The 64,223-nt window shown below is 33.4% G+C and overlaps 3 protein-coding genes across 19 annotated transcripts; 1 reads left to right on the top strand and 2 right to left on the bottom strand.

Moving 5' to 3' along the window:
- Positions 1–3,570: 3,570 nt before the first annotated feature.
- Positions 3,571–10,349, bottom strand: LOC7474831 (putative pentatricopeptide repeat-containing protein At1g31840). 15 transcript variants are annotated; one of them, XM_024586629.2, is made up of 5 exons: positions 10,227–10,339; positions 9,541–9,576; positions 8,124–8,249; positions 4,607–7,108; positions 3,571–4,454 (listed from the first exon to the last, which is right to left on the bottom strand). In XM_024586629.2, the coding sequence occupies exons 3-4, from the start codon at positions 8,149–8,151 to the stop codon at positions 5,547–5,549; spliced, it is 1,590 nt and encodes a 529-aa protein (XP_024442397.1). In that variant the 5' UTR covers positions 8,152–8,249; positions 9,541–9,576; positions 10,227–10,339; the 3' UTR covers positions 3,571–4,454; positions 4,607–5,546. The 15 variants fall into 15 exon arrangements, with proteins under 15 accessions (XP_024442397.1, XP_024442395.1, XP_024442383.1 ...); XM_024586627.2 differs by lacking the exon at positions 9,541–9,576 and having other exon boundaries at positions 10,227–10,349; XM_024586615.2 differs by having other exon boundaries at positions 4,607–8,249; positions 10,227–10,344.
- A 6,845-nt stretch (positions 10,350–17,194) lies between these two features.
- Positions 17,195–26,620, top strand: LOC7474833 (uncharacterized). Of its 3 annotated transcripts, none has more exons than XM_024586838.2 (12): positions 17,196–17,925; positions 18,312–18,569; positions 19,978–20,220; positions 20,408–20,557; positions 20,880–22,264; positions 23,107–23,180; positions 23,269–23,350; positions 23,436–23,561; positions 23,705–23,838; positions 24,615–24,772; positions 25,091–25,326; positions 25,743–26,620. In XM_024586838.2, the coding sequence occupies exons 1-12, from the start codon at positions 17,485–17,487 to the stop codon at positions 25,750–25,752; spliced, it is 3,297 nt and encodes a 1,098-aa protein (XP_024442606.2). In that variant the 5' UTR covers positions 17,196–17,484; the 3' UTR covers positions 25,753–26,620. The 3 variants fall into 3 exon arrangements, 2 of the variants coding, with proteins under 2 accessions (XP_024442606.2, XP_002321524.4); XM_002321488.4 differs by having other exon boundaries at positions 17,197–17,925; positions 23,732–23,838; XR_002978219.2 differs by lacking the exons at positions 25,091–25,326; positions 25,743–26,620 and having other exon boundaries at positions 17,195–17,925; positions 23,742–23,838; positions 24,615–24,763.
- A 4,777-nt stretch (positions 26,621–31,397) lies between these two features.
- On the bottom strand, positions 31,398–32,693 carry LOC7474834 (non-specific lipid transfer protein GPI-anchored 3). Its single transcript, XM_002322082.4, has 3 exons — positions 32,269–32,693; positions 31,838–31,903; positions 31,398–31,622 (listed from the first exon to the last, which is right to left on the bottom strand). Exons 1-3 carry the CDS (start codon positions 32,582–32,584, stop codon positions 31,516–31,518), a joined length of 489 nt encoding a protein of 162 aa, XP_002322118.2. The 5' UTR covers positions 32,585–32,693; the 3' UTR covers positions 31,398–31,515.
- Between the last annotated feature and the right edge of the window lie 31,530 nt (positions 32,694–64,223).

Genomic DNA, 64,223 nt, shown 5'->3' with positions numbered 1-64,223 from the left:
TACTGCAAAAGAAATATTTGGCCGAGTAATGGTTAGATAATTCAAATTGCTCACCAATTGCCTGTATATGGAGGGATCAGGTAACAGGTCACCATCATTCTAACAAAGTTTTAAATTAATCTCGAGAGGTGTAAGAACGATATTCCCTGATTCAAGACCGTCCAAGAGAAAAATCTCTTGGGTGTATTTGTGCTGATGTAGAGAAATCTCATTGGACATAGAGTGCACCTGTAGACCAAGAAAATAGTGAAGGTGTCCCAGATCCTTCATATGAAATTCACTGTTAAGAGAACCCTGTAAATCCTCAATGAGTGTAATGTTAGATCCTGTAATGATAATATCATCCATATATACCAAAAGAGCAACAATACCAGTAGTAGTTTGCTAAAGAAACAGAGAGGAATCATATTGGCTCTGAATAAATTTAAGTTTTAGAAAAGTAGTGCGTAATTTTTCAAACCATGCACGTGGTGCCTGTTTTAGACCATACAGAGACCGTTTCAACCAGCAAACTTTATCAGATGGGTGAGTAAACATACCAGGAGAAGGAGTCATATAAATATTCTCTTTCAGGTCTCCATGTAAAAATGCATTTTTTACATCCATTTGACGAAGTGGTCATCTCTTGGAAGCAGCAATTGCCATAATGGTTCGTATGGTAGTCATTTTAGCCACAGGTGCAAATGTCTCCTCATAATTAATACCATATGCCTGACAATTTCCAAGAGCCACCAACCGTGCTTTATATCGTTCCACAGATCCATCAGGTTGGAATTTAATAGTGTATACCCATTTGCAGCCAATAGGTTTAATTCCGGTAGGACAAGAAACAATATCCCATGTGTGATTATCCTGAAGAGCCTGAAGTTCCTCTTTCATGGCATGTTGCCAACAGTCTTGGGTAGAAGCCTGGGCATAAGTCTTAGGCACAAAAGTACTATCAATAATAGTTGCTGAGTATCCATACCTGTTTGGGGCACGTGAAACTCGAATTGATCGTCTTAGTTGAGGGGAATGATCAGATGTCGGTTCCGTGTCCGGAAGGGGCAAAGTGGATGGTGGATGACGTCTTTGATATACAATTCCTGGCTTAAAACGTTCAAAGATATAAGATGGACTATCATCATCAAATATGGGAAGCTGGATAGGAGTGGATTCTGTAGAGGGACAAGAAGGGAAAAATTCTGATTTTGTAAAGAAAATCACATTTCGAGAGATACGAATTTTATGAGCATTTGCATCATAACACACAAACCCTTTATGAGAATTATTGTATCCTAGAAAAGCACAACGAGCAGCTTGGGCTGAAAGTTTATTACGTTCAGTAAATGGTAAGTGAACAAAACAAACACACCTAAAAACATGAAGAGAATCATACTCAAGAATAACACCAAATAAAATAGAGTATGGAGATGCAAAGTTTAGAACTTGAGAAGGCAAACGATTAATTAGATGAACGGCTGTTGACAGAGCTTCTATCCAAAATCGAGTAGGTACCGAAGAATCAATTAATAAGGTGAGAACAACATCTAAAAGATGACGATTCTTACGCCCAGCAACTCCATTTTGTTGAGGGGTGTAGGGACAAGATCTTTGAGAGAGAATCCCTTTGTTTTTTAGATATTCCTGAAATTCTTTGGACACATTCCCCCCCGGAGTCAGAACAAAGTATTTTAATATGAGCAGAAAATTGATTTTCAACAAATACAACGAAAGCTTGAAATGTTGAGAATACATCAGTCTTAGATTGGAGAAAATTTATCCAAGTGAAACGACTGAAATCATCAATAAACGTGACAAAATATTTATATTAAGCATAAGAGATAACAGGGCTTACGCCCCATACATCAATATGAATAATTTCAAAACATTTAGAAGCACGACTACCATGTGAAGAAAATGATAATGCTTTGCTTTTACCCAATTTGCAAGAACTACAATCCAAAAATTCTGTTGAAAAAGAATTTTTATTCCCCAAATATCCATGTTTCATAAGATGAGTCAATACATTAGAATTGGGATGCCCCAATTTCTTATGCCAAAAATAAGGATTATTAATGACAGTAGAATAAGCACAAGAATTAATACTAGGAATAGAAAATTGTATTGGAAATAAACGTCCCACTTTAGGCCCCTACGCAATCACCTTCCCCGACACTTGATCCTGCACACAACAACCATGACGATCAAAGTGAATTTCACTGTCATTTTCTACCATTTGACCAACAGAGAGTAAACTTGTGGATAATTTTGGTGACACAAAAATATTTTTAAAATAAGACCCCAAATTACCAATCGACAAAATCAGCAAATTATCACCATTTGCTACCCATATATGCTGATTACCCATGTATTTTCGCACATTATACAACCCATTTTCATTGCTGGTCATATGATTTGACGCTGCCGAATCCATTAACCATTGTTTATTATGTGTCGAATCCAAGGGAAAGTTAAGTTTATCTTTCTTACCAGAAATCCCGAGTGCAGAGAAGGCAGATATTATCATCTACTGCACCATCTCGGGAGTGAGAGTGCTCGATGAAGAGCTCACCGACGATGAAGATTCTGGTGTCGACGGTGAGGACACGGCTGCGGCAGCCATAGAAGCAGCCCCCAATTTCGACTGCACAGTAAACCTTTGTCGATTCTGTGATCGCAGATGACATTCCTTGATTACATGCCCCTCTTTCTTACAATAATTACAGAATTTCTCGCTGCAATTTCTGGCAATGTGCCTTAATTCTTTGCAATTAAAACACTGCACACTCACACCCCTCTATCGTCTCTGTCGTCCCCTTCCTTGAGTCATGTAAGCCACATTCATCTCTGTGACAGTGTCCTGAGTCAACTCGTGTTGAGTGGCGAGTCGTCGTTCTTCCCGTAACAGTTCCCCCAAACATTCATCCAAAGTGGATACTGGACTTTGGTTGATCAAGCTAGCTCTCACGGCCTCAAATTCTGGTCGGAGCTTCATTAAGAACTGGTCCCTCTGGCTCTCGGCATAAACAAGGTATAGTGCTTTTAAACTCTCCTTCGGTATTTTAGAGTAAATTATGCCAGTATATTCACTCCATGGGTTTAGAAATCCAGCATAGAATTGTTCAATTGAGAGATTACCTTGTTTGTAATTCGCAATACACATTTCGACTTGAAATTTTTTAGCTGAATTGTTCTGGGAATAGATGCGTCTGAAGTAGTCCCAAATCTCCTCCCCCTGTGCCAAACGATCGAAGATTGTTGATCATATGGGGTTCAACAGACCCCAATATCCAAGAGACAATTTTCGCATCCTTGGTAGTCCATATACTCAGCTCCTGTGGATCGGTTGGTGCTGGTGAAGATCCATCGAGATGCCCCTATAATTCCTTCCCTTTAACAAACATACGAAACTGAAACTCCTAAATGGCATAGTTTTTGCCATTGAATCGAGTAAGAAAAGCCTCTCCAGACATCCTAGGAACCCAAAAAAAATTACCAAATAATGACGAATTCAGTCTGTAGACTGAAGAGAAGAACAAAGGTCTAGATTAGAATAATTAGCTCTGGTACCATGTCACAAATATTAAATTTCAATGTAAAATTGTTCTCTGTTTTCATTGATCTCTGAAGGAAGAATTCAATCTAAATACATGTAATAATCCCTAATTTACCGTCTCTAATCCCTGATTTGTAGTCTATAATAAATACAATAATACAAGATATTCTGTTACAATTTGGTTGCCATATATTGTTGATATTCTTGCCATAATATACACTGACATTCATGACCTTCCACTTGGGTTTGAGAAATAGCACATGCAACAACTTTATTGAAATTACAAGACAGAATCTACTTTTCTGAGGAACAGTCAATGACAAGGAAAATTAGTTGCCTTGGAACAACAGATCATACCTGCAGGAAACCACCTTTCACAAACAGGAAGAAAACTTGGAGCAAAACTTTCATTTCATTGATATAACATGTTGAACATGTACGAGTAAGATCGATAACAACCTCAGCATAACTGCCTCCACACTTGTAGTTTAAACTCTTTGGGTATCCTTGGCCCTTTCTTCCCAGGTCTAAATGAGAGTTTATAAGATGTAATAGCATGTCACATTTGGGATCCTTCCTTTCTTCAGATGAACAGAGATAGGATCAGAATGATTCTTGCTGGGTATTCCTGGAACTATTAACGCGGAGTATGATGTAGATGTATGGTAAGTTGCCAGAAGAAATTGGAAGAATATTTATGGAATCTTACAAATGTTCTTGTTTCTTGCACAAAAAGGGTAAGAATTTAATCCGCGTCTTAATGAGTAACTTTGGCAGATGTTGACTTGTTACCCCTTTCCTTTTCTGACAGAATTCTCTCATCTTCCAGAGAACCGTTCTTTTTCATCCAAAACTATCCATTCCATCTCTAGAGCTCTTATAAGTTTTATCTGTTCAGTCTGTCCACAAATACTCCCTGAAATAAAATTGCATAATGATTGAATGATAAGTAAGCCAATTCTGAACCGCTACGCAGCTTGCCTTGATACTGGAGAAAACACAGGCAATCTAAAATGCAGAACGCAGGCAAAGGCCCAGTACAATTTCTTAGCTGAGCTTTGTCATTACCTATTGATGAAAGACATGTTGGAGAGAGAGCCCTTTCTTTGCAAGATCCTCACCCCCATTTTTGGAGTGATTGCATGTCGAACGTGTCCAATTCCATTCTTTGCCTCTGCCATCTTCCATCACGGCAAAAAGTTCATTGTGAGCTTAAGCTTCAGAGCAATAACCATCCCCAGTCAAAGTACTTCTTTTATTCTACCCAACTGCTCATTCCAGAATATCAAAATCTTTTACCCACGCAAAAGTCATATAACTATTTACCACCAGCATGTTTACCTGTAGGAGTAGAAAGCAATCGTGTCTCCATGGATCAACACCCCTACAATCATTAAGCTGACCTTCGGAAATAGAAACCCATCAGTTTGAAGGTAATATCAGATTGCAAGGGGATAACAAAAGATGACAGCAAACAACATGAGCAAATAATTATTCACGAAAAACTCATTTTTCTTGGTAGAACTGCCGCATGGGTTGATTACGCTTTTGATAAGTTTTAACTCGTAGCTTTCCGAAGATCACCATCAGGCCTCGAAAAAGAATAATGCCATAGTAATTGATTGCGTATGCAAGGCAGATCTCAAAAGAAAAACAAGAGAAAATAAACATGAGGCCATTTTACTTTTTCCCTAAGGAGAAACATCTGCTAACGTTCAAGACAGATTAAAAATTAGAAAAAAATATGTAAATTGTGATATTCTTTAAGGGTAAATTTTTTGGTCTGGTGTTCCAAGTGATAATACAATGGATCCAGACAAGAGTTCACGGCCATCTTCTTTACAGGGTAAGAACAGAGTTTTGTCTATACTTACTAGTGAATATGTATGATGAAATATAACACTAATATACATTATAATCAGTACCTAGAAAGCAGCAGTAGTAATTTCATTCACCATGATGATGCCTAATTGCAGGATGATGATAGGAAGGTCTCCATACATCCTCCTCAAGCACACAAATGTTTAGCTCCAGCTTTTTTAAGTTGATACTCCTCAAGTGTTCTTTCCAGGAAGCGGTCTGGAGTGAGTCTATTCAATAACATATTGTCATAAAACATCATGGCTTCAGTTAATCTCCCAACCTTGCAATATCCACGGATCAGAATCGTATAAGCTATCACATCAGGCAATAAATGTTTGTCTAGCGCACAACGAAAAGCACAAGACGCTTCCTTCATTAGACCTCTTTTACATAGACCATCAATGAGAATGCTGTAACTGACAATATTTGGAGCAATATTGTTTTCAAGCATCTCATTATACAGCTTTAAGCCACTTTCCATCATACTTTGAGATTTGAAATAACCATGAATCAAACAACTATATGTCACCAAATTGGGTTCGGGACCCTCTTCCAGCATTTTGGAAAACATCAACATGGCATCATCCATTCTACCTTCTCTACAAAATGCATCAATCAGTATGGTAAAAGTAATGGCATTGGGTCTGAGCTGTTCACTTGTCATCTTCGCAAAAAGCTGAACTGCATCATCTAACCTTTTGAAATTGCAGTAACAGCAAATCATTGTGTTGAAAGTAAAAACATCAGGTTTTGGCCCTCTCTCAACAACATGGACAAAGAGTCCAAGTGCAGCCTCCAAATGGCCTTCCCTAGAATGCATATTAATGAGAACATTATAAATTGCAATATCAGGGGCCACAGCATTCTTGCACATGAAATCAAAAATACATAATCCTGCAGATGATTTTTTCAGCTTACAAAGTCCATCAATCAGAGTGCAATATGTAATAACATCTGGTTTGAAATCCTTCTTGAGCATTTGGAAGAATAACATCAGTGCCTCATCAACTCTACCAAATTGAGCAGCGCCTTTAATAAGGATGGTGTAGGTCACTGTGTCTGCTTTTATATTTAACATTCCCATTAGATAGTACACCTTCATAGCACCAACTATGCATTTCAATCTACAGAAGCTGTCTAGCAAGGTGTTCAAAGTAAAAACATTGGGACTTAAACCCCTATTCACAGCTTGAAAGAAGAATCTTAGTGCATCACCCACCAACCCTTGTTTGCATAGACCATTTATCAGAACACTGTAAACAATGGTATCAGGTTCACACCTCTTCTTTATCATATCCTCATATAAATAAAACCCATCCCTTAGATTTCCTGATTTGCAAAATCCAGCAATGAGAGCGCTGTAAGTTAAAATAGATGGCTCAAAACCAAGTTTCAGAATCTGAACAAACAGTCCACAAGCCTCTAAGATCCTACCATTCTGACAGAACCCCTTTATAAGAATGCTGCAGCTGACCACATTAGGTGAAATCCCTTCATTCAACATTCTCTTATATATCTGAATTACCCTCCCTAAATCCCCAATTTTCACATATGCATCCATGGCTGAGCTGAAACCAACAACATCCAACTTGATACCCTTATCTAATGCTACCAACAAGAGCCTTTGTCCATCTTCCAGCCTCCCTGCCTTAAACAGGCCATCAATAAGAATGCTGTAGACAATTAAGTCAGGTGTCACACCATTCCCTGCCATAACATCAAAAAGCACAAATGCTTTATCCAAATTTCCCTCTTTGCAATATGCATCAATCAATGTGCTAAATGTGACAACATTTGGTTTTGGGCCAATCCTCACTACCATATTAAAATAATCATCTGCAACTCCTATATCATTTTGCATCCAAATACCTTTTAAAATCTTATTGCAAGTAATGATATCCAGACCAAAACCTCCTTGAACCAAAGCTTTATGGAATCTCAAACCCATTTCAACCTCACCCTTGTTCATAAACCTATTCATTACAAATTCATAAACACTAAAAGGCTGTTCTCTCATAGCTGAACACAGCTCACCATACTTATCCACAATTACTTCAACACAATGTGAATCAATCAAAGAACCCAACAACAAGTACACCACATTTGGTGAAACAAAAATACCCTTTACACAAACATGCATGAATATATCAACAGATTTATCAAACATCCCTTTTCGACAGTAACTCTCAATCAAAAACCCATAAACAACACTATGGTTTGTCGAATCCAAATCACAAAAACCATCACGAAAGGCATCCAAAGTGTCATAATCATTTCCAAATTGCATGATAAACTTATCGAAAACACAAGCAGCACGACTAAATAATTGGTTTTGAAGCAAGACATGGAGGAGGGCACAGAATGATGGTGCAGAGAGTGGTGAAATGAAAAAGCTCTCAGCCCACTCAAAGAATCTAATAGCCGAAAAGGGCTTAGGCTGAAGGGATATAATAACGTCTGGTACATGGTAGAGTTGTAATTTAGAGAGAAGAATAGGGTTTAAGGGTTTAGGGTTTTGTTGGTTGTGAAAGGCTTTAACAATTTGGTGTATAAGGCTCCAGTTCTTGTTCTTAGAAGAAGAAGAGCTAGAGAAAAAGTAATAATAAGAGCAATGATTGTGACTTTTAGTAATAGACGAGAAAATAGCAGAAGGGCTTTTGATATTAACTAGTATCTTTGAGATTATTAAGGATGAATTACAAAGGAACATAGTTTTGAGTACCATTTAATCTCCCTTTGCCAGCTGACATACCCCTAGTTTGGCCTGTGAAACAACTGAGGGGAGACCCTTATCTAGATTTCATAGTTTGGTCATCATGAAACCTATGAAGTCACACATTTTTTTTCTCTGCAAAAAACACAAACAAGGCAGTCATATATCCAGAAAGCAACCTAGAAACAACGAAGATTGGAATTTGAACACTGTCTCTTTGAAAGTTTACAACTTTGATACATTAGTGAAGCAATTACACACTAAAATGAACTGTAATCAGCTCAAATTTTACAATTTAGCAATCAAGAAAGTCCAATTAGCAGATAAAATAGAGCTAACACAAAAAGAAAGAAAGAAGCTTGTTTTCCATTACTTATTACCAAGTTAATAATGCTTGCCAAAAAAGGTGGAAAAAAACGAATTTCTCATTCAAAACAAAGAGCTCTCCAGCATGATTAAATTTCACCTCCCAATTGATGCGTATTTCCACCCTTGACTATAGTCTATATGAAGAAATTTTGTTCTCTGGTAATCTAGCACAACAATTTTTGGATGCCAAAAAGTTCATATCCAGCCTAAATACACTACTGAACTCCTGTTTTTCACTTGACTCGACTATACCAGTCCTATATGGAGAGACTAATTATGTAATCAAGTTGTATAAAGCATTACATGTAAACTATAAATACTAAAAAAGCTTATTGCAGATATGTAAAGTGTGAAAATGACTCGTCACAAATTTAAAATGAGAAAATCTAAGAATCAAAGGGGTACCTGCCTTAGACAAAGCAACATGCAGGCTGGCAGTTCATTATTTGATATAAAGGCTGAACTAGGATTGTATAGAATTTGCATGTTCACAGTAGAAGGTTATTTAACTATAATAAGCATACCGTTAATTAATGGACCCAACTCTTCCCCAAGTTTGAGCTTGGTCTAAATCACTGTCAAACTAATGCTATAGCCACTTCCAAGTTGCCACGTATATGGAGAGACTAATTATGTAATCAAAATCAATGTTCAATTACTCGTTCAATGCTGATATCTTATGTTCAAAATGGTCATTTTCTATTATTTTTTATGTTGGTTGTATATAACACTCTACCCCTCATGAGGTAAACAATTGCTTTCATGAATTCCAGGTCAGATATTACCTGGGTCCTATGGTAGACAAACGTACTTTTTAGTCCCTCACGGCCCCTCCAACAAAATAAAGCACCCATTATTGCAGCAATAAATGAAACACAAAAGCATTTGAGCAAAGCCCAGAACCAAGTGGACAAGTCGTCAAAGAGAACCCTTGAAAAATGAAAGAGAACCCACAGGACTTGAGAAAACAGGCAAACATAACAGTGCAAAGGAAAGAATAAAAAAGAAAACTTTGATCATCGTACAAGATAAGGTAAGGATTAAGGAGATTGCTTACTTGGTTAGTAAAGACAGATAGAGAGAGACCAAACAACTGAGAGAAGATAAAGAGGTTTATAGCAATTTATATAACAAGCATCAAGCAGTGATAAAATACAACTCGTATCTTATGTATAAGACCAAAGACTCCAGGTCCAGGGACTAGCAAACATCTTGTTAAACCCGACCATCTAATTAAAAGTGTAGAAATGGTTAGGATGGGAAAGGAAAGCAGCCCCTGTTTTTAAATTGTTTGTTAAATGGGATTTGTGGTCATCAACTTTCACATAAACCAACAAAAATTTCAGTATTTCAAGCATTGTCAAAGGGCAAGGAAGGAACACAAGGACAGAGTTAAAGGGACAGGCCCTTTTGAAATTAAAAAAAAAAAAAACCGATAATCCAAACCAGAGTGAATTGAGTAAAGCAAAGCAAAGCAAAAGCAACAGAGTGATTAAAAAGAATGAATGAGCAATAGAGGTTAGCAAGAGGGTGGGTGAGGCTGAATTACAGAAATGAGACAAGAAAATGGAGGCACTCTGTTGATTTATCGAACAAATTAGGAGTAGAGAAGAATAAAATATCCCTAAATCAAAAACCCTAGTTTCTAAATCAAAAACCCTAGTTTCTAAATCAATGGAAGCCAGATTAGGGTTTTATTGAACAAATGAGGAGCAGAGAAGAAGAAAATATCCGTTGATTTACCTGTGGTGGATTCTGATTTGCTGCAGAGAAGAAGAAAACCCTAGCCTTTTGGTGTGGTGTTTTATACGATTTTCTCTCTTTTTTTTCCCGCGCAACAGAGAGGGAAATGAAGAAAAAATAACCAAGTGTTATGTTTTATATGAAGGGCAGTATAGTTATTTAATAAATAATAAATATTGTGCGTGGATTTGGACGAGACTGTTTTAGAATGTGAGAGACAGTTTTTAATTGGTTTTTAAAATGATTTTTGTGTTGAAATATATTAAAATAATATTTTTTTATTTTTAAAAAATTATTTTTAAGATTAGAGTATTAAAATAATCTAAAATATACCAAAAATTAATTTTTAAAAAATAAAAAAAATTAAAATTTTTTAGGAATGTGATTTACACCGTGTTCTCAAATGGTACACGCCAAACATAGCCTAAGAGGTGGACTAGAATAGAAATGATAGTATAGAGCTGTAGTTAATTATGCCTGGTGTTTTTTTTATTTAATTAATATGAATTTTCAGTTCAATTTATATGTACTTTAATTAATTATAAAAATTTAAAATTAATAATTATATAAATTTCTAATAACTCTAAAAAAAACTTAAACTCGAAAAGCAAATGCAACACTTGAGCAATTAACTAATTAAATTAATATAAGTTATAGGATCCCTCTGGTGCATATTTTATTAAATTTTAAGTCCCTCCTCCACCAAAGATAAGTTAATGACGTGTCATGTTGAAAGCATGACATATATCCAATATCGAGAATAATTATTTGGTATGTCGAAACCTACATTTCTTAAATTTTTATAAAAGGAAAAAATACTAAAATAATTTTTTGTTGTTTTATTCTAGATTTGTTATTATTTTTTATAATTTTTAATAATTTAGCTAATTGTTTAGTTATTGACCACACAAAAAAGTGCTTTCTTTATTGTCTTATAAATTTTTTTATTTTGTTTTGAAAAGTAAAATTTATCTTATACTTCATCAACGAAGAATAAGATTATTAATTATTGGTGAGAAACACTTAATTCAATTTGTGTATATTTTCATGGAAAACTATTTTCTATGATTTTTCAATTTAAAAGCTTTGACTTTATGTGTTTAAGATCTTATAATTTTTACATATAATTTATTTTTTCCTTAACGTTTTTATTTATCTTTTCAAAATAAGATGTAAAAAATAAATAAAGAATAATTTAATAAAAATTAACAAGATCTTTTAAATATTTTCTTTCATTTTTTGTATTTGTTAAAACAAATAAAAAAAATTATAATGTAAATAAGAAAATAAAATTTATTTATAACAATAAATAAATAATTGGTAAAAATATTTAACTATTTTTTAATTTTCTAGTCAATTTTTATCTTTTCTAAATTTTTTTAATATCATGTTGGGCTCTTATTGTGATATGTCATAGCTTAATTAGTCTCTCAATTTAAAAGACTATTTAAATCTTATCTTTCAATTATTTTATATTTTTAAAATAAATTAAAAATACAATGTGAATAAAAAATTAAAAAAAATTTCTAGCAATAAAAAAAATAAAAAAATAATTGGTAAAAAAAATCTTACAATTTTCTAAATATTTTTTAAAAACATTTTTTAATTAATTTTTCTTTTATCTAATTTAAAAAAAAATTTGAGAGCTCTCAAATCTAAAACTAAACATAATTATTATTATTATTAATAAAAAAAAGGACTTGATGTTTTATTGTGTACTAAAACACAAGGAGGTGTGGTTTGAAATATTAAAAAGTCATTTTTAAATTAGACGAAGGCAAGAAGTTCTTTTTATATTTTTCAACATAAAAAAATTACTTAATTACCTTTAAAAGCAATAAACAAAATATTAAACCTTGCTCTGGGAGCTTTATTGTATTTTTTAAAATAATAAAATAACTTATTTAACCTTAAAAGCAAAATTTCTAGAACTTATGTTCAGGGATCTTTGTGTCTTTTCATCATAGTTTTTTTTTTATATAATAATCAGGTTAACTTTTAATTTAATTGAATTAATATAAATATTATTAAAAAAATATACGATTTGGCGTATGCATATATGGATTGTATTTACTCCTTTTAGGCAGCACGTGAGACGTCATATGGTGTCCAAACAGTAACTTCTAGGATGGTGTCAAATCATATTGACATCCCTCCATCCTTGTGTGGCATGTTTGCCAAACGAGCCTCTAATTTGGTGCATACGATTTTTTTTTCCCCCTTCTCTTTTCCTTGATCTTTGTACTAAGCCTTTAAAATTTCAAAGTAGTCATTCGATTTCTTCTTCCTTTATATTTGATTTTTTTTATTGCTATTTTTTTTATTTGAGATTATTTATGAAATTGGATTTCTTTTATTTCACCCCTTTTAATTTTTTTATCTTTTAGATTTGATCCTTATTTTTTTAATTGATATTTTTTTTTTGTTTTGGAAGATATTCAAAGTTTTTTTTGTGATTTCATACTTCTTAGGTTTTTTTCTACCAATTTGATCCTCATTCTTTTAATTGTTATTTTTTTGTCTTGGAATTTTTTTAAATTGAGTTGTTTTTTCAATTTCATACTTCAACATTAAATTTATTGAAAATCGAGCTTCTTGGTTGAGTCTGAGTCTAGGATTTTACAAGTTTTGAATTTGAAAAATTAACTCATATTTAGAAAATTCGCTCAGGTTTGCTTGTTTTTTCTTCATTTTCTTAAGCTCATGTTTTTTTAGTTTCATCCCACGACATTTATTTAATTCGAGATTGGCTTCCATTATGTTTTTTTTTTAATTTGCATTATATATAATTTTTCACTAATTTTGATAATGACTTGGGTTATTCCATATCTTTTTATTTGTTGTTCTCTTTTCAATTTAGCTTTTTTTATAAGAATTTTGTTTTTAAATTAAATTAAGTTAATTGATTAAATACAAGCATGAGATGTTTGTCTCATAATATTTTGTTTACTTTGCTTTTTAGGTCATTGCTCTAACAACACGTATGAACTCTATTGGTGTTGTCATAAAACCTTTTGCAACGACGTTTTAATTGTCTCAATAAGCTTTTTATAGTGGTGGAGTTGTGTCCATGACAGAGTGATGATTTATCTTCAACAAGCTTTTTTTTTTCTCTCTCGAGTATGATACTGACAACTTATTTTTTATGGTTAATTATTGTTTTTTTTGTTCTCATTATTTTCAATGTTTTTTTTAGATTATATTATTTAACTAATCAAGCTTATTGAACATGGTTAAGTCAATCATCTGGATCTTATATTTCTCTTAATTCTTTAAAAGCACTAGCATCACCTTGACATTCTTTTTTTTTTTATGTTAGGAAAAATTTAACCCAACTTGCAGCGTAGTACATGCCACCTCTCTAGTAAATAAACTAGAAGAGACAGGGGTTTCACTGCAGCAAGTTTTTTTTTTATTATTATATAAATAAAACAAAGCCATGTGGAAAAAATATTGTGCATTTTTTATTGTGCACTCTATCACAAATTATTGTGGACTGAAGCAGTGATTCTTTTCCAAAATTTCGTTTTGGTCACAAAACATTTTTTTGCTCAATTGCACTCTTTTAAACTCAAATTAATACCTAATTGGTTTTTTTTTTTTTTAAGAGAGACTGGAATTGAAAGACAGAGGAACAAAGTAAAAAAGACGAGAAATATAGGTGTCAAATCTGAATTTCATGCAAAAAAAAATCATTTTGGTCCCACTTATTTTTTAAATAATAGTTAATTAGTCCCTTTAGTTTTTTAAAATTCAATTTTCATACAAAACTTTATTTTTTCTCGTTTTTCGATTCCAATTTTATTAGAGGAGAGATAGATAAGAGAGAGAGAGTCATCGAATTCTAGCATAAAGTGAGAAAAAGTCATTGTTAACATCGATTCCGACCATCAAAGTGGTTGAAATTGGTGGCAATAAGGTCCATTAATGAGAGGAGTCTAATAATGGTTGTTTAGAACCTTAATATTGCCTTAAAAAACATATAAAGTCGAGGAAGAAAAACTTTACCAAAGTGGTTTGGATTGTTTTTTTTTTAATAGGTTGGGAAATTAGTGTCTAGATGTTCTAATAGTGGTAAGGTGTTTTGGGTTAAAAAATAACTTTTTAGGGCAAAAAACACATCACCCTGATTTACAGTTACCTTTACAGTTGCTAAAATCTAGGTAGATAGATGACACGTTGTTTGGGCCAACAAAGGATGTGTCATTTTATTTTTTTAGTAAAAAAATGTATTAAATCGAGTTGAATCCATGACCTATATCGTAAGTTTGACAAGTTAAGTCATAACGTCATAGTGGAAACTATATTAAACGTATTTTTTTTGTTTAATGCATTTTTGGTCCCTTTATTAAAAAAATTACAATTTCACCATTTTGTTATCAATGGTTTTTTTATTTAACTTCAAATAAAAAGACCTTCTTTTTATTTAGCTTAAAAAATTAGGCTTGTTTTTGCTATCCTAGTCCCACGTGCATGTCCTGGTTATTTTTGTCATCCTTTATTATCAATTATCTATTTTTTAACTTAAAATAAAAAAGATTTCTTTTTGTTGTTTAGCTAAACAAAATTAGACTTGCTTTTGTTATCTCAATCCCATGTGCATGTCTTGGTTATTTTTTTCTTCTATAAAATTATTTCATACAAAAGCAAATTTCATTTGCTTTATTATCGTATAATTAAATGAGAAATAACATCTGGGATTAAAAACAATTATTGAATCTAGTGACATGAATAACCTGGGTCAAAAGTTTAGTTGGTTGACTCGAGTTCACTTTGGTCTTTTTTAAAAAAAATTGAGTACTTTTTTTTTTACAAATACATCACTCTACATTGAGTTATTTAGGAATTGAGTTTTTCAATTTATTTTTCACAAGATTATTCATGCAGGTTTTGCAGGTCAACCTAAGTTGACTCAGGTGAATCTAATATATTGTTTTCTCAATATTAAATAAAAATATCATTTAGTGTGTCATTGTCTCAATTTTTTTTATAATGTTGTCTATTATGCATCAAATTTTGAATTCAAGGTCAAATTTTTTTAAGAGATGCCTAAACATTTTTTCGGCGTTCAAAAAATATTTTGCTTCGACCTGCGATGTAGAAACAACCAATGATCTAGTTAATGAACTAAAAGAGATAGGGTTTTCATTATATCAAGTTTACTGTTCACAAAGACACAAAGCTATAATGAATTATACAATTCCCTAACAAATGCAACTTTTAAAAGCTTAATTTGATCATTGAAGTTTTAAAGAAATTCAATTTGTTCTTTTATTTTTTTTTAAGTTTACATTTTTTATCCTTGTAGTTTTAAGCATTTATGTTTTAGTCCTAAAACTTTAATTTTCTCATATTTCAATCTCAAAATATTAAGATAGAAAAGTTAAAGTCGCTGGAAAAGAGAGAGGAATAAAGATTTTGGTTTATCACATTTCAACCACAAAATGGTCAATCAATGGGTTCATTTTAGAGAAGGGTTTTCATTGAATATGGTTTTGCCCTTTAAGTATGTAAAAAATAAAAATAAATTAGGGTTCATAATTTTTTTATTTGGTTTTATTTTTTGTTTTTAGACTGATTAAAAAATATTTTAAAATAAAAATAAATGATATGAATTCCCAAACTTGAACCTTGATTCTCGGTTATAGTAGATTACATATTGTTTGCTGAACTCATTCAATGTGTTGTCCATTCCATTGAAAAAATATTGGCAAATGATGAGTCCTTTACTTATTTTTTTTTAAATGCGTTGCAACGTTATCCTTTCAAATCCAATAACACTTGCCCTACCCTTGCAAACCTAGGCGTGCTTAGGCTGTCTTTTAAAGCCTATGCACACATGAACTTCATTCACTTAACCCTTAGAGATGTTAATATTTTAAAATAAATTCCACTTTAAATAAATAATTACAATTGTATTTAATAAATTATTTGATTATGCCGTTCTCTTTTAATAAAATTATGTTTTTTTTATGGTAATATTTATAATTACTTTATGAATAATTATATATTGAGTTTAACATACAAAGTTTTTTTTATTTATAAAAATAATGCATATGGATATTCAATGAGAATAATATATATATATATATATATATATATATATATATTATTGTGATTTTTATATAGTTTTTATGAATTTATTATTCTTTTATATTTTCATTCACTGCATAAAAATTATTATGATTTCTTTTTTTTTTTGTTGAAATTTTCTTTTTAGATCATGATAAGATTTTATTTAAATAACATGCTTATAACTAGTTGGTGATGTAGGAGGATTTTTTAGAATTCTTAGTTATTTTTATTTATTTTTATATAGTTTAGAAAAGTAAATATATTTTTAGGATTTTTATTGTTTTTTTTATTTATTTTTAGATTTTTAGATTGTTTATTTTGAGGTTTCTTAGTTTGTTTAATTTTTTTTTTTTTACTTTTAAGTTTGTTAGTTTGTTTAAGTTAATTTCTAAATTTATTTAAGGAGTTATAAACATGTAAGACTGCCTAAAAAATATTTAATAATAAAATTATAAATCAAAGTTGTGTATAACAACATTATTCAACTTTAATTATATTTTTTTAGCTTGATATCTTCTTAAATGTGTTTTATTGTTAATTGTTATCATAGTGTAATAATCACATAGTTATTTACTTGTTATATAGTGTAATAATCATGGCCCTAAAAGATAGTAAAAAAATACTAGAGTTGAATTGATTTTGAAAGAAATTAATTTATTTGGTTTTACTTGGAGGCTTAAACAACTCGTCTATTTGGAATTATATTTCAAATAGTATTTAATAAAAATTTAATTTTTTAAATTGATTCACTGACAAAAAAATTAATTTTTAAAAATTAAAAAAAATATTATTTTAGTATATTAAAAAAAAACTTTTAAAAATGACCACCGGTACAGTCAAAAGTCATAAGCACCCTCGATCGACATATAATTCGGTAACCAACAAACTAGAGTTCTCCCTTTTCCGCTTCAAGTCCTGGGCTGAGATGCTTCCGCCAAAGCCGAAGTCAAACCTTTCCCCTCCATATCCATGTCTCCCACCCAAACAAACAAACAGACCCTCTCGCTCTCGCTCTCCCTCTCCCTCCCATTTCCTTCTTCTTCACACAAAAACCATGACACTCATCTCTCTCTTCTCTTTAACCTCCCCTAAACCTCCTTTCTCTCTCTAAATCCCTCAAGCCTCTCTCTCTCTCTCTCTATATATATATATATATATATATATATATATATATATATTCATAATGGCGATCGTAACAGGAGATCGTTATCTAGAAAAACTAGTCAAATTCGTTGAAGAACAAGCCGGTTCGTTAATTGACGGGACCCTTGTCTTAAAGCTTTACCCAGGCGGTCTCCGCTACGTCGATTCACGACTCGAATCACTACACGAGTTAGAGAATTTATTATCCGGAGCTCCAGTTGATTATCTTCGCGCTTACATTTCTGACCTCGGTGACCACCGTGCTCTCGAGCAGTTACGGCGGATTCTCCGTTTGTTGACGGAGTTAAAGGTTGTTTCGGTTTTGCCTCCGACGACGCGTGATCCGACGCCGGTTTGTTTGGTTCCGTTTGGGAGATTGAGGGTTTTGGAACTTAGAGGTTGTGATTTGTCTACGTCAGCTGCCAAAGGGTTGCTTGAATTGAGACATACTCTGGAGAAGATTGTTTGTCACAATTCTACTGTGAGTCTTTTTTTTTTTTTTTTAATTTTTGAATTGGTTTTTGTGATCTTTTTTGACGTATTCAATCTGTTTATTGTTAAAATTTAAGCTCTGAAAAACATAAAAAGGAATAAATTAATCACGATTTTCTATACTAATAATGGCATTGATTAAAGGAGATACTTGTTTAATTGAAGGATTGAATGAAGGGATTGGCATGGCAATTTTAGTTAGAGAAGTTATAGTATAATTAAGCAAAGAAACAACTTATTGATTTTCTTTATTTCTCTGTGCTGATTAATTTTAGTTAGTAATTAGGGTGTGGTTCTTTGTAGCTGCCTTCTGTTTTTGAAATGGATAATTGTTAGTGAATTATTTATTTTATTCTATTGTTTTTGTGTTATTAGGATGCATTACGGCATGTATTTGCTAGTAGGATTGTGGAGATAAAGGACTCACCGCAATGGAATCGGTTGTCATTTGTATCGTGTGCGTGTAATCGACTGATTTTGATGGATGAGTCTTTGCAACTTCTTCCTGTTGTGGAAACTCTTGATTTGAGTCGAAATAAGTTTGCAAAGGTGGATAATTTGCGGAAGTGTACCAAATTGAAGCACTTGGATCTTGGGTTCAATCATCTGAGATCAATTGCACCCTTTTATGAGGTAGGGAGCCATTATACTTTAAATACTATGCTTAGGATTTGGTTGCTTCGAAATTTCAAAATGCACTATATTTTCATTTCAAAGTACATTTCTAGTTTGTTGATTGGTGGATTTTTTTATTCTAGTTGGAGTTGTATTCATTGTTTTTTTTTTTTAGTTGATACTGTTTTTTATGGCATGCATCATAATTGCTTTCTGAGAGTTTAACCAACACTTGAGTTATTAAAGATCACTGCTGCAACTTGCAAAGGAACGTATCTGCTGCAAATTTATTGACCTAAATTGACCGAGGTGCTCATTTGGTTCTTATTGGAAACTAAATAAGCCAAACTCAAATTTTGACGTTGCTGCTCAAATCCATGGCTTGATTACATATTTACGCATGTAAATCTGTAATTATGCTTAAAATAATGTTATTGTATTTAGAGGTGGCTGAAGTTGAGATGCATGATATCAAGTACATTTATGAATCTAGAGTTTCATATCCTTAAAGCTACAAAGAATGGTATTAGAGCTTCAATTAGCAGGCTAATAGATATTGGTTCTAGTGATTTGGCTAGACAAGAGGTGCAGTATGGAACATGATAATGTGGAAAGTGGTGAAAAAACAATCAAAGGACAGTGAGCGATGAGGGTTACAAAACTATTTGGTTTCTTGGAGGATGTCCTAGTTGTAGGAATTTGTTATGGATTTTATTGACAGAGGGTGTGGTTTTGTGGAAATGAGTGCACACGAGACGAACAACAGTAGAATGTGGCTTCAAGGTGGTTATGGGTGCATATTGATTCCCAAATTTCGTATAAAAGAACTAAGATTAGGGTGTGTATTAATAAGGCAATGTAAATATGTAATTAATATTTGCAGATTTGATGTATGCGAAACTAATGCAATCTGACAATTATTTTGGGTAAGGGTGGTTCCAACAAATGTCAAATACATCAACTTCTTTCCAAGAATTCTCCAAGCTCCAAGATTTAAGGATCATTTTCAGAGTTTATCTTGCTTGCAAACACTTGGGGAGTTGTCTGCTTTTGAAAGATTTCTTCTTTATTTTAAACTTCAAGTAGTTCTCAACTTAGCTCTAATGGAAAGAAAATGCTATTCAATGATGTAAAATTACCAAGGAAGAAACAGTTTAAGAATCCCTGACAGAAATTTCTCTCATCTTTCCATCTTCTGGTAGATAAGGTGATATGCAAAATGTTCATAAGTGAAACTTGCTTTTGCTCAGATAGCTCTATTTAGTGCTGCAATGGGTATTTTCAAACTTCATTTGCCTGTTATTTTATAAGTGATTCCTTTATTAGAATTCTATATGTCAAACCTGAATTTCTACTTTGCAGAATGATTCAATTAAAATTTTTTCTTAAAGATTTATTTTCTACACTGATTTTTTTTTCTGTGCAGATCTCCTGTCACATTGTTAAACTTGTTTTGAGGAACAATGCCCTAACAACATTACATGGGCTTGAGAATTTGAAGTCACTTGAAGCCCTTGATGTGTCCTATAATATTATTTCCAATTTCTCAGAGCTGGAGTTCCTTACTGGCCTCCCATGTTTGCGAAACTTGTGGTTGGAAGGAAATCCTTTGTGCGGTGCCCGATGGTATCGGGCTCAAGTATTCAGCTATGTTGTTCATCCAGAAGCAGTAAGTGATGATCTGGCAGATCATAATACTTAATTCATGCTAATTCAAGGGCATAGAAGAGTTGTAACTTTTGGATGAGTAGAATATAAATTAATATTTTAAGGATGCTTCTCATAACTTCATTATGAATTTTGTAGTCCTAGTAAACTAACTACTTTTAACTGTTTCCCGATGCATGGTTGCTCAGGTGAAGTTAGACGACCAAGAAATCAGCGCAAGAGAGTTTTGGAAGAGGCAAATCATAATTGCCAGGAGGCAGAAACGACCTACCAGCTTTGGATTTTATTCTCCTGCTATAGGAGATGATGAAGGAGATGGAAATATCAACAGGAAAAGGGTATGTAATTTTAATGGTGTGTTGAGCAAGTCCACATATTAGTCAACAATTTATATATTGACAACATGAGATTTGTGGGATGATACATTTAGCTATGATCTTTTCATGTATTGCTTGACACTACAGCATTTTGCTAAACTGAATTCCTCCCAGCATCAAGTGTGTAATATATGTTTTTTTTTTTATAAAATTTCTGTAAATTTCTGCCTTTTTTTTTAATTTTGTAAGTCTTTAAAATATAAAACTGTGTGTTCCTTTCTACTAGTCAACTTTTGTTTATTGACTTGGAGAGTAATGAAATCTCCCAATATTATTTTTTCAGAGTAAAGTATCTCGTCTTGCTTCAATTTCGAATAAAGAAGAGACCATTTATTTTTCCTCTGACCAAGAGTCTCCATCTTTTGATAATGAGATTCAAAGCAAAGAGGAGAATGACGTATCTGATGATGAAGCTGAAATAGTTGATCTGATTAACAGAGTTGAGCTCATGAAAAAGGAGCGTTCTACTCTTTGGTTGCGGGAATTTAAGGACTGGATGGATCATGAATCGGAGAATATTGTGGATTGCAGTACATATTGTGGGGTTACATTGCATCATGCAAAGGAAAATCATCCAACAAACAAGTCAACACAGAAGGACCATTGTGATAGTTCTAGAGATTCTATGGATGATCTTCAAGCTTCTGGAGATGAGACCAGTACAAATCTCCTTGAGTCTAATAGTTCATTTGTTGATACTGGATCATATGGTGGGGTTGCTTTACCAGGGATGGGGAACATGAATCTAAGACAGAAGCATCAAAAGTCTTATTTACATGAAGGGTCTGGTAGTATGTCTATGCAAAGTAGAAGTTCCCACACAGGTAGCTCTACTGTCCAAGAAGTCCATACAATAGTTGGAAATGGAAGCATATCACTGTTGACCACTCATTCATCTCCTGCATATCCTAGGTCTCCTCCTCATTATGAGGAGGACATTTTGCAACGACGCAACAACTTGGTGGAAGAAATTTTGCAGCTATCTGCAGAATCCTATTCAGTGGCATCATCTGACAGTAATACTAGCTCTAGTGATGATGATTTATACGAATTTGGAGATTCATCATATGAAGCTGCTAAATCACAAAATGAAGAGTATTTGAATCCCAAGGCCGGAGGGCAATTATCTTCTAATCCTTTGAAGGATCAAGGACATGGAATCCATCATGTGATGGAAAACGACAGTTATCTAAATGATTCACAAACCTCAATTTCCACAAAATTTTTGAGTTCGAACTCCAATGATTTCTCTGCTGGCTCTCATGATGGTGAAAATGCTCATTTTGCCAACCCAGAGGCTGATTTGCTGGAGAAAGGAAAAAACAAAAGGAAACCAAGAAGAATAGTCATTTCTTTGCTAGAGAATATGGTTGGCAGGATAGGGAGACCAGAAAAATTAAATGGAAATGGGGATACTTGTGGAGCTGGTTTGGTGGATGAGCAAGGGGAACAAATTGTTTGTGAGAGTGATTTTCATGTTACTGATAAGAAACAGCTGCACACAAATTCTTTTACAACCCTGGATGCTGTAAATGTCAATGGATTCTCTGATGATTTTATTGAGAATTATTTTAATGAGAAAGTAGCAGATTCCAGAATTAATGAAAGCTGTAGGAATTATATGCGATGTGATTGCATACTAGAGCCAGAATCCATGTACAGAGAAAGGTAAACATTTTGTAATCATTAGGAAATGTTGCCTACGAAAGACTTTCCCCTTTTCATTATTTATTTTCTTTCTTTTATAAGCATCATAACCCTTACTATTGAGTATTGGAATGTCCATAAATTTGGGTTAGCACGTTGCTAATTGTCACTATGCTTTTGCATTAGGTTTTCTTGCTAAAAATTGATTTTTGTTCATTATCTTCAGTTATGCAGCACTCATTGTCCATTGTTGAGCATTATTTAGCTTTTTCCATAAATTGTAGCTCATGTCTTCTAGAAGCTCTAGATTAATTAAGTTATCAGCGAGTTGTTTTCTTTTTCCTCTGCTCTTTGTTCCAAGAAGGTCTTTAATGCCTTCCTAACAGAATAAAAAAAAAAGATTTGTAATTAATTTGAAATAATAGCTCATGTTCTTTTATACTCGGTTTTGTACAGACAGAGAAGATGATTTTGCTCCAATAAAGCTTAGATTATTAGATTAGATATAAAGAATCAAAGTATATCAAATTTTTAGAATGTTTAGGGGCTTTTTTTGTGAACAACTTGTAAACACTACTTTCAATGAAAATAACAGTAAAATATTAAATCTGCATGGAGCACCTACTCACTGCTAGACATTAAGTATATTGGTTTTATATAGCTTTGCATCTTCAAAGGCTGATACTTGATTCTAGATTTTCACTTTTTGCATGTTTAAGCACTCCCAATTTTCTGGATTTCAAATATGAGATGCAACCTCATGTTGAACTTTGCTTACTTGTCTTCCTTTTATGTCTAATCATGAATCTTTAAACATGTTATTGTGAAAATTCTAATTTTTTTTTCTTTTGTTTTGCATGCAGAGAAGTAGTTTTGTTGCTGAGCAGTGAAGACAAGCTGTATGTACTGCTCATTGATGTAGCATTTGATGGATCGGGTTAGTTATCAAGTATTTAGAAGAGACCTATTTTTCATTTGATGCTTCTGAATGCTGATTGCATGATCACTTTAATGGCATATTGCAGGAAGCATTTTAAGTTTGCTGGGTTGGCACAGGGTTGAAGATGTTAGAGAAGTTTTAGTTGGTATAGGACTTCAGGTCGTGAGGTTAGTGATTTATTTGGTACTGTTAGTAATTAGAAGACTGGTGTTTTGTAAAACTTGAAAATTGACGTTTGCTGTTATCTGTTAGGGTATACATTGAAAGGGGAGCAACCTACCTGTTTCTAACGCGGAGCATTGAGAAGTCAAGGCAGGTACTTGATATCTTGCAAGTTTCTGGACCATGCACAACAAATAATAAGTGTTTGCTGAAAAGGTAATCTAATCTGAACGCCCCATTCATACGTGAATGGGAAATTTAATGCCAGTTTTTTGCTTATGCACACTTCTAAAATGATTTTTTTTAAAAAATTTAATAATTGTTCTATATTTGCATGTGTTTATTTTCTTTGTTGTAAGACTGGGTTGTGGGAATTTATATGACAGTTTGGAGCAGGTTCAGGCTGAGTTGTTTTGGCAGAAAATATGTCGAGGTTTGAAACTGAGCATATTCCAATATTCTATGGTGCTTTTTAGGCACAGGAAGAACGAAGGTATACATCTCACTGCTTTAGGGTGATGAAGTGTTATTGCATAAAATTGGTAAATGGTTGGTCCCTCAGATGTTGTGATGTAAAGTTGGATAAAATAAGGCATGATTCTTATACTATGACTTTTTGTCAGAAGCATGATTCATCAAGCCCACTGTTTTTTTTGTGTTTTTTTCTTTCATGTGGAGCATGAAAGGTTATTAACAAACAAAGACCTCAGTTACACCTGTTTCATACAAAATATTCTTGAGGACTTTTTGTGTAGTTTGTTAATACAAGAATTGTTAGTATTGGTTTTATACGAAAGATTTATTAAATATATAGGATGGATCAGATTTGTTATAACCACTGAAAATCCAAAATATCTGAGTTGTAAATAGAAATGTTCTTAGATGCATAGTTGACCTGTGTATGATTAAATTTGTAAAGCATTTGATGAACATATACACCACACTAATTTGTTTAGAGCCTAATTTCTATCTTGTGAACTAATTTAATGACAATTATAGTTTTATCATTAAATTTATGCAACTAAAATGCTTTGGATATCCAATTTGATTGAAATAAAAATTTCCATCATAATAGTTTCATGATTTGATTCAATGATGTGACTTCCCACGGATATGCATCGGACTATTATTGTGGCATGCTTTCTAGCAGACACTCTATGATGTGAAAATAATTTTTGCATTTATTTTTTGAAGTTCTTTTTTTTCCTTCTTTAGTTAACCCATCCATTGGCTATTTGTAATGACTGCCAAAAATTCTCTTATGGACAGAGGACTCGTGGCTTCCCAGATCACTGTTTGTAAGTGGGGGGCATGTGCTTTTGTGTGTTGAAGATCTTAAGCAGTTCAGGAGTTCCTCAGTGGATGCATCTTCGCCTCCATATTTCTTGCTTGATTCTTGTTGCTCCATTAGTGATGTGTCTGAGCTGGTATGTTTCAGATTGCTTGAGCCCAAGCTCTTTACTTCATAAAATTGCTTGCTTATAAACCACAATCACCTCAACTTGAATGCTGGTTAGACTGGCATATTAATTCTACATCCAAAGAGCTCTGAACTAAATTTGTCTCGTATAGTCCGGCTCTCTTTTCTATCGTCTTTTGCTTTATCTTAGCATGTCTAAGAAACTGCTTTTCTCAAAAGTAAAGGTTTTCTGGGAACGATATCCTGCTTCTATTGTTCTGTGCTGTACTTGTTCTATTGAAAGGGTGAAGGTTATATCCCATTAAGATCATAATTCTATTTTCAGGTTATTGAGGCCAGGGAGAGCTGGTTTATAACCTTAGCCCTTCAACATGCCCCAAAAAGCCTATCATCCAAATCTCAAAAGGATATCAAAACAAATGACAAGGATAACGAAGGTTCAGGTTCTCTGACATGGAAGCTTAAGTGGTTCTCAAAAGAGAACCTATTCAATTTTGTGGCTTTATTAAGGGCAATTCATGCAGGGGTAGCCGCGCTACCTATGCTAGTAACATATACTCCGTGAGCCTTGCTTTCATGTTTTTGTTTTTCATATTCATTTCATTCATTTTGATTTAAGGTTTTCATTTTACTTCTCGATTATATTTATATATTTAGTTTCTGCTTGTATCCTGTGGGTGGTGAGTCAATAGCTTTCATATTCTTTCATTTGTATTCTTTATAGGTGATCCTTTTCTCCTGTACAAAGTGTAGAGTATAGAACAAAGTAACTTGTCATCAGCTCAGTTCTTGGTTGTCCATGGATTGCCTTCTTTATTTCTTTTATCCTAAGGAAACTGATTTATGTCTATTATGCCATTGGCAATGTGCAGCACTTAGATTAATATGTTATACACTCACTCGACTCTTATTATGTACATAATGAAGACCAATGTTTGTTTTCTCGTAAGATGATGCCAAAATTTATGAGGTTTCAGTTCAGCATGACGCATGAGAGGGAAATGACGTTAAGAAGGAAACAGACTGGTTCGATGTCTCTTATCGTTTCACCGCTATCGGACTTGGCATTTTCTCAGCAAATTCCCACTTCGGTGATGGGCTATCTCTGCCTCGGGCACTTGGATGGGTGTTTATTTAGTTCTGCTACAAGCCAGCAGGTATTTTTGCTTATTAGCATACAAAACTTCATATTTTGGTAAAAGAACATAGATGCAAAAGGTATTGTTAAAGTAGCATAATTTGTATTTGTCGTGATTCTAAAATGTAATATGTAAATAAATCGTGATTGAAAACATGATATGATTTTAAAATGTGACGTAAAGAAAAAGTGATCGAAAAGCATGATATTTGAAAAATATTGTGCTTAAGAAACCGTGACATCTACCAAACCATATCTTACTCTTATATTTACCCCTTAAACCCTAAATAATACCTAAACTATTTATCAAGCCTTATCTAATTTCTAACCCTAACTAAGACCTAAACCCTACTACCTACTAACCTTAAAATGATAAAAAATAATCTAACTTGAGTTTTAACTCTAAATACTCATTAACTATAATCTAAACATCAAACCCTAACCCTAACATCATTCTGCAAGTTACTTAACCATTTAAAACAAACACTAAACCAAACCTTAAATCATAACTCTAATTTAAACACTAAACACTTATAATAACCCTAACCCTAAACCCTGTTTCTAATTTAAACACTAAACACTTACCATAACTCAAATTCAAAATCCCAAACTCTAACCTAGCTCATCCCTAACACCATAGCTTTAACCACAAAAACTAAGCCTAATCCTAATCCTAATCCAAATCTATAACCCCAAATCCTTAACCAAAAAATATAACTTTAACTAATCCTAACTCAATCCAAACATCAACCATCAACACACAAACCCCAAACACTAAATATTAAATCTCTTGTTAATGTAAAATTAAATACTCCTAACACTATGTATATTAGGCTTCTTTTTTTATAGAATTAAACATTATATAAAAACTATATATTTTTTTTTGCAATGTTTCTTTTCTTTAATTTCTGTGGTTTTAACGTGGCTTGTAATCAATTTTTTGGTTTTGTATTTTTAGTGAATTACATGATAACTACAATTTTTTATTCCATCTGTAATTAACTTTTTATCATGTATTTTATAATCAAAATTTCATTTGAATTTAGGATGAATTGCATAATAACACTAACAGGACCATTATTGTTCATATATCCATCATGCTAGTGCAAATTGCAGTAGCAACTGTCGATTTATCATCTTCATACGGAGACCATATTACCTATAATACAAGTGTAAAAAATATAAGACGACAATAATAGGTAAAAGTTAAGTTGAATTATAAAAAAAATTGTTCAACATGTATCTGGAAAGTTATTGTCTCTCTATCGCTCTGATAAAATGAGATTACTTTAATCCCATACTACCATATGTGAGATTACCTTAATCCCATACTACCTAACATTACAAATCAGAATCTTATTAATAAGGTTTTTAGTCACATTTAGACAATATAGCTGCATATAATTATTTTGAACATTCAATTACATGCATCCTGATGAATGCTGGAGTGTAAAGCTTGTAGTCTGGGCAGTCATAATTGGCTTTCTTGGAAGCGGGGGACAATCTACGTAAAGATGCTCTTATGAGATACAACATATCATATTCAACAATTTAAAACATAAGTATATTAAAGTTAATGTAAAGTGAAATAGAGGAGCTTTCAATGGTTTTTTAAGGGAGGGAGGGGGCTGGTTATCGGTTGTCGGGTTTTTTTAGAAACGGGGGGTAAGATTGGTTATGTGGGGGATATATCATGATTCAACATGGTAAGTTATCATGATTTTCACAACAAGCTCAAACTGTTTTATTTCACTGATTATTTATAAAATTATGTTATTTTACTAATTTAAAAAATCCTAGTGAGCAGCCAACTAAGTACCCTATTTTTTAAAACAATACATATTTATAGTTTGTTTTATATTTTTCTCAACGTGTGATGTTGTGGGGTTATATTGAAAATTTATTTTTATGTTAATTAAATTAAATATTTGTAACAATTACAATGATTTATTTTGTTGAATAAAAAATATATTTTTTAAGTCAGAATTTTCTTTTTATTCATGTATTTCTTTTTTTGGAAATAAATATATCTTATTTTATCAGAAACAAGGTTTTTTTAAATAAAATCTTATCGTAGTTTGAATTAGAAAAAAATAAAAAGAATCATGTTTTGATATTCTTTACACGACTATATGAAAAAAAAAATAAACAATATTAATTTTTTAAAAATTATATAAGAAAAATGAATAACAAAATAGTTATTTTATTCTCATTGAAATACAACAAAAACAGATCAACAAGAAAGAAAAATACAAAACAGAATCCATGATTCAAGCCTATATTCTGGACCCTCATGATTTGCTAGCTTTAATTGTTCTACTGTCTTGCTTTGGAAACTCCAGATTTTCGGCTGCCTTGCTGGTTTGCCTTTTTTTTTTTTGGTTTAATTAACTTGAATATTTAGACTAGTTTACACATACTTCGAATTAATTTCCCATGAACCACCATAAAAAAAAGAAAGGCCATTCTTGGACCTTAGAAGCTCGGTGTGCTAGAGACAATGGCTTAGAATCATGAGGTGGTCTGCCAAATGATCATTATGTGAACATGCCGAACAGTCAAAGCACCATTTTTCACCAAATCTCGGACAAAGGGAGTGTCAATCTGAATGGACAGGATTCAAACTGAGATGTGTAGCACTGAGCTGGTTATCATACGTTAATGTGGGAGGCATGGGTAATGGATGCTCAAGTTTAGTCGTAAGGTGGGGGAGCCAGATAGTTTCAAAAGCCATCACTGCTAATGGACTCTACTTTCCTCAATCGATGGCTTGCTGTTTCTTGGAACACCAGGAGATCAGTTTGGAGCCTAAAAAAAAATCATATAGACAAAGGTGGATGTTCGATCGTCTAAGCTGCCAGCCCAATCAGCATTTGAGAATGTCACGAGTAACATCCTGAGTTTTTTCATTTAAAACAAAACATGTACATGAAAATTGGGGTATTTTATATATTAAAGACAAGGTCTCTTCTGTATAAAGGCTCACACAATCAATACACCAAATACAAAATTTACTCTTTGCATGCTCATTAAACATACAAAGAGTTTTCAATTTCAATTTAAAGGATTCATACAATTTTAATGAAATTTCGATAGAATTTTTCCTCAATGAAAACCTAATTGAAATTTTATCTCACAATTAATATTTGCATAACACAATCCAAACTACATTCGGTTCATACAACCATTGCTCATTTGCAGCATGAGGCATGCCACCCAACAAAAAGCCCTGTTTGTTTTTACATTTTAAAAATATTTTTGAAAAAAATTAAAATTTTTTGTTTTTTTCTTTACTTCAAATTGATATTTTTTAGTATTTTTAAATCATTTTGATATATTGATATCAAAAATAATTTTTTAAAAATAAAAAATATTATTTTAATATATTTTTGAGTAAAAAATACTTTGAAAAATAACCGCAATCACACTTCCAAACACACACTTACTTACTTACAATTTTAAAATATTAGACTTAAAATATACATTAATTTAATAATATATTATAAGATAAAAATTATAAAATTCTATCTAACCAAAAAAAAAAAAATACATAGTCCCAATCACGAGATCATTATTGTGATGATCCATATAAACGATGAACATAAAATATATAACAATATAAACAATGAATAATGAAAGCATGTGAATATACATTACAAACATGTACTATGTTATAATTAACTTTGCACAGCACAATTACAATGGTTCCACTTCACTACTCCATCATTATGATTAGAAAACTTTCCTAGCACAATTTATTAAGGAAACTTGAAGTGAGGAACAGCTCTTATTTAGTAGCTTTAAAATGAAGAGATTTGCATGCCAACATTGATTCACTTCCTAATTGATAGAAGGAGAGAGATTCGAGATCCGAAACGGCCTGTCGTTTTGAAGGAGAAGGAAGAGTTACTAGAAACAGACAATATTTAGCTAGCTGCTACCTCCAACCTCCAACGATGTAATCTATGAAACAAAAGAGGGTGACTTTCGTTTTTTATTTCGTTTTGCCCAGAGGAGAGGAGTACGTAAGTTGTAATTCTTATAAATTAAAATTGAAATTGAAATGAAATAAAAATTTGGAGTGAATTTATTTAGATTTCTTTACGTGTGTTTATTAATGTGATGTCTATTTTTTTAATTAAATATATATTAAAATATTATTTTTAATTTTTAATATAAAAATGTCAAAATCATAAAAAAAACACATCAATTTATAATTTTTAAAATAAAACATAAATTTTAAAAAACACGATTAATAACAAGAACAAAAATAAAGAGTCCATAAGTGCCGGACTTGAAAGGAATGGAATAACATTGAAATTCACTATAAATTATGTTGAACTGCAACAAAAACCAACAAATGGCCTAGCCTACCATTTTCCGACACATCATTAATAAATGTGGCCAAAAATTTGGTCGTTAATATCACACACTAAAAATTGAAGGAAAAAAATAAAAAAACTTTTGTATAAACTATTTTTTTTATATATATTTTTTCTTTTATTTTTTTATTGCATGCCCCCAAACGGTTTTGTATTATGATCAAATTATAATAACAACAAAATATTAATTCCAAGTTTCATTTGGTTAATTAGTTTTTAAATATCAAGTTTAATTTAATTTCTAGTTTTTTGGTTTAGAGTGAGTTTTATGTTTTTTTTTTTAGTTTTTTTAATCATGAACATGTGAAATACTACAAGATATAAAATACGTTAAAAAACAATGAAAATTCAACATACAACAAATACACTATGTTGTAAGAGTTATCTATAATGTTTTCTTTTCATTTAATTTTTTTGTCACTAGATTTATTTTTTCTAATTTAATCTATGAACAATGAGCTGACTCAACTCTTTTTTTTCATTAGCGTAATTTATTTTATGGGTTTTTTTTTTCCATTTGATAATTTTAGTGTTCTTTCACAAAATTAATGAGTAGTAAGCCATAAAATAATGTTTGGATTCATGAACACGTGATGCATTGTAAGATAGAAGAAATATTAAAAAACTTATAGAAATATAACATAGAAAAAAGACAATCCACTATTTATTACAATAATTACCCACAATATTTTTTTCTTTAATTTTTTTTGTTACTTAGATTTTTTATTTTTAATTTAATCTTTTAACATTAGGTTAAATTTGGATTTAGTTTAATGTTTTATTTTGGTTGAATTTATATAGAGCTCTCAAGATATTACAAATAAGTTTCAGCATTGAGTTAATATTTCATTTGAAAAAATAAAATTAAATTTTATTAATTCAAACTAATTAAAATTTTATGGATCCAATTTTAAACTAAAAAAAATATCAAACTTCTTTTTTTTTTTCCTCTAAAAAATAATATTTTTATCTTATCTTTCGAGCTCCATGATCTTTGATTATAATCAATAATTTTATCATTATTTATTGATTTATATAATTTTTAATTTATTTTATTAAACAAACATAAATTCTTCTATTTGCGATTAAAATTTTTCTTGATAGTAAAAAAATATTAACAACACCTATAATTTATTTTGCATTGAAAAAAAAAGTTTCATCCCGCAGCATAACGTGAAAAATTAAACTAGGAGTCTAAGTCCAATGTGAGTACGTCATGTTCTTACAACATTACAACATGGAAAAAATCAAACCCAGAAAGATAGCAGCAACGAAACCAGATCCTCCAAAGTGAGCGATCTCATAATTTGCTGCACTTTTTGGAGTTGTGTTGGAACCTATACAAGAACAGATAACAAAAGTAAATATTAGTTTCTTGGTCATAAAATATAAGTATAAAAAGAATTCAAATCTTTTATCTGGTCGTCAAATTAAAATAAATACCACTGATCTTCTTTTTTCAATATAAAGTAGAATAGCAAAAAAAAAAGAAAAAAAAAGAGAGAATAAATTAATTTAGAGATCATCACAAGTATGAAGTTCAAGAGCTCACCACTTGGAGTTGTTGCATTGGTGGTAGGAGTTGATGGCTTTGCCGGAGAACCTGATGGAGATGTTGCTATATATATATATATATATATATATATATATATATATATATAGAGTTAGATGGCTCATATATTCTTGCTCGCAATTACAAGATGACATAACATGCATCTAAACTTGAGAACATTAATTATTTCATGCAATAGTCATTAATTTCGTTCAAATTAATCTAAAAAAAGAAAAGAAAAGAAAAGAAAAGAAAAGAAAACCTCAGATATAAGCCTAAAACCAGCCATTGAACAGATCCATGCACACAATAATAACCAATTCTCCAATTCACATAAGAAATTGTTAGATGATTAATCCCAAAACATGCAATTGATCAGGTTTTGACGATAAAAAGGAGAAAAAAAGAAGGAAATTCTGATTAGTGATTACCATTTTTGCAAACAGACATGTCAACTGAGGCGCCACAAGTCTTGGCAAGCTTAAGGGCACCATCCATGGTGACGTTGAAATCCTTCAGGAGATCTGGATTTGCTAAAGCACTGCAAAGACACTGAGCTTGATGTGCGACCATGTCCTTCAGTGGCAAGCAGCAAACAGGTGGCGGCGGCTCGGTTCCTGGTAAATAGGGTTTACATGGAAGCAGATTTTGTATACATGACATTTCTAGAGCCTCACCTCCTGAAAACCCTAGAAAGACACATGATGAGAAGATCAGAAAGAAACTCAACGTGGTCTTCGAATCCATGATTAATTCTTTAATGAAAAATGAAAACAAAGTGAGATTTTTCTGAAGATAAAAAAACCCTTTTCTTCTTTCTCTTTTAATTTCTTTGTTGTTATGAAAGGGATTTTGTACTATATTTATTAAAAGAGATGTTTTATTTATAGAAAAAATTTAGCTGTTTCCTCCTGCTATTTCTCTGAACATATCAACCGTTCTTTTCTTCTGGGACACCGTTAAATTCAATTATTTTATTTCATCAAAAACTCCAGTAGATAATTTGGGTCATTTTGTTTTGTCTTTGGACGTATAATGTAGGTATTAAAGTAACTAATATAACAGATGAGATAATAACTAATAAAGTAAGTAACTGAAATCCATAGAACGGAACTAGAAAATAAAATTAAAAGGGGCTAAGATTTTAATTGTTTTACTACTCAAGCTAAAATTATAAATATTATTAAAAAAAAAGTTAAAAAAAAATTCCTTGCAAGGGACGGGACCTTGCCACCCCGTCTACGCCGCTGGATTTAAGCCTACTTTACTCAAAGATATTACCGAACATATAATTGCAATGTTAATAAGAGGGCAATTAGTCATTTAATTAGCACTTTTTTTGGATTTATAATTAACAGTATTTGTTTATATTTCTCTCACAAAAAGACTTGATGATTTCTAGGTATAAAAAAAGAGAGAAGACATGTCTATTTTCTATTTTGATATATATAAAAACTTATTATAAAATTAATTTAAAAATGTTTATATCTTTTCTATTATGAGATAACTAAATTCAAGTTAACGTGAAAACCAAGTTTTTGGTGAAGAGGAGAGTTCTTGATAAGCAAAGTGGGGTTAACTACATACAAGAAAAAGTCGTAGATGTAATACTCTACTATTTTTGCTATTATTCCTCTTAATTAATGCCCTTAAAAACTTAAATGTCAAAATTATAATAAATCTAGACAAAAAAATAACTGTAATTAACTAGAAAATCGGGATATATGTGCATTTTAGAGAATCCCACGCATCTTTTATATGTAGAGAATATATAGCTCAAGATTTTGACCCAGCTGTCTCACATAAATAGCATGAAAAAAATGTCTACCACGCTTTTATCTGTGACTTTCCCAAAGAATGGGAAAAATTGGTATCAGATCGGGAATTGGTAACATCAAGTAAAAATGGAACATAAATATTAAATAAAATAGGAGCAGTCTTCCTATTGGACACATTTGTGAATGTTTTTTAGTTTTTAACGTATAATTATTATCCATCAGGACGAATAATTAATGATTGGGATTAAATTTTCCCTCGAGATCACATCTTCATCATAAGTGACTGGATGCTTCTGATTTCGAGTGTGAAATTTAGTAAAGATCGAAACCTTTCAAGTACTTACAATATTTCCCTGGTTTTTATCTGTTTTTTTTTTTTGTGGTCATATGGAAATATCTTCGAATTAGGGATCATGACTGATCACTATTAAAAAATTATCAAATACAAATAAAAATATTGACAATTAAAATTTTATCAGTAAATTGTAATGTAATTTACCGATGAAAGATTTCCTTGCCATGTCCCTCGATATATGCCAACAGAAAATTTTTGTTGGTGTATACCAAGAGAATTTCATTGACAAAAGAAGAAAAAAAAATGACACGACATGTTTATAGAGGGTATTACCAACGAAATAAACTCGTCGGTAAAATTCACTCGTAAATTCGTTGGTAAAATAAACCAGTCGGTAAAATTTGCCCATAAATTCTGAAAAACTAACCCTGATGGATCTGCTATTGTGGGCTGAATTGATCCACTTATAAAAACTGACCAAAAACCTTTATAAGTAAGTCCAAACCCTGATCCAAACAAACCCTAGATCCTAACTGAAAACAAAGTATTAATTATACCAAAACAAGCCTTGGGATGTAGTTACCAAAAATAAAAATAAAGCCCATAAATCCTAAGTCTTTATCTGCCCAATGATCCTAGAAACCAATATGTCATTAAATTCCACTAACCCTTCTTTCCTTGTGTAGCTAGGATGATTGTAAGAAAATGATTTTGGAACATTAATGAATCCTTGCCACACTTGAAAATTATATTGCAACCCATTAAAGATCCTTGTAGAACTAGAAAATTCCTATAATAAGCCACTACATCCTTGTAAGAAAAAGTTCATTGCTAAATAGGAAGTCCACAAGTCAAAAGGAAATAAATAACAAAATTCATACAACTTGTTCTGACCTATATCGCAACTCCTTCCTGAAATCCGATTCACCTGAAAGTTTACCTCAACATAGACAAATACCTCTGGAATCTTCTGGTAAAGTTTTAGCTCGATCCAACGGTTGGATTTAGAGTTATGTTCAATAGTATAAAACTAAATGATAGGAAATTTTACGGCACAATCCAAATTTGATCTTACTTAGATTATCAAATTTACAATGGGATAAAAAAAAAAAATTTAAACTAGGGTCTAAGGGCTTATTCATCTTTTCATTGTGGTCTTCTTACCATTATAAAGTCATGACAAAGACAATTTGGTATTTAAAAAATAATATTTAAAGAAGGAAGTTTGTTGTCATGTTTTATGCATGCGCCCACATGTTAGGCCATTATGCATGCTTTAAGTGTCGTATGCAAAGGAATTAGGTAGTGGAATTGCCCATCCATGCTAGCGTTAGAAAGATCACGATGTTCACTACCAGAAATTCGCTAAATAGCAACGGATTTACCGACGGAATATTTCTGTCGGTAATTTGAGGTCGAAATTACCGACGGACAATATTCCGTCTGTAATTCAGTCGGTAACTACCGATGGAAATTTTCCGTCGGTAGTTACCGACTGAATTACGGACGGAAACGTTTTCGTCGTAAAAAAAACCGGGTCGTTGACGTGGAGGTTTTGGCGGGTTATGTTTTCAGACGGAATCACCGACGGATTCAAAAAGACAACCCGTACAGCGACCGCCGTTTATATTGCCGACGGAATCACCGACGGATTTGAAATGGCAGATCCGTGCAGTGACGTGTCGATTGTTCCGTCAGAATCATCGATGGTTTCATCGACGGATATTCCGTCGGTGAAACCGTCGGTAAAAGTTAATATATGTCCACCGACCCTTTCCTCCCCTATTTCTCCTTCTTCTTCCTAATCCCAACTCTCCCCATCTGCAAACAACCAGCCCCCCTCCCCCCAAACAAAAATCTCCCTCATATCAGCACAACAAGTTATATTTCTTGAAGTTTTGTGGTCACAATATCCGTGTTCTGATTTACCGAAGGATTTTATCAATTTTTGTAAGTAATTCTTTCTTTTTAAATTTTAACATTTAATTAAATGTCAATTTTATCATTTTTTTAGTATATGTATTTTGTTAGTAAATGTACATGTTTTATTGTTATTTCTCAAACAAACTTGTAGTATATGAATGTATAATTCTATACCTGTTATGGTTTGTTTTAGATTTTGTAAGATTGTATTTGTTTGTAAACTGTTAAAACTTTATGGAACTACCGAAGTACATGTGCTGTTTTGAAATAATTAATAGCTTACTTAATGGGTCCGTTTAAAGTTTTGTCAATGGTATTGCGGAGTGGTAATTTCTGTAAATTTATATATTTTAATTTGTATGGACGTTGATAAATGATAATGAATATTTAATATTTATGAGAAGTTGTGATTGGTTTGTTGGATAATCTCGAGGTAAAGTAATATTTTTGCAAGTTTATTTACCTAACTTAGTTAATTAATACATTATGTCATCATAATTTTATAGAGGTTCGATATAAATCATGGATGATCGTTCATGGATGTATCGAGATTCACCCCAAGGATTGCGGAGGATGGATTATTGTAACGGGGTTCAGGGTTTTATTAATTTCGCAACATCTATTCCTAGAAATTTTACTGGAGGCGGTATTAGGTGTCCATGCAGGAAGTGTCAAAATAAAAAGTATCTGCATCCAGATGTTGTAATGATGCATCTTCTACACAAAGGGTTTATGGAGAATTACCAGTGTTGGTATGTACATGGAGAAGTATTTGTAAGCGAGAGTGAGAGGAGAATGGAAGAAACGGTGGTTGGGTCTACTTCTAGTGCTAGCAACGTGCATGAAGCGACAAATGACAACACTAATCCTTACAAAAATATGGTTATGGATGCAATGAGAATGAATCAAGGTAATGCCAGTCAATGTCCAATCGTAGAAGAAGAACCTAATGGAGATGCAGCTAGGTTTTTTGATTTGTTGAAAGATTCTGACGAAACCCCGGGGTCGTGTCGAGGTTGTTCAGGATGAGAACGAAGACACAAGTGTGCGAGATGAAGTCTTTCAAGTTAGTGAGGTGGTTGAACCATATCGAGTTGCTCCTTCAATTGAATTGGAAGAAAATTCAAATTTTCGTGTTTTCGATGATAGTCTTGTTGATGTTGACGCAGAGGAGTTGAATTTTGTTTTGAGCTCTAGCGGACAAGCAAATATCGATGAAGAAGATGATATTCATATTGAAGATTGCGATGAAGGTGATGACAATTCAATTGATGACGAAGAAGAAGAAAATTCTGACTAACTACCAAAATGAAGCCCTATGTAAAACCTTTTTTTTCATGTAATTTAGATTATGGATGATATATTTTGAAACACAAAATATTTATTACTTGAAATAATTAGTTGAAATGCCACAATATTTTGTAAAATGAAATAAATACTTGAAATGCCACCACATCACCGACGGCCACACCGATGGCCTTAAGTCCGTCGGCATTTCACAGAGAGTTCGAAAATAATTACTTGAAATGCCACCACATCACCGACGGCCACACCGACGGCCTTAAGTCCATCGGCATTTCACAGAGAGTTTGAAAATAATTACTTGAAATGCCACATTCACCGACGTCCATACCGACGAATTTATATCCATCGGTACGTTGTCGGCGGGTCAATTTTACTGACAAAATTCCCGACGGGCCGCGCGAATTTCAAAGGGTTGTGCATTAAATGCATCTCTGACCGCGTCATATTGCCGACGAATTTACCGACTGACCACGAAAAATATGGAGGGTCATTGAAAAATTTGGTGCGAAATTCAAAATTTACCGACGGATTTTTAACACCTCACCGACGAAATAAATTAAAATAATAATTAATTTTATATCCGTCGGTGAATCTGTCGGTAAAACTGGCATTTAAGTTCCCCCGACCGCCTCTTCAGTTTATTTTTTCTTTTCCTCAGTTTTTCACCGATTCTTTTCCTCTCGGTTCTTCACTCCGTTCTTCAAAGGTTTCTTCAAAGGTTTCACCAGCGATCTCTAGCATCTTATCTCGTGAATCTCCATCAGTTTAAAAGGTTTGTATTTCTTCTATTTCATTTTACTTTAAGGGTTTTTTTTTGCTATTTTGTTTGCTATTTTTTTTGTTTTGGTGTATTTTTTGTAATGTAGATAAAGTCTATAGTTTTTTTTGCATAATTCATTGCTAAAGTCTATAGTTTTTTTTTAATTTATTGAATATTTTTTATTGTTGTATTGGCATAATTATTATTAGTTAATTTGTTGAATATTTATTGTTAATGTTGAATTTACCATAGAATTAGTAATTGAATATGTTGGAATAATTATTAATTTTACTCTATTATTGCATGCTTTGTGTTTAATTTTTTTCTATTTATTTTGATTGTTATTCTATAGTTTTTTTTTAATTTATTGTTTTGTTGTATTGGCATAATTATTGAATAATTTGTTGAATTGTAATTCTTAATGTTGAATTTACCTTAGGATTAGTAATTGAATATGTTGGAATAATTAGTATAGATTGGGTAAATTGGTTGTGGCTATTGTTAATATGTGCAGGTTTGTGGATTTGGGTAGTATCCGGTATAGGGGATGTCGCACGTGAGCGACGTCGCGGCGATCGTCCACCCTCGAATGTGTGATGGGGATATATATATCTGGTAAATATGGGGAGACAAGGAATTCGTTGTCTCTTAGTAGTGAAAAATGGTGTGGGAGTCGCCACCTAGTATTTTGGTCACTAGGAACCCTAACTGGTCTCAGAGATCGGGCACGGGGACTGGTTGCGTAAAGGGAAGGTATTAGCACCCCAAATACGCCCTACCTAAGGTAAGCTGCATTGTTTATTTGTCTGATAAAATTCAAGGTCTCGTTGTGTTTCCTAGTTGTTGGTCCGTCTACGGTTCAAGAAAAGTCCTCCTCAATAAGGAGGTCCTTATCTTATCGGGTAAAACCTAACCGTTCTAATGTCTATGTATGTTGGTCCGTCTATGGTTCAAGAAAAGTCCTCCTCAATAAGGAGGTCCTTATCTTATCGGGTAAAACCTAACCGTTCTAATATCTATGTAAAAAAACCATATTTTTAATATCAGGAATACGTTTTATGTATAAATTCGTAATCCCAAATACTAAAAGAAGACAAAAAGATTTTTTTTAGAATTTTTGAAATATTGGCCTAGTTCTCATGGCTTGAATAAACTGGTTATTAAAGCCAAAATGCATGCTAATACATATATCGTTTTGAAATTTCCTTTGTTGTGTGAAAATATGATGTTATAATATTTATATATATACGTTGGAGAGACTAGGCCGTATGCACGAAAACAAAACATTTTTAACTTATTTTATTTTTTATGTCTTGACGAAAACCGGGTATTTTAATACCGGATTTGTATCGTTACAGTATAAAAATACAAACCGGTATTGATCAAAATACAGTAATAAAATTACAACAAAATCACATATTTTTTGAAATAATTTTTAAAGAATTTTTTGTTCGAATGGGCCAGACCCGGCCCGAAAGGAGACTGGGCCGAAATCGGCCCAAAATAAATTGGGGCCTGGTTTCTACAGGGCTGGACTCAGCCCAGCCCAACACCACATGGCTGGTTACTGTTCACTGTACACACAGTGCAGGTGAACAGTAACCCGTTAATTAATTAGCCAGTTACTGTGCACACAGTAACCGGGTAATTATTTCCTTGCTTGCAGAACGTGCACAGTGCACGTTCTGCATGCAAGACGATGAACAGTAAACAGAGATAAGGGTCAGAGGGCTGACCTGTGGTGGCTCTGAAGGCGGTGCTGCTGGCGGGTTTGGCGGTGGCGTTGCCGCGGCTGCTCTTCCTCCTCTCTGCTGTTTTTTCTTCAGCTCTGTTCTCCCCTGTTTCCTTTGTTCCCTCTGTCAACCTTGTTCTTCCTTCTCTGCAGCAGCTTTGTGGAGGTGTTGGTGGCGGCGGCGTGTGGGAGAAAGATGACAGTGACTGGAAAGTCCAATGATAGCAGCTGTTTACTCCTTCCCCGTGCAGAGGAGCAGGTGCTGCCTTTTCTTCAAGTGGTGCAGCGCCGGGTGGGAGGAAGATGATGAGCTGAGGCAGGATGGTGGTGGCGTTTGGCAACGCTGGTGCAGTTGGCGTGTTACTGGGGAGGATGGCTGGGATGGTGTTGGTTCCCGAGGGTAAGACACGATTCTTCTTCTTCTCCGTGCAGAGACCCCAGTCTCTGTTTTTCTTCCCGGTTGGCTTCTGTTTGCTTTGCTTCACTGTTTCTGTCACCTTGCTTCTCTGCTTCTTCTTCCAAGTGGTGGTTCTAAGAGGAAGGTAAGCGGTGCCTTGTTGTTCTGACTGCTTCGCTGGCGGTGGAGGCCGGTGGCGGTGTAGTGGCTCACGGATGGCAGCTCCAAGCAGTGGCGAGACTCGACTGTTCACTCCCCTTGGTATTTCATTTTGCTTTCTCTTCTCTTCATTATCAAGCCTCTTCCCCTTCTACACTCCCTATTCCTCTTCTCTTAAATTCCCTCCCCTGTTTCAAACTTCCCCCTTTTTCTCCCTTCCCCCTTTTCAGTTTCAAAAGAGCCCTCTCCCATCCAAAAAAATCCTCCTCTCCTCTGTTTTTTTTTTCGTTTCCCCCTCCATGTACTGCTGTGTTGGGTGCTATTTATAGAGCCAAGTGAGTGGGGCTTCTTACCGTTGCGCATGGGAGCAGGGCAAGCGGCGGCTGGTCGGCCATTGGGTGCTACTGTCGAGGTTCGGCTCTAACGGCATGGGGCCTCGGGTAGAGGAACAGTGTCAAAACGACACTGTTCAAATTCTTTTTTTTTTATTATTATTATTATTATTATATATATTTTTTTATTTGTGGGGACCCAAAAATGAGTTACAACAGATGCCCCCTCTTTATAATGCTTACGGAGCAGCATGGGTTTTGCGTAGTAAGTTTTATAAAGATAAACAAAACTGAACTTCCGAAACTGATATTGTCGAAGCTTGATCTATCTGGAACTGTCTTTACAGCAACTCACCTTCAACCCGAAAAAAATGATCAAAACTTAGTCCTCTTGAGATCCCAATCCGGCAATCCCCTGACCTCTAACTTGGATTAGATTAACCTGGCATTCCATCCGAGATCCATTCTGGCGATCTCTTTTAACTAAAAATCCATATTTGTAGTTGGGCCAAACTGAAATCCCATCTGACGATTTCCTTTAGCTAATATCGATGTTACGGTTGGGCTAACCTGAGATCCCTTCTGGCGATCCCCTTTAACTAGAACCATTATTCTGTGTGTGGTTGGGCTAACCTGAGATCCCATCTGGCGATCCCCTTTAACCAGAACCAAAATCCTGTGTGTGGTTGGGCTAACCTGAGATCCCATCTGGCAATCCCCTTTAACCAGAACCATTATTCTGTGTGTGGTTGGGCTAACTTGAGATCCCATCTGGCGATTCCTTTACCCATAACCTAAATACAAAAACACGTATGTGGTCTCATTATGACGGGTGACCTGCCCGAATGGGAAAAGGAAAGAGTGGTCTCATTATTATGGGTGACCTACCCAGGGGGAAGAATGGCCTCATTATTATGGGTGACCTACCCAGGTAAAAAAAGATGAAGAATGGTCTCATTGTATGGGTGACCTACCCAGGAAAAATGATGGTCTCATTGTATGGGTGACGAACCCAAGAAAAATGATGGTCTCATTGTATGGGTGACGAACCCAAGAAAAATGATGGTCTCATTGTATGGGTGACCTACCCAAGAAAAATAATGGTCTCATTGTATGGGTGACCTACCCAAGAAAAATAATGGTCTCATTGTATGGGTGACCTACCCAAGAAAAATGATGGTCTCATTGTATGGGTGACGAACCCAAGAAAAATAATGGTCTCATTGTATGGGTGACCTACCCAAGAAAAATAATGGTCTCATTGTATGGGTGACGAACCCAAGAAAAATGATGGTCTCATTGTATGGGTGACGAACCCAAGAAAAATAATGGTCTCATTGTATGAGTGACCTACCCAAGGGGAAGAATTCTTAGTAAACTCCATGGTTTTCTAAGAAATAGTTTCAATACGAGGTCCCTTCTAGCGACCTTTCTTGATGAATGTCGAAGTACGAGATCCTTTCTGGCGATCTCAAATAACTTGGAATCCCATCGGGCAATTCCTTTTACCAAAGCTAAAACATGAAGTTCCTTCTGGCGACCTTCATCGAAATACAAGATCCCTTCTGGCGATCTCCTTTATCCAAACAACTTGGAATCCCATATGGCGATTCCTTTTAACCAACATGTAATACGAGGTCCCATCTAGCGACCTCCAAATAGCGAAACACGAGATCCCTTCTGGAGATCTCCTTTAATCAACTTGGAATCCCAATCTGGCGATTCCTTTTAACCAACATGAAATATGAGGTCCCATCTGGCGACCTTCATCAACTTGGAATCCCATCTGGCGATTCCTTTTATTCAAACGAAATATGAGGTCCCATCTGGCGACCTCCAAATAGCGAAATACAAGATCCCTTCTGGCGATCTCCTTTATCCAACTTGGAATCCCATCTGGCGATTCCTTTTAACCAACATGTAATACGAGGTCCCATCTGACGACCTCCAAATAGCAAAACACGAGATCCCTTCTGGCGATCTCCTTTAATCAACTCGGAATCCCATCTGGCGATTCCTTTTAACCAACATGAAATATGAGGTCCCATCTGGCGACCTTCATCAACTTGGAATCCCATCTGGCGATTCCTTTTATTCAAAGCTGAAATACGAGGTCCCTTCTGGCGACCTCCTTTGACCAATATCGAAATACGAGATCCCTTCTGGCGATCTCAAACAACTTGGAATCCCATCTGGCGATTCCTTTTATTCAATATGAAATATGAGGTCCCTTCTGGCGACCTCCTTTAACCAATATCGAAATACGAGATCCCTTCTGGCGATCTCAAACAACTTGAAATCCCATCTGGTGATTCCTTTTATTCGAAGCTGAAATAATGAGATCCCTTCTGGCGATCTCCTTTAATCAAAAACCAAAAAATCTATTTTGTAAATCGGTCAACCTGGAATCCCATCTGGCGATTCCCTTTAACCGATTGCTCGATGTCGTTCTTCCTGATGGCAGGGTTTGAAAATTATTATCTTCTCTTCTCGTTGTTCTAGAATCAACTCAATGATTCTTTCTTCATCTCCAATTTTGTTGGAATGCATTAAGGTCTCCTCCTGTAATGATCCAAAAAACATATATGCAATGATTTATGATTAGATGCCATGCATGCATTTGTACCTGGTTTTGAAACATAGGCCCCATCATCTTCTTCTATTTCATGAAACTCTCTCTTGATATGAGCTTGCTTTTGAAGTCGTATGCTGGATTCATTTCTCGTGCTACCTCTTTTTACCTATCATATCTTTGAGAAGAAGTCTTCGACTTTTTACAAGTAGCTTTTTCAAAATGTATGATTTGTCATTGTCGTCTTTGTCATGCTTTTGTCAAATGCTTTAGCTTGGTTTTCAAATCTATGGGCTTCCAACCAATTTTAAACACGTAAAACTTTTCAAAAAAACAACTCGTTTTGCCCCCAGTGTAGGGGTGTGATCCTAGTCCGGGTTTTTATAAAGAAGAAATTCATTCCGGCTCAAATGGGACCACCAACGATATACTCTTTAGAGAGTGAAGGGATAATGAAGTTTTCTCATTTTAAAATGCACATTGTTAGGATGGATAATCTATGTTTTTATCTTGAAAGGAATTTATAGGTGATTTATCAATTCATTATGCTATCAGAGGTAAGGTCAATTTTAAAAAGAACTCCACGCTTTTTCTAAAAGTGGTCTCAACGTCGGGTGACCTGCCCGTTGTACAATTTTTAGAAAAACTCCATGCTTTTTTTTTTAAAAAAAAATGGTCTCAATGTCGGGTGACCTGCCCGTTTTGAATCTCAAAAGAAATCATCTTACCTCAAGGAATGAAGCAGTGCTGGTTCACAACTCACCTTCGCAGTTCTTTTGACCTGAGATTCGGTATCTCAGCAGTTCCCAAAAACTTGGAACTATTTTGGCTTTCGCCACACCTTTCCTGTCAGGTTAATGTTTATGACAATATAATATGCATGTTTTTGTTGCCTATTTTGGAAACATAGGTCCCCTTTTTCGTTGTAGCCTTCTTGTGAACGAATAACAGCCACCACCTTATAAACATAGGCTCTCTTGTTACATTGCTAGGAGTACTGCCTTTCGAGTCGTTTGTTTGAATCATGTTCACCAAGAGACAGATTTTGCATAAGAAGATGGGTCAATGCCTAATGCTTGACAAGTTTGTTACCTTTCCTCCACAAACTCTCTAGCCAAAGATAAACAGGCAAAGCCGCGATTCTCAATCTTCCCTAGAAAGGCATCGGTTTTAGCTAGGCTTCGGCGCTAGCGAATGCTGTCCCCTCCCACTTTTCATGCATGGATTCTAATAATCCGATCATGCGCAACAACTTTTTCCATTTGCTCATTCGTCTTGGTCATCTTTTCTATGAGCAACATATTGGTTTTGTTCAAAGCAGCATTACTAGCGTCTATTTGATCCTTGTATTTTTCTATTGCTGCTAGCTTAAATACTTCACCTTTTCGCGCTCCTTGTCAAGTTTTATCCTCATAACTTTTATCTCATTCTTAACCGCTAACTTTGCTTCAATAGCCTTAAACCTTTCCTTTTACTCTCTTCCTTTACAATCTCCATCAAATGGTCTTCCTAATCCTATCCATCCGTTCGAATTGAACTTGTGCAGATTTTTCTTGGGTATATTTTATGCTTCTTTGGCAATCTTTAAAGTCAATCTCCATTGCTTCAAGTTCAAAGCAACTTTGCATCCAATCCAAACTCATCCCTCCTAGCTCCTTCTCACTTCTTTCCTAGCAATCTTCTCTTCACCTAGCTTTAACTCAAGCTTTGTTATCCCTCGCATCAATAGATTGTATTTGCTCATCCTTTCTGCTTTTGCTCAATTTTATCCGAAACTTTTCCACTAGTCTTCCTTATTGACCATTTTCCTCTTAATAGGCTCCTCTATAGTTTGGGGAGATTTGGCTTCTATTAGCTGAAGCAGCTAAGTCTCTCCATCTTGCATATCTTTCACTTGCACTTGCATCCTTTAAACCTCCTATCTCAACCAAAACCAGATGCTTCCAATCTTGTTTGATGATCTCCACAACTTCTTGTGCAATGGGATCTTCGAACAAACCAAAGAATTGAGCAGTTCCTATAGTTCTTGGAACAAATTGCATGCCCCCAAGTTGCCTTACCACAAGGGTAGGAGCATAACTTACATAACTTGTGATCCTTACCAAAAGCACCCAGCGTCTTTGCCCACAACTCACCAAGACATCCACTATAGTGACCCACGGGGCTCTCCACTGAAATCACTATTAGGCAAACCTTCTAATTTGTCAACCCAAACCTGGTTGCCTAGATCTTCCCATTCTTTTCTTCTACCAACTTCAGGGGTCTTTGGGTGAACCACGAAAAATTATTAAAGATAGGCCTTTTTGTTTCGATGTGGCTAACCATCTAGATATACAACAACTGCATGCAACATCTCATTGCTCCTTTTCCGGTCTTCCTACAATGGTTAAGTGTCACGATAGTTTCAACTAAATTAAAAAACCACTGGATTGATTTGTGTATTCTCATACTCTACATAAGCAACAGCGGCCTCCAAACTCACTACATTCGTCTGGCCTAGGAACAACACAAGGCCAAATATACTCTATTTCTGATCCTGACCTTTTTTCTAGTTCAATTTCTAACATCCTCCACTTCAGACCGGTACCATTCTTTTTCCAAAAACTTTTCCAAGTTGGCAATTCTGAGCAGTTTTGACAGTTCGGGGGTGATCTTGTCAAATCTCAAAGGAAAATAAATCCTATACAAATTGCTTGGAAACTCAGTCAACATCCTATATTGGGACATAGGTTTATGCTTCTAAAAGAAAAACACCGGTAGTCTGGATCCCAAAAATGAACTAAGGCTCGCACAGTTCTGCTTAAACTTCTACCCTTGCGATTTCTACCAAACGTCTATATTTCCTAAAAAACACATCCTCACCTCATTCATAATGCAATTCAGGTTCTTGATTGGTGACAACTTCTTAGCATCGCTTCTAAGGCAGTCTCCTTCAGTCAATTGTGACATTTCAGAATTTTTTCGTATTCTATGATGGAAAATTTAGCAATGGTGGCCATTTCATTCACAAGTCCTGGGAAAAATACCTTTAGGTTTAGACTTGTTTTGATGCAAAAGAGATTATGGAGCATACAACCTAAAGGTAGGTTCTAGTTCCTTTATGTGAGACATAGGATAGATTTACTACTTGGTCTCTAAAAGGGGTCTCTTGCTATCCCAGTGATTGCCCTCGTGGAGGCAATATGGGGGCTTGTAGGCAATGAGATGGCACATGTACCAACTATTACCAGTCTAAGCACTCAGCGAAGAGTTGGGGTTTACACAAACTTAAACCTTGACTAACAGTCGTAAGGTAAGCTGCTAGTCCCCCACTTAACTTAAAGTTTGTGTGTGCTCTCAATAATCAAAGTATGTGATGCATGAGACAGTTCTATATAATGCATGAACAATGTGTAAAAATATTTAAAGCATATACGCATGAGACAGTTCTATATTTAACAATAAACACACGAAAACAAAAACAAATCAGATAAAAATAAAGCTTAGTCCACAAGGTCCTCAGTGGAGTCGCCATTCTGTCGCACGTGAGCGACGTCGCGGCGATCGTCCACCCTCGAATGTGTGATGGGGATATATATATCTGGTAAATATGGGGAGACAAGGAATTCGTTGTCTCTTAGTAGTGAAAAATGGTGTGGGAGTCGCCACCTAGTATTTTGGTCACTAGGAACCCTAACTGGTCTCAGAGATCGGGCACGGGGACTGGTTGCGTAAAGGGAAGGTATTAGCACCCCAAATACGCCCTACCTAAGGTAAGCTGCATTGTTTATTTGTCTGATAAAATTCAAGGTCTCGTTGTGTTTCCTAGTTGTTGGTCCGTCTACGGTTCAAGAAAAGTCCTCCTCAATAAGGAGGTCCTTATCTTATCGGGTAAAACCTAACCGTTCTAATGTCTATGTATGTTGGTCCGTCTATGGTTCAAGAAAAGTCCTCCTCAATAAGGAGGTCCTTATCTTATCGGGTAAAACCTAACCGTTCTAATATCTATGTAAAAAAACCATATTTTAATATCAGGAATACGTTTTATGTATAAATTCGTAATCCCAAATACTAAAAGAAGACAAAAAGATTTTTTTAGAATTTTTGAAATATTGGCCTAGTTCTCATGGCTTGAATAAACTGGTTATTAAAGCCAAAATGCATGCTAATACATATATCGTTTTGAAATTTCCTTTGTTGTGTGAAAATATGATGTTATAATATTTATATATATACGTTGGAGAGACTAGGCCGTATGCACGAAAACAAAACATTTTTAACTTATTTTATTTTTTATGTCTTGACGAAAACCGGGTATTTTAATACCGGATTTGTATCGTTACAGTATAAAAATACAAACCGGTATTGATCAAAATACAGTAATAAAATTACAACAAAATCACATATTTTTTGAAATAATTTTTAAAGAATTTTTTGTTCGAATGGGCCAGACCCGGCCCGAAAGGAGACTGGGCCGAAATCGGCCCAAAATAAATTGGGGCCTGGTTTCTACAGGGCTGGACTCAGCCCAGCCCAACACCACATGGCTGGTTACTGTTCACTGTACACACAGTGCAGGTGAACAGTAACCCGTTAATTAATTAGCCAGTTACTGTGCACACAGTAACCGGGTAATTATTTCCTTGCTTGCAGAACGTGCACAGTGCACGTTCTGCATGCAAGACGATGAACAGTAAACAGAGATAAGGGTCAGAGGGCTGACCTGTGGTGGCTCTGAAGGCGGTGCTGCTGGCGGGTTTGGCGGTGGCGTTGCCGCGGCTGCTCTTCCTCCTCTCTGCTGTTTTTTCTTCAGCTCTGTTCTCCCCTGTTTCCTTTGTTCCCTCTGTCAACCTTGTTCTTCCTTCTCTGCAGCAGCTTTGTGGAGGTGTTGGTGGCGGCGGCGTGTGGGAGAAAGATGACAGTGACTGGAAAGTCCAATGACAGCAGCTGTTTACTCCTTCCCCGTGCAGAGGAGCAGGTGCTGCCTTTTCTTCAAGTGGTGCAGCGCCGGGTGGGAGGAAGATGATGAGCTGAGGCAGGATGGTGGTGGCGTTTGGCAACGCTGGTGCAGTTGGCGTGTTACTGGGGAGGATGGCTGGGATGGTGTTGGTTCCCGAGGGTAAGACACGATTCTTCTTCTTCTCCGTGCAGAGACCCCAGTCTCTGTTTTTCTTCCCGGTTGGCTTCTGTTTGCTTTGCTTCACTGTTTCTGTCACCTTGCTTCTCTGCTTCTTCTTCCAAGTGGTGGTTCTAAGAGGAAGGTAAGCGGTGCCTTGTTGTTCTGACTGCTTCGCTGGCGGTGGAGGCCGGTGGCGGTGTAGTGGCTCACGGATGGCAGCTCCAAGCAGTGGCGAGACTCGACTGTTCACTCCCCTTGGTATTTCATTTTGCTTTCTCTTCTCTTCATTATCAAGCCTCTTCCCCTTCTACACTCCCTATTCCTCTTCTCTTAAATTCCCTCCCCTGTTTCAAACTTCCCCCTTTTTCTCCCTTCCCCCTTTTCAGTTTCAAAAGAGCCCTCTCCCATCCAAAAAAATCCTCCTCTCCTCTGTTTTTTTTTTCGTTTCCCCCTCCATGTACTGCTGTGTTGGGTGCTATTTATAGAGCCAAGTGAGTGGGGCTTCTTACCGTTGCGCATGGGAGCAGGGCAAGCGGCGGCTGGTCGGCCATTGGGTGCTACTGTCGAGGTTCGGCTCCAACGGCATGGGGCCTCGGGTAGAGGAACAGTGTCAAAACGACACTGTTCAAATTCTTTTTTTTTTTTATTATTATTATTATTATTATATATATTTTTTTATTTGTGGGGACCCAAAAATGAGTTACAACAGGGGAGGTGCTGTCGAATTGTTTTTTTTACATTTGAATTTAATTATATAATTATTTATATAAAATTGTGTAGATGCGTAGAATGAAAACCAGAGCTGGTCGCTCAAGTACGGTCGCAGCTAGTTCGTCTAGCATCGAGGATGATATTTTCTTAGGTGCCTCTCAAGAAGAGGCACCTACACCACCTGCGCCGTCAACCGATGCTGCCTCTTCTAGCGGTACTTCACAGCGCAGAGGCGGCGTGCCTTCGCAGCGGAATCAATTTACCCGCAAGTAAGAGGCACAATGGAAGGACGACCTTTCAATGTAAGTTTGTTAAGGTTTTAGTTTTTTTAAAAAAAAAATTACAACATAATTTATGAAGTAATCACTGTTGAATTTATTTCATTTATTTTCAGGTTCACAAACATTGAAGCCGCCCGAGTAATATCATCGGCATTTAAATCGTCGATGGAGATTCCATTGTTTCAATGGAGTCAGATATCCAAGCATCCTGAATGGATGCCTCAAATCAATGCATGGTTTAACAGGTTTGAGGTTGGTATTAATTTATAATTTTTAGCTTATTAATATAATTGTAAATAAATTATTATTTTTATTTAAACTTGTTTATTTATACACAGCACAAATTCTGCTGGGACAGTGAGCATAACACTGTTGTGAGGAGGGTGTGGGAAAATCACGCGGCAACTAGGTAAGATCGAAAACAATACAAGATTTTTGTTAGACAAAAATTTATGTTTCGAAATGTAATTTTTGGTTGCGTGAAGTAGGTTGCGTGATTTTTGGTATGAAGCATAAAAAAAGGCAAAAAAAACCGCGAGGGATAGGGGTTTCCAAGGCTGGAATGATGTTGCGGTTTGGAGGGATTTCAAACCGATATACATCCCGGAAGATATATGGCCGCACTATCTTGAGCACGTGACATCTGAGTGGTTCACACGACGCTCACAGTCCGGTGCTGGCAACCGGAATCGGCCAATTCATGGCGGGGTGACAACGCACACTGGCGGCTCCGTTCCGTTTGCTGCACATGCGAAACGGATGGTAAGATTAATTTAAATGAAATATACCGTTAAATTCAGTTGTTAATATATCGTTTTTCATTATAGGCTGCGTCTCTTGGACGTGAGCCGAGCCCGATGGAGCTGTTTGTGGAGACGCACGTGCGGAGTCAAGATCGCCAGAAGGGGGCGCAATAGTTCTTTGATAACCGTGCTCAACATTTCGTGGTATGTTTGTTCAACCATTTTATTTTGTATGTTATTATGTAAGTTATTATGTTTATTGTATTGAATGTGATGATTACTTTTTTTTTTTCAGGAGACCTATAATAATCGGTTGAGGGAGAGATACGGGGATGATATTTTGACCCATCCGGAATTCGATCCGGATTTGTGGATGGAGGTTGGCTTGTCAGGTGGACCCGATAAAAATCGGGTTTACGGGCTCTCCAACACTACGGCCGGCAACTTGCGGTCGATCGGTAGTGTTTCAACCGTTGGGAGCTCCCAATCAATATCGAGCTCCCAATCTAAGGAGTTCGTGGCCTTGCAGCAACACACGGCTCAGCTCACCGAGAAATACGATAACCTATCAGCGAAGTACGCACAACTCAAAGCGTCTCATGCACAACAAAGAGCGAAACAAAGAGCGGAGTTTGAGCAAATCAAAACGTCTCAAGCACAACAAAAAGCGGAGTATGAACAACAAAAAGCGGCTTATGAACAACAAAAAACGGCTTATGAACAGCTTCGCGAAATGATTATGAACATGGCAAATAGTGGAACATGTGCGCCTAATCTTTTTTGGCCGTATAACCACCAGCCTCCTCTAGGATCTCCTCCTCCTCCTCCTCCAGCTCCACCTTTATATTAATTTGTAATAAACATTATTTACCTTTAAAACTTCATTTAATATTTTTCTTGAAACATATTCAGTTTGTAATGAATATTATTTAACTTTGTTTTTTTTTTATGTTTAATATAAATTTTATTTGCATAATTGGTTTGTATTACAATTAATTTATATAGTTTTATATTATATATCCTAAATAATTTTTTAAAAACAAATTCAGAAAAAAACTATTACCAAGGATTTTACCGACGGATTAATTCGGTCGGTATTTTAAACACTCACCGACAGACTTACCAACGAAATTAATTCGTCGGCATTTAACAGTAGCTGCCACTAGTACCGATGAATTTACATACGGATATATTTGGTCGGTATTTCATACACTCACTGACAGATTTACCGACAGTTAGTTTCCGTCGGTCAATCACAATATCACCGACGGAATACAAATCCGTCGGTATATTTCAAGCGGGAATCTTTTTTTTTGGCGTGCAAATTCCGTCTGTAAAACCATCGGCAAATGGTTTTTTTGTTTTTCCGACCGATATAGCGACGGAAGGGGGAATCACCGACGAAAAGAAAGCCGACGGACGTAATCCGTCGGTGATGACGTCGGTAAAAAAATCACCGACGAACTTCTAATCACACACCGACGGAATTTTTCTGTCGGTAAAACTGTGAAATCTTGTAGTGGTTCTCTTTCAAATGTGGTGGCACGTTGGGCAATTTGGCTCCGACGATATTTTCTTCCTTTCTTATTTTTTTCTCTCTCTTTGCCTTGAAAAACGTATTGTCCAATAAAAAAATCCATCTTATTCTCTTATTTTGTCTTAATAGTTCATTCAGTCCTCTTGTTTTTTTTATTGTATAATTTTTGTCTTAATTTTTTTTGTGTATTTTAAATTTGTTTTCGATTTAACACTTGATTGAAATATTATTTTTTCTCTTATTTTCTCTTAGTTTTAGGTTTGATCCTCTTTCTTTTGATTTTGAGTTTTCTATTTGATTTTTTTTTGTAAAATGTTTGAATTTTTTAAATTTCACCCTTGAATTAATGAATGTTATTTTTCCTCTTATTTTTTGTTTAACATTTGGTCCTCATGCTTTTATATTACTATTTTTTTTAATATGGGGCATTTAATCAAATTAATTTTCTTTTTTAATTTTGTCCTTTAAAAATGAAATGATATTTTTCCTCTTATTTTGTTTTGATGCCTTTCCATTTTATTTTGGGTTTTTGTTTTTAGTTCTTTTGTGAAATGTTTGATTTTTTTCAATTTCACCCTTGAATCAATGAATGTTATTAACCCCTTTAGTTTTTTTTAGCATTTAGTCCGCATTCTTTTATATTACTATTTTGTTTTTGTTTTGGGGCCTTTTATCAAATTGAATATTTTTTTTTCATTTTCTTCCTCTAACTTGAAATGTTATTTTTCCTTTTATTTTGTTTTGGTTTCAGATTTATTTCCTTTTCTTTTAATTTTAGACTTTTAACTTGATTTCTTTTGCAAAATATTTGCTTTTTTCTCTTTTAATTTCACCCTTGGATCAATCAATGTTATTTTCACCTTGATTTTTTTGTTTAGCATCATTACTAGAATTTTGCATGTTACTGACATATTATTTTGTTGCTATTTCACTAATTGTGTAGAGAAAACATTTACGAAGAGCATCACAGATGATTATTGTTCGTCATGGAACTTCTCATTTGTGATTTATACTATATTGATAAGTCCATCGACAATATAAACACCAATGAATTTATAGATGGAAAAAGCACGTCAAATAAAAAAAATTACCAGCATCATTCCATCGGTGATTATGTCATACCACCGAGAGATAAAACCGTTTGTAATTCCATCAGTGATTTATTTCATATTATCGATGGACAAAATCCATCGGTGATTAACATATTGTCAGTGGCATTTCATGTAATATGTTTTTTCAATTCTTTGGAACTTTGTGACGGACTTAGTCCGTCGGTAATTCTGTTAGTAATGTGTTTAATATTTTTTTAAAAAAATATTTTAAAAAAACATACAAGAAATTTTTTTTAAAAGAAATAAAACTAAAATAAAAGGATTAAAAAAAATAATAACATTCCTATTTGAAAAACAAAACTCGGTAGCACCTCCCCTGTACAATAGACTACCCAAAATTCATATACCTACAAATATGCATCAATATATAAAGTCACAAACTAGTTGATTTTATTTATGACTAATATGTTTTTATAAATTGATTATTTTATAATATGAACATGGCAAAGATGAACAAGATAATGAATTGAACAAGGAAATATAACATTAAAAAATAATTATTTCCTAACACTAAAATTACCAACCAAACTTTAAATTGAGATTTAGTTTAACCCGACAAACACATTATTTAACACACCCTAGTCAATTTCCTCCAAATTAACCCCAAATCCTAAACTGTAAAATAATTATTTTCTAATAAGATAATTCCTAGGTCAACTTTAACTTGAGCTGGATTCAACCATAAAAACAATTTATTTTATGAAAAACACATCCCGATCAATTATTTCAAAGTTAACATCAAACTCTAAATCACAATATTATTTTACCAATTAAACTTTAAATTGAGCCTCAATTCAACAAAAAAAAAGTAATTATTTTATGAAAAATGCTTTCTAATCAATTTCTCCTGAATTTACACCAAATCCTAAATTGTAAATTAATTCATTCCCAACATGCTAAAATTTTAGACATAACTTTAAATTGAGATTCAATTCAACCCCAACAAATACACTATTTATGAAAAATATATTATAATTATTTTTTTAGAAATTAACCCTAAATTGAAAAAATTTAAGACAAACATATCAAAATTACCAATAACAACAACAACAATAACAAAAACAAACATATAATGTAAAATAAATGCAAATTAAATGGATTTTTTTTTTGTATCATATAATGTTTTTTTAGACTAAAAAAATTAAACAAAATAGAGCAAAAGTTATAAAGAAACACATGCTCAAAACTCACAAACATAGCACATAAAACCAAAAAAAGAGAGAAGAAAATGAAAACCTTTACGTGTTAACCTAACTCAATGAGGCTTGCACAATTACTTGCAGGCTTGCACAATTACTTGCAATGATTAAAAGAAAACAAGCACAAGTTATGAGCATCATAAGGAAAAAAATTAAGCTTTGGAAACCCAAAAGTGACAGGATATTTACTTGACAAAGTTATAGATGTATGGTGGATGAAGGATGAAGAAGTTTAGAGAGAGAAGAGATTGATAGAGAAAGAAGTGATTTTTTGTCAAAGAGAGAAAAGAGAAAGATAGAAGAAAGAAGAAGACGTCGTCTTTGTTATGAAATCAGGGACTTTGGTCTTTTCATTGTGGCTTTGTATCAATGGAATATTAAATATTTATATTTTTTAAAACATATATCGATAATTTTGTTGGTAATTAAAACTTGAAATTTTCAATTAAACCTGGAATTTTAAGAAGAACCCCCAAAATCCTCTTATGAATTTTTAGTCCGTTGGTAAATTCTGTATGTAATGGTCAGTGACAAAGTCTTTTAATTGTTTTCCAACTCTCTAGAACTCTCTGACCGACATAGTCCATTGGTAATTACGATTGTAATTACATTAAAGTCAATTTCATTACATATTGATGTTTTATAATTTAATCAGAAATGTATTCTTTTTTTTTCTTCCTTTTCTTCTTCAATTTCATCATCGCCGTGTCTATCGTACTCTTCTTCATTAAATTGATGCTTGTCAATTCAAAACATCATTTAACTCCTCAACATCAACAAAAATATTACCAACTACACGAAAATTTAATTTTTTTTTTCTAACTTTATAGACAGAGCAACTTAATATGCATCAACTAACTCATCAATTTGAAAGACGTCGTCTACCATATTTAATTCATCATTATCTTCCTAAACAACTTGAACATAATCCCTAGGTTTGATTTTCACTACAGATAACTAGTCAACCCTAGAATGATCATTTCTAAAGGAAGGAGTGCATGGTAATAAACTTGTTGTCATTCCTTGATGAAAATAAAGATATTATCGACGTTGCGAAGTCTAGCCTTTGTATTAATTTTGACCAAACTATGTTGGAGATCTACTATGATTCCTTTATTGGTGGCATCGTACCTATAACATTTGAATAAAAAAAACTTTATTCAGCTCGATATGATTTTGCAACTCAATCACCTCTTTTAATTTTCCATAATAATCAACTTCAAACTCATTAGAAGTTGATCCATTAACATAAACTCTACTATTATATATCTTTCTACCATGACCATAATATTCTGTATGAAAGACATGTGCATTGATAAAATACTCGTTATAGTACTTTACATTTATTTCAGGACCCAAACATAGTAAATTCAAACTACTACTAGCATTCTTTCTCAATTGATAAAACTAGTACATGATTACAACCATTAATGTTTAAAGAAAAAGATGTAATGAAATCAATTATTATGAGAGATAAGAATTATTAAGCAGTGTTTATATTTTTTCTGAACCACGTGGCAAATTGTTTACCTTATAATTGAAAATTTTAAGATTCAGTTAGCTATGAATTTTAAGATAGTAAAAATTGACGATGTTGCCTTTTCAAATGTTGATAAATAAATAAAAATGAAATTACTCTAACCCCTACTAAACTAACCTTATGATAAATTGACACAACTATGTAAAGTTATAAAACCTATTTTAGCTCATGATCCAGTCCAAGGCTTGAATTATGGGTTGATGGATCAACTCAGGTTGACCTGGATAAATTCAAAATGATGTAGTTTTAAATTTGTTTAAAAAGAAATAATATTGTTTATGGATGTTTTTAGGTAAATTGAGCATCACTTGGATTTTGACTAGCTCATAAATTAACCGGATTAACTCAACCTATTTCGATATAAAACTTAGTTTAAGTAGGTCCCAAATAGATAGATCAACCACCCTTTTCAAATGTTGTCCTTGCCATCATATCATTTTGTTCACATGTATGGGTCCAATTGTTAAACAAAAGACACCTTCTGTTGTCAGCTTCCTCTTGTGGTGACCATGAGCCTTGAGATGCCTTCCACAATCAAAATTATACACCTATTATATTTAATTTCTATTCACGTTAATAAATTTAGAAAGGATATTTTATATATAATTCAATACTTTTTTTTTCTTCTGATTATAATGGATATTTGAGATTCAAAAAATAAAACTCTATTAAAAAAGAATATTAAGAGTTATACTACTAAAAAAAGACTTTTTTGGTTAGTAGTTTTAAAGTTTAAATTAAAAGATTAAAAAATAGAATATATATTTTTTTTCATTTCTTTTCTAGGCTTGCTTCATCAAATTAGGCCAATCGATGCCACTATCCTACAAAACAAAGCAAACAAATTCCTAAGGTGGCTGTGCAGTGCCCGAGTTTTGACTTGTTAAAGGACATTTCATTTTCTATGAGGCTGGTGCTGTCAGGACTTGGTTAACTGAAATGTATCATATAAGTTATAGATAACACAATACTCTTATTTAGTTCTATGACTAGGCCATTGCTAGTGATCTTTTGTTGTTGGTTTTTGGTTTTTTACAAAAACAAATAGAAGAAGAAGAAGAAGAAGAAGAAATGATTGGGGGGGGGGGGGGTTGATTTCTAGGTTATAACTTAAAAACTATGGATGGATTCACTGACGGATAATAATGACGAGTTTATTTCATTGGTAATACCATTTATAATAATGACATGTCATATTTTTTTTTTCATTCCTTTATTTCCAACTGTAATTCTCTTGGTATGCACTGACAAAAAAAATTTATCAGTATATACCGAGGGACATAGCGAAGAAATATTTTGTCGGTAAATGTCACTGTAATTTACTGATTGAAAACATTTTGTTGGTATTTGTTAGTTTTCTAGTACTACATTTGGTCCTAATTCTTTTATGTTAATAATTATTTTTGGGGAATTTTTGTTAATTTTTTTTAATGTCATCCTTTGATATCGGGTTATTGCGAATTTGGTTTCGTGGTTATCACTGGTAGGGTTACACCGGGCTCATTACCGAGGCGATGAGTTTGAAAGGTTGACTTAGGTGATATTAATCTTTTTTATCCGACAAAATTTTGCATTTTATTCTTTTTTTAGGTTTCTTTAAAAATTATCATGGCCTCAAGCATGAGTTACATGCTGACAAGCGTACTCAGGTTTGCTTGGGTCGTTTCTTCCCCTTTTATTTTTTTTCTCTGTGACTCCCTCGGTTATATTGAAATGTATTTTTGTTATTTTTTTTAATTAAAATTGTTTTATCCGTGATCACTCCCTTTTGTTTCTTTGTTTGATACATCTAATGTCGTAGGATAAGACAAGCTTATTCTACCCCATCAGATCTATTATTCAAATCCAGATTTTTTCTTCCTTTTTTAAAACATATTTACAATCTCTTCATTTTTTTTTAACACATAGATTTTTTTCTGACCTGCGATATAGCATAGGTCACAGTGCTAGTTAGGTCTAAAATTTCTAGTAGCACTTTTCAACTCTCCTAGAGTGAATAATTTTGGTCCCAATATTGCTATAATCTGTCCACATGGAGGAATCATAGCTGTTTCATCAATTGTCCTTCTTTCCCATATCCAAACCAATCTTGTTATTTTCTTTTTCTTTTTCTTGTTATATCCATACCGATCTTGTTAAATATAAATGGAGATATTTAAATGGTTTTCTTGGGGTAAATAATTACACGGAGTAAAAGACTTTGTAGCCGTGGGGCTATTATGGTTAGTCACAGGAGTAGTTCCCCAACAATTTTCCATGTGGATAAAGATTTTTTTAAAATATTATTGTTTATTCAGTTAAAAAAAATTGACCCAAAATAACAAATCGCAATTCCTGAACTAACCAATACATTTTATAAAATATACAAATCGAAAGAGGAAAGTAATCAATTTTTTTTTTATGATTAATATAGATATCTGAACCATCTTGCACACACCTCAATTAATACACTAATTCCTACATGTTTTTGGCCCATTTGAGAGTGTGGTTGCAGTTGTTTTTCAAAGTGTTTTTCACTTAAAAATACATTAAAATAATATTTTTTATTTTTTAAAAATTATTTTTGATATCAGCGCATCAAAATAATCTGAAAACACTAAAAAAATGTTAATTTAAAATAAAATAAATAGAATCTAAAACTTAACAAAAATACCAATTTTTGTCAATATGATATCGTAGCTGCTGGCTGACCGGCCTTCGATATGAAATGATAAACTGATGACGGAGGTTCCTCGACAGGTAGAAGAAGGAGTCAAGAAATAATGGAGACTTTTTCGTTTTTCTTCATTTCTTGTTCCTTGTTTAAGTCGCTGCCTTCAATGCCCCCACATCTTTTTATATTTGCTTATATGTGATTAGTGCAATTAGTAAATTACTAGGTCTATGAGTCTACGCTACACCGTAAGGCAAACCTAATTTTTTGTTTTAAGTTAAAAAATATATTTTAAAAAATAAAAATAAAATTTCATTTCATTAGTTATAAACTCCATTAAACCAAATAAATTGATATTATTTAACTATATAATAACAAAATAATCAATAAAAATAAATGGACTAATGCAAATTAAATAAAGCTTTCATGAGAGCCTTAGATTCAAGTCAAACCAATGCAAAAAAAAAAAATTAAAAAAAAAAAAACAGAGAGTGAATGAGTTATGAGATTGAGTTAAACTAATTTAAAATAAAATAAATGTTAAAGCCTAATTTTTAATGAATAAAATATAAAAAAATGAAATCGAAAAAAATCAATTAACATTAATACGTTCTTTTTTCTTATATTATTTTTTATTCAAAGTAATATTTTTAAAACTAAAACTTATCATAATTTTAAAAGCAAGATTTTTAAAAATAATGAATTTATAATTTTGATGAGAATGGATTGAAAAATATAATAATAATAATAATAAATTTAAGAAAATTATATATAAAACTCATAATAAAAAATAGATATTTCATTCGCATTAAGAAAATCTTGCATAAAAAATTATATATAATTATTCAAAAACAAAATATTACCACAAAAGAAGCTATCATTATTTGAAAATAATAGCATAATTGGATAATTACTTAACATCATTTAAATAAAGTCATTTAAAAAGAATATAATTATAAAATGCAGAAAGAAAATAAATAAATAACGAGATAAAAAGTTAAAAGGGCAGGTACATATATAGAGGCTCAAAGAATGGACTTTCATTCTTGACCCACGTAAGAATCTAGGCATGCGCGCCTAGATTCTTTTGTTAAATTATGAACGACACCATTGTTTGTCATAATGTTTTTAAATTAGGTGGACGACGCATCACCTCATTGTGTAGATGATGCAATGTTCATTTTCTTTCTTTTCTGATCATCGAGAGTGGCTTCAATGACCGGAAGTTCAGTGCTCAAGTTTTTGAATAAAAAATCTCATATTTTAATTATTTTTAACCTAGAAACATGAAAAAAAATCTCATTAACCTTTATAAACCCATTTTTATCAACAAAATACCTTTTAATTGTTCTAAAAATTCAAAATTTAATTTATTTTAAAAAAATTCAAATTAACTCCCACTACTAGAAAACCGGCGAAAACCAACAAAATTACCGGCGAAATCCTATCTAATTTTCTCAGTTAAAGGTAGAAACTACCTCCATTAATTTATTCTCTCATAATCAAATTTATAAACACTAAAGTCAAAGTTATTGATGGCCAGAATTCAGCCATTCAAAAGCTTTTTTTCTTCTCAATTTTTTTCAGCTACTTTCTCTCTTCTTTCTTAAACTATAAGGACTGAACTGCAAAACATATAAAGTTTGGGACCTAAAAATATTAAAAAAATAGAAGGGACCAAGTGTAAGGAAATTAAAAATCTAGGCACTAAAGTTTAGATTAGAAAACAAATATTGAAATGTGAACAGATTTGAGGGACATAAGAAAACAAGTTGTAATGTGAACAGATTTATAAACAATGAAATGTTAGAAGATGAATATTGGTAACACAGTAAATCACCTTACTCTTGGCAAATTTTCATTAAACATGGGGAAGAATACTCTCATTTTACGGTGAGAAGTTGTAAATATTTCCCTGTCAATGATAAAAGTAATATTCGGGGTTACTTATTTTCAGGAAATTCCCATGGATTGTCTTAGCTTGATTTTGAACGGGGCATGCAGTTATCACTACAATGTGCTTACTGTAACTTCCAGGGCCTTGCCCTCCCTCTGATATAATAAAAAAAAAATGAAGAAAGGAAGAAAGGAAGAGCTAATCGTTGAGGTCAAGCCCGTCTCTATTGTATTAATTTTCTGCTTGAAATTCTAGTGCAAACCATCCTCTCTGCATATAATGGTAATTTTATGGGATTGACTTGGTGATTAAGGATTTGCTTGAGTTGTGTGAAACTGATATACATGTCTAGGGTTTGATTCCCAGCGCAAAACACATGCAAACGAGTTCATGTTAAGCATTAATATTCAAGGCTAGATCGATGAAATGGTTTCTCCATACGTATGGATAGTTTCTCCACATTTTAATGCATGTATCTGCCATCAATTGCATCAAAAACTCATAGCAAATATGATCCTGCAGGCAACCTTCCAAGTTATAAATATATTGAAACAAATTAATGATCTGTATTACCTTCATATCACATGCTCATATGCTTCTTAATTTGCAGCAACAGAGCCCACCAGTTCATCCTCTGATCACCATTGACTATGATAACTGATAATTAACCACTCGATGCATGTATGCCTGCAAGAAAGAAAGGAGGGGAAAATGCAGTAGCATGCGATATTGGCGCGGCTCAATCCAACCATAGATTTGAATCATTCATCAAGACTACGATGAGGTTGAACCGAGCCAGTATCTCAAGTTAGTACGTAAAATGATGGTTAGTTGTTAAGCATCGTAGTCTATAAATGGTTCTGATCCAGAAATCCACCAATATTTAAAGGGATTTTGCATAGTAAATACGTAGTTTTTTGTTTTTTATATATTTGTTGCAAATCGTACAAAACAATAGAGAGATTGATCGATGGTTAATTTACGGGAAGTACATGGAGATTTTTCCAAGAGCATATATCGATTGTCTCGATACCTTTGGATGCCGGCCACTTTTTTATAAATTAGCCGGCTAGCTGCCCTAGAGAACAACCAGTTATAATATTGACATTATTCTCAAGAGAAAAAAAAAAAAAAAAGCAGCTTTCGGTGGTTGTGTTGTGTGGTAAGTTTTATATATATATATATAGACACACACTCACACACATATATCTTGCCCTAAGAGGGTTTTGAGCTTTGAAGAGAGGTAATATATCCTTAATTACTTTAGTTTTCTTCAATTCCTCTTCTATGGAATAGGCGACTCTATTCGATTGTCAGTCAGTATGATATACGCAGAAGTGATTCATCACTTACCCAACATCGAATTCTAGTTTTATAAGGGTAAACTACAATGGCTATATATCGAGGAAATGTGATATCATTCATATAGACATCACTAGCATGGTATCTGCCGGCATGCAAGTTTATAAAATTTGTTTAATATTTTAATTAATTTTAAAAATTTAAGTTAATAACATTAAAATAAATCAATATTAATTGTGGAAATTGTTTTTATTGAATATATATTTTATAGTATTTAATAACATATGTGTTTTCGTTTTTTTAGTTTAAATATATATCATGAATACATTTGATTTTGATAAATGAAAATAAGCATGAAAGTAAGAATAAAAAATAAAATGGCGCTCCTGCAATCTGTATAGAAAGAGGGATTAATTATAATCAATAAGTTCATAATTATTGATTACAAAATCCCATTATTCTCAACTTGATAGATAATTTATTTTATTATTATTATTATTTTGTTTCTTTGTAGTTCTGAACATCAATAACATTTTAACACGTGTAGAAGAATCATGAATTGAAGTGAGAGATAATTGGTGAAAAAATAATATAAACTAAAAGATGATAAATTATTAACTATCAAATCCTTTTTATTTATACTATTTCTTTTTCTATATGTTAATTCACAGTTAGCTAGTGTGTTAATACTTTTTTAGATAAAAAAAAAATCTATATCTTATTTAGTGCTATTTTCATTAATTAGTTTAAAACTATGTGCATCTTACATTCATCAATTATATAAACAAAAAAAAACATTCACAATCATAAAAAATATTGATAATATTTTATGAGGTATAAAAATAAAAACAAAATAACCATGAATTATTTGTGAAAAAAATATATGGAGAAAATTATAAATAATTAAAAAATAAACTGTAAAATCCATGTTCTTTAGACCTTTCTTCTTGATATTGATTAAAAAAAAACTAATCTCTTATGTATCATCTTAAATTAATTAATTATTAATTATCAATTATCAAACCTCTATTATTGTCAAAACATATAATTTAGAGATATTTATATTTAGTAAATAATAAATAAAAATAGATAAAAACTACACACCACATTATTTTTAAATGAAACTAAGATGACCTAGTGATCGAAAAGGCTCAAGGCGTGCACCAAGCTTGCATATATAGGCCTAGTGGCAGCTAGACTCGTGAGCTTCGGTTCAATGCATTCGACCTAAGACTTTATTTTTTTCTTAAACAAAGTGGGCGACAAATCATCCAAATTGATTAATGCCTCATTTGCTAGGCCACCACCAGCCACCACCAGCCACCACCAACCACCACCAGGAAACTAGAAAAGGCCGATGAAATATTTCATCAGTGTTCAGGAAAACTTCTATCGATAATTACTATAATGACAAAATAGAGAATGGAAACATCCTGTCGATAAAATGCTTGTCAGGGATTTGTATTTTTTCATCGATTCTATAGGTAACTTCTTTTCTCAATGGATCGCTAACAAAATATTCGCATTGAAAAATCAGATTTTGCTATTCATTTTCCATTGTAACTACATCGGCAACCTTATTTGCTGATAGATTATTCTATTGCATATTGTGTAAAACTTGCTCTTTAATTGCCTATGGATTATTTTGTCATCAATTTCATTAAAAATATTTCATCGTCTATTCCATCAAAATATGAACGATCATTTCTGATAGAATCACCGATGAAATATTCTGATAGAAGATTCCAGCAGTATTTCCATCATAAATTAAAAAACCTTATGTAACTTTTTGATGAAAAATGACATAACATTGCTTTACAAAAACACAAATAAAATAACTCTGTAGGAGTGTCACACTTTTTTTTTTTTATGTTGTTTGGTTGCTATAATCCTAAAATACATGTGGGGTTATACTCCTAGAAACTCATAACAACAACAATAACGACAACGACAATAAAAATCTTGTTCGACAACAATTATATTTAAATGAATTTCATATAAAATTTTTTTCAAACATATTAAAATTTTGAAAATGGTGGAGAGGTAGGAAAAGATTCTAAACCAGAAGCGTCGGGAGGGAGAGGAAAATATAGAGCCAAATATACATGTATTTCCTTCTATTTTCTATTATTTTCTTGTTCAACTTCTGCTTTTATTTGTTCTTGAACCTATCTCAGACCATCTTATCAAATTTAGCTTAGGTCAGAAAGTTGTGTGCCTACCGTTGAAACAATATGACCCGCCCTTATATCCTAGGTCGATGCCATAAACATACCATAAATCTAATTTCTATCGGGTTCATCGGTTGCTCCAACCTCTAACCATAATTGAGGATTATAAAGAGAATGGGTGGAAGCATCTTCTTTATGTTTGGCAACCATACTAGCATTATATATCTACTACAAAACAAAACAAAAAGTTCAAGTTTAAAATTCATATTAATTATGCAAATAAATATGAATTTTAATTAAAAATATTATAAAAGAACTTACAATGAAGGCTTTCGCTCTCCTACCAATAAAATTTTTCACCTCTTTCCTTTATCTCCCTTCCTTATATGAGTTTCCTCATAGAATATTGGAGTTGGTTCACACCCAAACTGTTTTTCATACAAAATAAATAATTTGTAAAAAATTCTTATAAATAAAAACTAAATTAAAAATCAAAGAAAATTTATTAAATATGCAACAACAAGCTCTTACCAAGCACCTTGCATAGTTCACAATAGGAAGCACTTCCCCAGTGTGATTGCCCACCAAACCATAAGTTTTTTTTGTTTTTGTTTTGAGACTTAAATTGTGAGTGCTATCTAAATCTATCTGATGTCACAAATTCTTGAAACTTATCCCAATTATCCTTTATAGGGTGCCTCGATCTATAATTTTCCCATAATGCTATGTCATCAAAGTTAGCTTTGTTCATTGCATCATACCAAAAATCACTCAATCTAATACATAAATTTGTTAAACAAAAATTATGTAAGGAAATAAAATATTACAAATTTAAAATAATATAACATTTTGTTAATTTATGCCTACCTAATTGCACTGTGGTTTTCCC

This window comes from Populus trichocarpa, chromosome 15 (genome assembly GCF_000002775.5).
Source record: "Populus trichocarpa isolate Nisqually-1 chromosome 15, P.trichocarpa_v4.1, whole genome shotgun sequence".
NCBI lineage: Eukaryota > Viridiplantae > Streptophyta > Magnoliopsida > Malpighiales > Salicaceae > Populus > Populus trichocarpa.
Note: the sequence above shows the minus strand (reverse complement) of the source record. Positions and strands in the feature narration are given on the sequence as shown.

What these genes read in the sequence shown, in the direction of transcription:
- LOC7474831 (XM_024586615.2), bottom strand. Translation starts at nt 8,126, where the DNA reads ATGGTACTCAAAACTATGTTCCTTTGTAATTCATCCTTAATAATCTCA.
- LOC7474833 (XM_024586838.2), top strand. Translation starts at nt 17,485, where the DNA reads ATGGCGATCGTAACAGGAGATCGTTATCTAGAAAAACTAGTCAAATTC. An exon ending in TTGTTTGTCACAATTCTACT is followed by an intron (nt 17,926 to 18,311) that starts GTGAGTCTTTTT and finishes TTGTGTTATTAG; the next exon opens with GATGCATTACGGCATGTATT. An exon ending in TTAGTGATGTGTCTGAGCTG is followed by an intron (nt 24,773 to 25,090) that starts GTATGTTTCAGA and finishes TTCTATTTTCAG; the next exon opens with GTTATTGAGGCCAGGGAGAG.
- LOC7474834 (XM_002322082.4), bottom strand. Translation starts at nt 32,584, where the DNA reads ATGGATTCGAAGACCACGTTGAGTTTCTTTCTGATCTTCTCATCATGT. An exon ending in CATGTCTGTTTGCAAAAATG is followed by an intron (nt 31,904 to 32,268) that starts GTAATCACTAAT and finishes ATATATATATAG; the next exon opens with CAACATCTCCATCAGGTTCT. An exon ending in CAATGCAACAACTCCAAGTG is followed by an intron (nt 31,623 to 31,837) that starts GTGAGCTCTTGA and finishes GTTCTTGTATAG; the next exon opens with GTTCCAACACAACTCCAAAA.